The sequence below is a fragment of the Urocitellus parryii genome, chromosome 14 (assembly GCF_045843805.1).
Source record: "Urocitellus parryii isolate mUroPar1 chromosome 14, mUroPar1.hap1, whole genome shotgun sequence".
Lineage (NCBI taxonomy): Eukaryota > Metazoa > Chordata > Mammalia > Rodentia > Sciuridae > Urocitellus > Urocitellus parryii.
The window spans coordinates 12661634-12733722 of NC_135544.1; the positions used below are offsets into that span (position 1 = coordinate 12661634).

At 33.6% G+C, this 72089-nt stretch overlaps 1 protein-coding gene across 1 annotated transcript; it reads left to right on the plus strand.

The window, feature by feature from the left end:
- Positions 1 to 2056: 2056 nt before the first annotated feature.
- Positions 2057 to 25504, plus strand: Adam18 (ADAM metallopeptidase domain 18). Its single transcript, XM_077792680.1, has 6 exons — positions 2057 to 2111; positions 2656 to 2732; positions 21178 to 21233; positions 23555 to 23633; positions 24266 to 24342; positions 25300 to 25504. Exons 1-6 carry the CDS (start codon positions 2057 to 2059, stop codon positions 25502 to 25504), a joined length of 549 nt encoding a protein of 182 aa, XP_077648806.1.
- The last annotated feature ends 46585 nt before the right edge of the window (positions 25505 to 72089 follow it).

Sequence of the window (72089 nt, forward strand, 5' to 3'; positions counted from 1 at the left end):
ACAGAATAAGTAGAGGTAAGAAAATAGGTGACACCACAGAACGAGGGAGGAAACAGATGTAGGATACAGTGTTTTGCACATAATTAATAGTGGTCTTGTGTTTCTAAAATTATCATTAAGGCGCTTGCATATCTTTTTACTTTATTGTAACACTATTACAAGTAGTATTAGCTCAGTGAATTATTAGGAAAATGAAAATGCAGCAGGATAATATGTAGGTCTTCTTGTTCCATGATCAAGGAGAATAAATAAATCAAGTAATTAAAAGTTCAAGGAGGCTGTATAAATATTATAAATATGACAAAATGTTTCTAAATGTAGCTCAGGAGACAGAGGCTTCATTAAGTGTCTTGTTAAAGTGCACTTATACTCCAAATAATCAGTTATTTATATATTTATTGACAGAAATAGTAAATTGGTAATTTAAGGGTGTGCATGTATTTTTTTTCTTTTTTAACTTTGGAGAATGTTTATCATAGCTATTTTAATGTCTCATCCCATCTTCATATAGACAATATGGAGAAAACTAATGGATGAACTATTAGTTTTAAATTTAAAAAGTAAGCTTAACTAATTGTTTTTGAAAATTAGACTACAACGAGGAAATAAAACCCACAAAGAGTAGAATATAATCTCTGTCCATGGGATATGATAAGCAAGCTGGATATTTTTACATATTAACAGAGTAAATTACACAATTACATATTAACAGAATAAAATAGGTATTAATAGAGTAAATTACAAATTAACAGAGTAAATTACAAAATTATGTAATTTTTATATATTCAATTTTGCTGTTATTTAAGATTACAGTGCTTTCTTCCCCTGAAAGTAATGCAATCTTTTTTTGTATTGATCTATATTAGAAGAGAGCAATAGTAACAGCAACCAGCCATAGAATTAAAGGTCAACTAAGAAATCAAATTCTTCACATAATATAGCTGTTTATTTTAATAATGCCTAGCTATGAGAAAGCCATTATTTTTATATTTCACCATCCTGAAACCAGTTTGTGAATGTCATATGGTAAAACAAAACTAAGATAAATCATTTGATGTTAATTTTGCAATAAATAATATTTTTGTAGTAAGATGACTTCAAAGAGATAGTTTCTTATTTATCAACAGTAATACCTCCTTCTCCCTCATTTGAGGCTCTAATTGTAAAGAGATTGTATCCCCACATTTATATTTTTTCCTAGATTCCATGAATATTGTTAACCCTATTTTAGAATTGAAGAAAGAAGACTAAAGACGTTAGGTAATGGCTATGTGTATAGATTTTCAACCAGTTTGGGAGTTGTAGTTTAATTCAATGCATTTAAACTCTCAAGACTGCTGTAATCCTGGTACATGTAGTCATGTAGTCTAATGTATTACTGGGTGTGGAGGAATGGCATTTGCCTTGACTTCACTCTACTAGATGTCAGGCAAAATGCAGAAAGACAGTTGGGATGAAATAGATGTTTATATATCTTGTTGAAGAATCTAATGCATACGTGAAAAAAAAAAAAACTATGTTAGTCCTACCATTGGGGCTAAATAGAAACATTCACAAATACAGGAGATGCTATCTTGGCCCCATGTAAACTGTGATCTAGATATATGTAAACATATACATATATATTCCTTATTTGTCAAGATAATAAGTTATTAAGTGAACAGCATGTAGAAAATGGCTAGTAATAGTAATTGACATTTCCAGCTTGCTCTTCCTCCTCCACAGTAAATACAACCTATCAGAAAACTGGTAGGGTGAAAGGAAATGACCAAAAAAAGAGAATCATGCTTCTTTCCCTCTTTATCCCTACTGAGGAATTTAAACAATTTAAATTTGTTTACAACAAGTGAGTTGCTCACAAATGTGCATTTTGTTTCCTTTCCCTTCCCTATGGAAGCCAGGAAACCTCCCAGGAACCACAGTCCTCACCCACAAAGGCCCTCACAGCAAACTGTCCTCCCAAGATGCAATGAGCCAGGGCCCAGGGCTTTCCCGCGAGACTTGTGTCTGCCTAACGGTCTTCTTCCGCGGCTGTGCTTCCCTGCTCTGACCAGCCATGTTCCTTCTCTTTGCACTCTTTGCTGAGCTTGGAATGCTGCAGGCCAGCCTTGGTAAGCCATACCATGCCAGCTGCCCTGTTCCTTCTCCTTTCCTTCAGAGAAACGCCTGGCTCCTCCTGGGGAAAATTTTCCCATAGCTCTGATACCTGCCCACACCACTGTGTAGATTCCCTGCTGGTGCTTGTCTCCATATTACCCCTACCCCACCCCCACCCAGGCCTGGTGAATGCAGCACCTTAGCCCTAACTCAGCAGCAGACACCTGCTACTCTTCCAGGGTCAGCTCACCTTGTGATGGAAGATGCAGGTTGAATGTGCACTGTTTAATGCTCAGAGTCCTGAAGGAAACAACTTTCAACGTGATTCTGAAAAGGAATACAAAGATCCTGTAGCACCGCAGTATCTAATTATATCTGAGCCACTTCCAAAGTGTCCTTGCAAATCCATTGCAAGCCCAGCATGAAAAGCGTGGGCACATAAAATTAGCAGTTTTAGACCTCAGGGTATGGTCTGGTTAAGAACACTTACTTGACTGAGACCATTTCTGATGAAAGGAAAAAAATAAAATACGACAAAAAAGCATATTCTTATTGCAGATTCTGAAGGAATATTCCTGCATCTCACGGTGCCACAGAAGATAAGCTCAAATGAGAGTGAAGTTTCAGAGAGGAAGGTAAGTGATCAAAAATATTTGTTTTATGTTTAACATTTTAAAGTTAAGTACTCTCTGGTAAAAGAAATTGGAAAAAAAAAAGATTTCCTTCTATAAAAACAAGCAAACAACAAGAATCAGAACAACAACAACAACAACAACAAAGAATTAAATCAAAATAGTTAAAATGTTTTATATTACAAAGTGGAAGTCACTACAAACACTATAGGAGTTTAGATTTCTATGTGGTTAGAATTGTGGGGCCAATATACATTAACCCTCTGAAAATGTTTTCAAAGTAAAAAAGTATAATCCAAAATAAGAGTAAGAAAAACAATTAAAATTCCAGTAACTATTTTGGTAATCGGTATTGGAACTTATTATGATTATCACCTACTAATAAATAATTATAATAAAAATAAGTAAAATATATAAGAAGTTACATTGAGAATCACAATAGAATTACTTCTCCTTTAGAGAAGTTATAAAATACTTTCATATATTAATTTCATTAATGCTCATAATTGCTTCCAAAGTAGGTGATGTAAAAATACATATGTGGAGGTATATTTATGATATATATGTGTGATATATATATAGTTGTTTTTTAAAAAGAAAACTAGAAAAAGTTGAAGATATCAAAGCTACAAGTATCAAGACTTACAGTCTAATCTTTAATTTCTGCTGAAAAATATATTACATGTTATTGTCTCCATTTTTTTCTTATTACTCTTGTACAGAGTCACTGCATTACCACTTTAAACTTCTAATTTCTTCCTATCAAGAAGTATATAACAGCTATGCAGGATATGGAATGATTTTACTAGTACAAGACCTGAAGGTTTCAATACTTGTCCATATTTTTGATGTATTTGATTCAGAACTAATGATGCCATTTTTACTGTGATAGGGTACATTTTATGTTTTTAAGCTTAATTGAAATATAATTGATACAAAAATATATATGTCAAAGTATACATTTCAATGAGTTTGAACAGATACATACATCTGTGATACAATTATAACAATTAATTAATTGTTATTTAAATGTTATTTAATGTTTAATTGTTAGCATTTATCACCTCCCAAACTTTCCTTGTGTACCTCTTTGTGTGTGGTAAGAATATGAGCTATACCCTATTAACAAGTGTTTATGTGCAGTATAGTTTACTATAGACAACTCTTATGTTGTATAGCATCTCTCTAGAACCATTTCATTTTGCATAACTCTAACTTTATAATCATTGTGCAAGAATTCTCTATTTCCCTCTCAAAGTACACCCTGTCAACCATTCGGCTCCCCATTTGTCTGAGTTTGACAATCCTAGGTAACTCATATAAGTGGAATCTTGGGGAGTCTTTATAATTCTGTGTCTGCTTATTTCACTTAACATAGTGAAAATAGTGTCATCCAGGTTCGTCTATGCTGTATAAATATTAGGATTTTCTTCTTCATTAAGGACAAATAATATTTTATTATATGATGATACTGTTTTTTTCTTTGTTTATCTGTCAATAAGTATTGGGTTTGGTTTCATATCTTGACTGTTGTGAATAATGTTGAAATGTCCAAGGGATGGCAGATAAGTTCTTCAAGGTCCTTTTCAGGTTTTCCACATATATAGCCATAAATTGCATTGATGGATTGTATAGTAGTTGTTATGGTTCAGATATGAGGCGTCCCCTGAAAGCCTTTTGTGAAAGGAAATAAGTTAAGGAATGTTCAGAGCTGAAATGATTAGATTATGAGTTCTATGACTTCATTAATAAATTAATTAATTTGATGGACTAATAATTTGATGGCAGGTAAGGTGTGGCTGGAAAAAGTAGGTCCATGGGAACATGGCCTGTCCATGGCCTCCTCCCACTCCCCTTTCCTGGCTACCATGGTATGAGCAGTTTTCTCCACCACACTCTTCTGCTATGATGTTCGGCCTCACTCAAGCCCAGAGTGATGGACTTGGTCTAGGATGGACTGACACATCTGAAACCATGACCCCCAAATAAACCTTTTTGTCTTCTAAGTTATCCTTGTCAGATATTTTGGTCACAGCAACAGAAAATTAACACAGTAGTTGTATTTCTAATATTCTGAGGTACTTCAATATTGTTTTTCATAGTGATTGCCCCGTTCTTTATTCTTTATTATGAGAATTCCAGTTTCTTTACATCCTCACAAAATTTGTTACTTTTTTATTTTTAAAGTTTGATAGTAACCATTCTAACTGGTTTGAGTTATGTTTCACTGTACCTTTGAGCCTGCATTTCTATGATAATACAAATTTTCTTATTGATGATCATTTGTATTATTTTTTTTACACAGAACTCTACCTTCCCTTCATTACCCATTGTCTAATCTAATGAACTTATATTCTTCTCCTCCCTACCCTGACTTGTTGTGGGTTAGCATGCACATATCAGAGAGAACATTTGACCTTTTTTTTTTTTTTTTTGGTATTGTCTTACTTCAGTTAGTATTATAGTTTCAATATCCATCCATTTACCAGTAAATGTCATAAAGTCATTCTTTTAAAGACTGAGTAATATTCCACTGTGTACATGTGTATATATACCACACTGTCTTTACCCATGCCTCTGTTGAAGGGCATATAGGGTGGTTACATAGCTTAGATAACTGTGAATTGAGCTGCTGTAAACATCAGTGTTGCTGCATCATGGTGCTAGGCTGATTTTAAATCCTTCAGATATATAACAAAGAGTGGGATGAGTGGATCAAATGGTGATTCCATTCCAGTGTTTTGCAGAATCTTCATATTGCTTTCCAGAGTGGTTGAACCAATTTGTAATCCCACCAGCAATGTATAATATGTACCTTTCCCCCACATCTTTAACAACATTTATTGTTCCTTTATTCTTTACACTTGTCATTCTGACTGGGGTGAGATGGGATCTCAGTGTGGTTTTAATTTGTATTTATCTAATTGGTATAGATGTTGAACATTTTTAAATATATTTGTTGACCATTCATAATTCTTCTTCTGTGAAGTGCCTGTTCAGTTCCTTTGCCCATGTATTGATAGGGTTGTTTGTTTTTTTGGTGTTAAGTTGTTGTAGGGACAGATGAGGCAAGGCACCAAAGATAGCAGGAAACAGTTTTATTTGGCTGCAGCCAGGTTCAAAGGGAACAGCTTTCGCTTTAATCAATCAATGCCCTGAACCCCAAGTTCAGGTAGTTTCAGAATTTTTTACCCAGCATGTAACCGGAGGGGCTCAAAAGTTCACAGTCTTCAGAAGTTCACATAAAAGCAGTTTTATCTTTCATTGTTCTGGGAAATTTAACCCTTCAAGGACAACACCTGAGAAGGGGAGAGCAGCTTCTCCCCTTTCTTTCCTCCTCCCTACCAGCTGTCACCATGGAGCCCAGATGGTAACTTCTGTTAGGAATGTAGACATCTCTGTGAAGCCCAGCTCAAGGCCAGAGGCCTTGTTTACATATTTCTAGAAACTACTATACTGGATAAATGTTTGTAAAAAACTAGTAAGGGGTTGTCTAGCACCTGGAGTGCTGATTTCTTCCAGGCTAGTGGCCAAGTAAAATAGGGCAACATGAAGATAGGAAGTTTATCTACATTGAGCTCTTTTATAGAGACTCTTTTGCTGACAGTCCTAAAATCAGCCATCGTGAAGATTTCTGAGAAGCCCAGTTAAGATTTCCTTTTTAGAAAGGGGGTGCCAGTATAAAGTTTTTGTGTTCTTTATAGGTACTGGAGATTAACCCTCTATCTGAGGCACAGGTGGCAAATATTTTCTCCCATTCTATAGGCTCTGTCTTCATGTTCTTGATTGTTTCTTTTGCTATAAAGAAGCTTTTTAGTTTGATCCTGACCTGCTTTTACTTCATGAACTTTAGCAGTCTTGTTGAGAAAGTCAATTCCTAAGATAACATGATAGTTTTGGGCCTACATTTTCCTCTAGTGGGTGCTAGAAGAAATGGTCTTGATCCATGATCCATGTTGAGTTGAGTTTTGTGCAGATAGGGGTTCAGTTTTATTCTGCTACATATGGGTTTTCAGTTTTCTCAGCACAATTTGTTGAAGGGGCTATTTTTTCTCCAATGTATATTTATAGTGTCCTCATCTAGTATGAGATAAGTGTGTGTGTGTGTGTATATATATATATATATATATATATATATATATATATATATGTTTGTCTCTGTACCTTCTATTCGGTTCCATTGGTCTTCATATCTGTTTTGGTGCCAATACTATGCCTTTTTTGTTTATACCTCTATAATATAATTTAAGGTCTGGAATGGACATGCCTCCTGATTCACTTTTCTTGCTGAGGATTGTATTAGCTATTCTGGCCTCTTATTTTTCCAAATGAATTCCATGACTGCTTCTTCTATTTCTATGAAGAATGTCATTGGAATTTTGATGGTATTCACCTTCAATCTGCATAGTACTTTTGGTAGTATGGTCATTTAGACAATACTAATTCTGCCTATCCAAGAACATGGAAGTTCTTTCCATCTTCTTTGATCTTCTTCAATTTGTTTCTTTAGCACACTGTAGTTTTCATTGTAGAGGTCTTTCCCCTCTTTTAACTCCCAAGTTTTTTTTTTTTTTTTTTGAGGCTATTGTGAATGGGATTGTTTTCTTAATTGCTCTTTCAGTTGATTCATCAATGGTATATAGAAACATAATTAATTTATGGGTGTTAATTTTATATCCTGCTACTTTGATGAATTCATTTTAGTTCAAGGAGGTTTCTGGTAGACCATGGGTCTTCTGTATGTAGAATCATGTTATGAGTGAACAAAGGTAATTTGAGCTCTTCTTTTCACATTTGAATCTTTTAATTTCTTTCTTTGGTGTGATTGCTCTGGATGGAGTTTTAAGGACTATGCTAAATAGAAGTGGTGAAAGAAGGAATCCCTGTCTTGTTCCAGTTTTTAGAGGAAATGCTTTCAGGTTTTCTCCATTTAAAATGTTGTAGACCTTGGGTTTAGCATATATAACTTTAAAAATATTGAGTCATGTTCCCACTACCCCAGTTTTTCTACTGTTTTGAAAATGAATGAATGCTGTATTTTATCAAATGCATTCTCTGCATCCATTAAGATAATCATTTGATTCTTGTCTTTAAGACTATTGGTTTGATGAATTACATTTATTGGTTTCCATATATTGAACCAAACTTGCATTCCTGGGATGAACCCTACTTGATCATGTTGCACTATCGTTTCAATATGTTTCTGTATGTGATTTATGAGTATTAATAATTTTTGCATCTATGTTCATTAGGGATATTAGTCTGAAGTTTTCTTTCCTTGATGTGTCTTTGTCTGATTTTGGTATCAGGTTGATACTAGCTTCATAGAATAAATTTGGAAGGGTTCCCTTCTTTTCTATTTCATGGAATAGTTTGAGTAGGATTGGGTTATTTCTTCTTTGAGAGTCAGAAAGAACTTGGCTGAGAATCCATTGGGTCCTGTGTTTTTCTTTGTTGGTATGCTTTCTATGGTGTCTTTCATTTTATTGCTTGAAATAGATCTGTTTAAATTTTATATTTCCTCCTTGTTCAATTTGTGTAGGACATATTTCTTTATGATTTTGTCTATGTCTTCAAGATCTTCTAGTTCATTGGAGTACAATTTTTCAAAATAGTTTCTGAGTTTCCTCTGTATTTCAGTAGTGTTCATGGTTATATTCCTTTTTCATCTCAAATTTTAGTACTTTAAAGTTTTTTTTTTTCCTTTTTAATTTGGTTAGCTTGGCTAGGAGTTCATCAGTTTTATTTTTTCAAAGAACCAAATTGTTTATTTGTTGTTTTTTGAGTGTGGTTTTTTTTTAATTATTATTTATTTTTTATTGATTGTTCACAACATTACAAAGTTCTTGACATATCATATTTCATACATTAGATTGAAGTGGGTTATGAACTCCCAATTTTACCCCAAATGCAGATTGCAGAATCACATCAGTTACACATCCACAAAAATGGTGTGGTTTTTTTTTGTTGTTGTTGTTGTTTTTGTTTTTTTTTATTTGTTGTTTTTTGAGTGTGGTGGTTTTTTTGTTGTTTATTTGTTTTTTTTGTGTGTGTGTGTGTGTTTCAATTTCATTTACTTTGGCTCTGAATTTAATTGTTTTCTGTTTTATGCTGCTGTTGGTGTTGATTTGTTCTTTCTCTAGGGCCTTAAGATGCAATGTTAGAATATTTGGTGACTTTGTATTTTTTAAATGAATGAGTACAATTCTGTGAACTTTCTTGTGGCACACACCTATAGTCCCTGTGGCTCAGGAGGTTGAGATAGGAGGATCACAAGTTCATAGCCAGCCTCAGCAATGGTGAGGCACTAAGCAACTCAGTGAGGCCCTGTCTCTAAATAAAATACAAAAAAGGCCTGGGGATGTGGCTCAGTGGTTCAGTGCTCCTGAGTTCCATCACCAGTCCCCCTCGACCCCCCAAAAAAGAACTGCTTTATAAAAATTTTTAATTTTAATTTGTTATATATGACAACAGGATGCATTACAATTTGTATTACACAAATAGAACACAATTTTTCATATCTGTGGTTGTACACAAAGTAGAGTCACATCGTTTATGTTGTCAAAAGTGTACTTAGGGTAATGATGACCATCACATTCCACCAACTTTCCTACCCCTGTGCCTCCTTCCTTCCCCTCTGTCCCTTTTCTTCTTTGCCCTATCTAGAGTTCATTTAATACTCCCATCCCACCACCCCAGCAGCGTATTATGGATCAGCATCCTCAGAGAAATCATTTGGCATTTGGTTTTGGGGGATAGGCTAATTTCACAAGCATTATATTCTGCAGCTCCATCCTTTTACCTGTAAATGCCATGACCTATTCTCTTTTAATGCTGAATAATATTCTATTGTGTATATAGACCACAGTTTCTCTATCCATTCATCTACTAAAGGTCATCTAGGTTGTTCCATAGTTTAGCTATTGTGAACTGTGCTTCAATAAACATTGATGTGGCAGTGTCCCTGTAGTATGCTGTTTTTAAGTCTTTTGGGTATAGACTGAGCAGTGGGATAGCTGGGTCAAATGGTGGGTTCATTTCCAGTTTTCCAGGGATTCTCCATATTTCTTTATATTTTAACTGCACCAATTGGGAGTCTTATCAGCAATGTATGAATGTGCCTTTTTCTCCATATCCTCACCAACACTTATTGTTGTTTGTATGCATAATAGCTTCTGCCACAGTCCAGCTGCAGCAAAATAACCCGGGGGTGAGGAGGAACTTGTGTAGCTTGATACAGCAGGAGTGGGAGCCATTTATTGTAGAACAACAGAGGTATTTATACATTCCACACAGCTTATCTAATTAACATAAACTAGATACAGCAGTCATTGCTGGTATAATTTTTCCAAGGGCTTCTGGCATGGAGCCATCAATTGGCTTGGTATTGTGGCATTTTGTATCCTCCCCTTCTGCTTGTAGCAGATTGTTTATGGTTTTTGTGTAAAAACCACTATGGTCGTTATTTAAATTAAACAAAAGGGGGAAATGTTAGAGTGTGTAAACAAGTCTGGATGGAGCCTGGCATTTTGCCAGAGGGAGTGGTTAATGTTAAAGTCTGTAAACAAGTCTGGATGGCACCTGGCAAAATACCAGAGGGAGTGGTTTGTGAAATAAGGCCAGTGAGCAATTAAGTGTGGAGATTTCTTATTGGTTGACTGCTGTATATAGTTTATGTTAATTAGATAAGCTGTGTGGAATGTATAAATACCTCTGTTGTCCTACAATAAATGGCTTCCACTCCTGCTGTATCAATCTACACAAGTTCCTTAAAATAGGCTACTCCACTGACTGGAAGACAAGAGAGGCAGGAAGGAAATGGAATTTTAAGAGTATTTTTTTTCCTTCTTATTCTTCTTCTTTCTCCTCTACCCTTCTATCCTCTGGCCCTCACAGCCCCAACATATGTGAAACCAATAACTTTACATGAAACAGAACTTTGAGAACTGAGTCACCTGAATAATATAGAAGAATTTCATAAGGCCCCCTCTTTTTTCTTCTTTCTTCTCTTTTACTTTCCATTTTTTTTTTAAAGAGAGAGTGAGGGGGGGGAGGGAGAGAGAGAGAGAGGGAGAATTTTTAATATTTATTTTTTAGTTCTCGGCAGACACAACATCTTTGTTGGTATGTGGTGCTGAGGATCGAACCCGGGCCGCACGCATGCCAGGCGAGCGCGCTACCGCTTGAGCCACATCCCCAGCCCTCTTTCCCTTTTTTTCTGATTCTTTCTTCTTCTTTCACCCTCCAAATTTTACTATTTTACCATCTTGTAATTTTCTAAATAAATATGTGTGTTTGTCTTTATGTACTCTATTGTCCTCCCACATAGTTGTCTACCCTAAATTACCACCTGTCTATTCTCCTGCTACTAACCCTCTTCTTTTTTTTTTGTCTTTATAACTTTTATTTATTTATTTTGTGCCAGGGATTAAATACAAGGGCACTTAGCCACTGAGCCATATCTCTAGCCTGTTTTTTTTTTATTTAATTTTTTCCCTTTTTTTATTGGTTGTTCAAAACATTACAAAGCTCTTGACATATCATATTTCATACATTAGAGTCAAGTGGGTTATGAACTCAAATTTTTTACCCCAAATACTGATTGCAGAATCACATCGGTTATACATCCACATCTACTTTTTTATATTTGCTAAGAGTTGTTTTGTGACATAATATATGGTCTATTTTGGAGAAGAATCCATATGCTCCTGAGAAGAAAGTGTATTCACTTGTTTAAGGATGAAATATTTTTCCATATGTCAGTTAAGTCTAAGTTATTGATTGCATTCTTGAATTCTGTAGATTCTTTGTTCAGCTTTTGTTTGGAAGATCTATCCAGTGGTGAAATAGGTGTGTTAAAGTCACCTAAAATTATTGTGCTATGGTGTTTTTGACTCTTGAACTTGAGAATCATTTGTTTGATGAAGGTAGATGCTGAATTATTTGGTGTGTAGTTCTCTTCAGCAGTATGTTGTGTCTGTCATTATCACTTTGATTAACTTCAGCTTGAAGTCTACTTCATTATATGAGGATGGAAACCCTGCTTGCTTCCACAGCCCATATGAGTGGTATGATTTTTCTTAACTTTTCACCTGCAGTCTGTGGATGTCTTTTCCTATGAGATGAATCTCTGGAAGGCAGCATATTGTTGGGTCTTTTTTTTTATTATTATCCAATCTGCTAGCCTATGTCTTTTGATTGGTTAGTTTAGGCCATTAACATTCAGGTTTATTATTTAGATATGATTTGTATTCCCAGCTAGTTTTGTTTATTTTTGGTAGTTAATGTGACTTGGTTTCTCCTCTAATTACCTTTTCCTTTTTCATTATAATGTGCCTTGGTGTAAATCTGTTGTAATTTTGTGCACTTGGTGTCCTGTTAGCCTCTTGTATTTGGTTTTCCAAATCATTCTTTATGTTTGGGAAGTTTTCTAATATTATTCCTTTGACAGATTGTGCATTTCTTTGGTTTGAAACTGTGTCTTCATTATCTGATGTTGATGTTGTGTCTTCCAAGTGATCTTGTCTATTGGTAATGATTCTATTCAGTTTTTTTTTTCTTTTCTTTTTTTTTTTTTTTTTTGCGGGGAGGGTTTACTGTTTTCTTCACGTAAAGGATTTCTGGTTCTTTTTTTTTCAGAGTCTATCTCCTTCTTAAAGTAATCTTTTGATACCTGTATTTGCTCTCTTATCTCTTTGTTGGAGTGATCAATTTTTGCCTGTATTTGCTCATTAAGGTCATTCTTTAATTCACAGATCATTTTAATTATTAACCATCTGAACTCCTTCTCTGATATTTCATCAACTGCACATTCCATAGGTTCTCTTATTATAGTATCTTTGTTTGTTTGGGGCACTTTCCTCCTTTGTTTTTTCATGTTGTCTGTGTGTCTTACTTTCTTGCAGTGTGGATCTGAGATATTACAATTTCTGCCCTATATTCTTGTAGTACCTGTGTATATTGTCTGTCCCTCACCCTGATGTTGGGCTTTCAGACCCTTCTGGTGTCCCTCAATGTATGCTACTGCAACTAAAAGTGGTGGCGGCAATAGGGGAGTAACTCCAGATAATAGTGGAGGTGCCCCAAGATGGATGCCATGTTTTACAGAGATGGGGCTAAAAGGATGGGCCTTATACTCTTTTGGGGATTCCTACTCTGAGAAGCAGCTACTTCTAGTCCCTGTCTGTTGTCAAAAGGGTAGGGGATACTGTGTGGTGAACGCTACGGCAGTGTCTGCGTTGTCCCAAGATAGAAGTGGGTTAGGCTTGGGATCCCAGGTGGGGGTGGGAAAACTCAGACCTACCCTGGGCCTGGGTCCCATGTATATTGGTGTGGGCAGATCTGGGCCAGTCTGAGTTCCCACGGTAGTCTGCAGGTATGAAGAGGCAGTACTGCTGGTGGCAGGATGGACCTGGGCCTACTGTGCAAGAACTGCTTTAATAGTGTTTCAGGGATGTTGGTATATTGTGTCGTTATTCTCATTTATCTCTAAGAATTTTTTTTAATTTCAGTCTGGATTTCTTCTTCTATTCATTGATTATTCAATAGCATATTATTTAGTCTCTAGTGTTTTATCATTGATTCATTCCATTATGATCTGATAGAATGAAGGTTTTATCTCTTATTTTTTTGTATTTGCTAAGAGTTGCTTTGTGGCCTAAGATATGGTCTATTTTAGAAAATGATCAGTGTACTGCTGAAAAGAAAGTGTATTCAGTAATTGATGGATAAAATAGTCTACACATGTCTTAAGTTTAAAGTACTAATTGTATTTTTTAGTCCTATAGCTTCTTTAGTTAGTTTGTGTTTGGAAGATCTATCCAGAAATGAGAGAGGCATGTTAAAATCACCCAGTATTATTGTGTTGTGGTCTATTTGATTCTTGAAATTGAGAATTTGTCTGATGTATGTGGATGCTGCATTGTTTGGGGTATAAATATTTATGACTATTATTTATTGTTGTTGTATAATTTCATTAAGCAATAAAAAAGCCCTTGTTTGTCAAACCTTCTGATCATCTTTGAGTTGAGGTCCACTTTATTTGATATTAGGATAGATATGAGGATAGAAACTCCTCCTTGTTTATGAGATCCATGTGAATAATGTGTTTTTCCCCATTCTTTTATCTCCAGTCTGTGGATATCTTTACCTTTGAGGTGTCTCTCTTGGAGATAGCATATTATTGGGTCTTGACTTTTAATCCAATCTACTTGTCTATATCTTTGGGTTGATGAGTTTAGGCTATTTATACTCAATGTTATTTTTGAGTATGATTTTTATTTCCTGGCATTTTGATTTGTTTCTGGTTTTTAATTTGTATTAGATTATTTTTGATTGACTATTCTAGTATAGTTCCTCTCTTTGATGATTTTAAATTTTAGATTTATTTCTTCTTTATGAAATATCATATTGAGTATATTTTGTAGTGCAGGCTTTATAATTGTGAATTCTTTTAACTTTTGTTTAACATGGAAAGTTTTTATTTTATCATCAAATCTGAAGATTAGTTTTGCTGATCATAGTATTCTTGGTTGACATCCATTTTCTATCAGAGCTTGGTATATATTGTTTCAGGACCTCCTAGCTTTTAGGATCTGAGTTGAGAAATCAGCTGAAATACAAATTGGTCTACCTCTAAATGTGACCAGGCATTTTCACTAGCAGCCTTTAAAATTCTACCCTTTTTCACTATGTTAGGCATTTTCATAATAATGTGAATTGGTGTTGGTCTGTTGTAGTTTTATATATTTGGAATCCTATAAGCCTCTTGTATTTGATTTTCCATTTTATTTTTAAGGTTTGGGAAGTTTTTCTATATTATTTCTTTGCAAATTTCATGCATTCCTCTTTAATGTAATGTGTCATGTGGGCAGATTCATGTATGTTAAACTAGCCATCTCTGCCAAGAATATATCCCACATCATGATCAATGATGTATAGTATTTTAGTGTATTATTGAATATGGATTGCTAAGATTTAATTGAAGACTTTGACATCAATGTTCATGAGAGATATTGGCCTGTAGGTTTTTGTTGTCTTGTTTTTATTGTTATTTTGTATTTTCCCCGTGAGGCATTTTTGTTTGGCCTAGTTATCAAGATAATTTTGGCCTTGTATTACCTCTTGCTCAGTTATTTTGAAGAGTTTATGAAGAATTGGTAATAATTATTCTTTGAATGTATGGGAGAATTGAGGATCATTCTTTTCTGGAAGGTAATTGACTTGTGCTTCATCCTGTCTCCTCCTTTTCTCTCCTGATTTCCTTTTCTCTTCAAGCTTTTTCTTTCTTTTGATTTAATCTTGAGAAGGTTAGTTTTTCTAGGACTTCATCCGTTTCCTCTAGGTTATGCTATATGTTGGCCTAATGTTGTTCATAATAATCTTTTATGGTCATTTATTTGTAAGGTATCTTTGCAGTGTCTCCACTTTCATTCTTTTATTTTATATTAGAGTCTTCTCCTTTTCTCTTATTCTACCTAGTGGTTTGTAGATCTCATTTATTTTTTTGAAAGGATCAATTTTTGGTTTTATTGATTTGTTCTGTGGTTTTGCCTCATGTTATGGCAGTTTTGATATAAATTCTATTTATATTTTGATATAAATTCTAATTATTTTGATATAAATTTTGATATAAATTCTAATTACATCCACCTTTCCTCTTTTTGGTTATTCTCTGTGTGGAATATCTTTTTCCATCCTCTTATATAGATATGCTGTGCATGTAGTGTAGGCAGGACATAATTGTTTCTTTTTTTTCACCTACTCAGCTACTCTCTCTTTGGGTTACAGAGTTTAATTCATTTATAATTAAGGTTATTATTGATAGGGACTTAATTTTTCCATTTCATCAATTGTTTTCTGGTTGTTTTGTACAGTTCTTTTTCTTCTATTATTTTTAACTGATAAAGACATAAGAATTTTAAATATTAATAGGATACCATATTAGGTTTTAATACCTATATGCATTGTGTAATATTTAAGCTAGATGCTTCTAGCTCCACATTTTTATTTCTTTAAAAAACATTGACTTCAAAGTCCTTTCTTATATCTTTTTTGAAATGCATAGCACATTATTGCTAGAAGAAAAAAAACACAAATATCTTGCTTTTAAAATGGGCAGTCTAAATTGTCTTTCTCAAAACAAAGCATACTAATTGCCCACAGGTATATGAAAAAAATGTTCGAAATCATTGATTAGGGAAACTCAAATTGAAGTCATACTGAGATATTACCTCATCCTAGTAAGACTGGCTTTTATCAAAAAGACGAAGGGGCTCAGGGCACTCAGTGGGACTCTGGAGTTCACTGGTTAGCAATGTCTCATATTTTTGTTCCCCACATTCTGGTGCAACACTCTTTGACTGGGAGACTTGTGGATCAAGCTGCTCTCTGGAAGGCACAAATGCTAAGTATTGATGACATTCATATAGGGCTAACTCTGTAGGTATGTAGAGTATACAGTTGTGGAGGCATGGCATTTTCCACCTAGATTTCAAAGAATGCCTCAGAAAGCCTCAGGGCCCAAAGATTTGACTTTTAGGAATGGTATCTCTTCAGGATCCCCATTAGGGTAATGCAGGTGGAGTCCTGATGGTAGCGCCTCCTCTGAGATTTCAGAACTACAAAGCCATCAGTGTGAAATTCCACCCTGGAAGAGCCACTGGCATCTGATTCTCTCCATCTAAAGTTGCTAGGTGAGCTGTGTCCAGCAAAACCACCAGGGCAAACTATTTAGGGCGTTGGGTGTCCAGTCTCTACCTTAGCATGTGCAGAAGGCTGCACATGGAGTCAGAGGTTATTTTCAAGCCTTAAGACTTCATGTTTGCCCTTGAGACATGTTACTCCTTTTCCTTGACTCTTTCTCTGTCTTGGAATTGATTGTCTATCTTATAGCTGGCCTGCCATTTTATTTTGGAAGCATGTCACTTGTCTGATTTCATGAGTTCATGATTAGAGGGCAGTTTGTCTCAGAATGAAACACACCTTTGAATCTTACCCACAGCTTACTTAAATGATACATGATTCTCTGAATTTTAGACATGGAGTTATTTCTAGAACAAGTCACTGGAGCTATTGGGATTGAAACAATGTATTTTTGTGTATGAGGAGAACATGAATTCTGAGGCATTGGGGTAGAATATTACTTTTTTTTTCCTTCTGAAATTCATGTTGAAAATGAATTCCCAAAGCAACAGTATTATATTGTGTTATATGAACCCTGATATGTAATTGTGACTGATTTATTTAGATTCTGCCCTCATGAATGGGTTTAAGTACTCTTATAAAAGGGCTTGACTGAGAGAGTCAGCCCTTCTATTCCCTTTCATCCCTTCCTCCATATGGGGATACAGCAGGGATCCCCAGAGAATGTAGCAACAAGGTGTCATCCTGGAAGCAGAGATGTCTTGTTATGGCAGCAGGAGTGAATGGTGATAGATGATCCTGTAGTTTTTATCCTTCATTCTGTTAGTGTGATGTATGACACTGATTTTCATATGTTGAACTATTCTTACTTTCCAGGAATAAATTAATCTTATTCATTCTATAATATTTTTAAAGTGCTCTTGAATTTGATTTGCTAGTATTTTGTTGAGGATTTTTATGTCAATTTTGATTAGAAATAATAGTCTGTCAATTTCTTTTTGCATTGAATCTCTCTTTGGTTTTGGTGTCACTGCCTCCTAGATTCAGTTGGGAGTGTTTTCTTTTGTTGTTTGGAAGAATTTGAAGATGTTTGGTTTAATTCTTTTTACATATTTGGTGGAAATTTATAATTTAGCCACCTATAATTTAGCTACCTAGTCTTGGGAATTTTTTATTTTGGGGGAGAGATTTTTTTAAAAAAATTATGTCTTCAATTCTCTTATTAAATTTGGGGCTGTTCACATTTTTAAAAACTTTTATGAAGTACTCATGATAGTTTCAATGTTTCTATCCAATTTTCCATTTGTCCTTTGTTATTCTATTTTTGAAAATATGATTATTCTTAATATTTTTTATAATCCTTTTGATTTCTGTAGTATCGGTTGTAGTGTTCCCTTTCTTATTCCTGTTTTCATTTTAATAGTTGGTGTTTTTTTGTAGTTTTCTTTAAAGCAAAGAATTTATCAATTTTCTTGATATTTAGAAAATATCTCTTGATTTTTAAAATTTTTTGTTTTGATTTTCTTTTGGATTTTCTTGAGTTGTAAAGTTGGGTTTTTTAATGTAAACATTCCCTGCTATAAACTTCCCTTTTATTACTGCTTTGGTTCCATCTTATACATGTTGGTATGTTGTATTTTTCTTTTCATTTATCTGCAGATATTTTCTAAATTCTTGCTTGTTTTATCTGATCCATTAGTTGTTTAAGAAATAAACTGTTTAAGAGAATGTCACTTTTATGTATAGAAGACAGGAAGTTTAATAGAGTTGAAGAAGGAAAATGAGGGAGGGAAGAGAAGAAGAAAGAGCTTGAAATCAAAATCCTTGTATATATGATTTTGTTAAAAGGAATCCAGTTACTTTGTATAATTACGATACTCTATTAAAAATAAAATTAAAAATAATTTGTTGAATTTTCATAGTTATAGATTTTCTTACTTTCTGCAGGATTGATATTAATTTCAATCCATAAGGAAGGGAAAAACTGCGTTATATGATTTCAATATTCTTGTAATTTTTTAAAGATAGTTTTCTGGTCTATTTGTTTTTACTCTGTCTTGGATGTTCCATGTGTTCTTTGTGTGAGTGTGTGTGTGTGCGCAGGGATTGAACTCAGGGATTGAATTTACCCACTGATCCACATCTCCAGCCCTATTTATTTATTTATTCATTTATTTTTATTTTGAGACAGGGTCTTGGTAAGTTGGTTAGGGCCTTGCTAAGTTGCTGAGGCTGGCTTTGAACTTTCCCTCCTCCTGCCTCAACCTTCTCAGACTGTGGGATTACAAGAGTGCTCCACCAAACCTGGCTCCATGTGTTCTTGAAAAGATAGTATTCTATTTTTATAGGGTGGAGAACTCTGAATGTATCTGTAAGTTAAATTGGTTTATATTGCTCTTCAATATCTCTGTTCTTTCTGGGTGTTTATCCATACCTGAAAGTTAAGAATATCTTTACCTACTGTAGTGTTGTTATTCATCTCTTAGTTGTCAATTTTCTTCAGATATTAGGAAGCTGTACTGTTTGTCAAACTTATAATTATTATGTCTTCCTGGTAAATTGTTCTTTTTGTGTTATATAATGTCCTTCTTTGTCTCTTTTGACAGTTTTTGACCTAAAGTCAAAGTGTGAACACTCCTGTATTTTTAGAAGTCTTCAAGAACTCCTGTTATCTTTAAGTTCCCATATTTATGGGATATCTTTTTTCAGACTTTCATTTTTAGCCTATGAATGTCACTAGATCTAAAATGAATCTCATGTAGATAGTATATGGGTTTTTTTTTAATTTATCTAGTCCACCAATGTCTTTTAATTGGGAATAATTCATTTATATTTTACATAACTTTGTATTTAATTTCCAGAAACTTTCTTAGCTTTGATAGTCAGTATTATTAATTTATTCCTAAAATATATCCAGTCTATTATTTAGGATAATATTTTACTTAAAAATTAAAAACACTGTTTTTGTTCTTTTGATCTGTAGTTGGTTCATTTCCATAATTGTCTGTTCTTCACTCAGTAAGTCTGTCTGGTATTCTTCATAAGCTAGCAGTGAAATACAGTGGTCAAGCACATGGTCTATCAAGTCCTAATAATCAGATGTGTCATCTTACGAGAGTTACTTATCTATATCTCTGAGGGTGAAAATTATGGGGGTTTTGAGGATAAAATGTTTTAAAAATATCTATAGTGCTTGGGATGATACTATAAATATGACAAGCACTCATTAAATGTTAGAAAGTTCTAGAAATAAAATTGTATTACATCTTATCACTCCTATTCTTTGAATGTAATACTCTTACTTTTTAACTATTCTTTGAATGTAATACTCAATATTACTTTTTAAAGAATATTAGATAACATTAGCTACACTTACACCAAGATCATAATTTGCTGTTTTTTCAGGAGTTATTTCTTCAATTTGTTAGATTTGCTTTTTTTTCTTGGTGTATACATTCTTCATAGTTTAAGTAGTTGTGTGTCTTTCTTTCTTTCTTTCTTTTTTTAAGAGTGTGTGTGTGTGTGTGTGTGTGTATTTGCCATTGTACTCAATACAGCATCACATTCTGTGTTTTGCATTCAGTTTGGAATTATGCATTAGATCTGCTGTGATAGCTTAGTGCAATGGTTAGATTTGTAATAACCCCTAAACGCCCATGTGTTAAACTGTTGGTTCCCAGCCTTTGACTATTAGGAAGTGTGGGAACCTTTAAACCTTTAACTAGGTGGGGCCTAAGTTAGGTCATTAGGTATGTGTCCTTGGAGGGGATATTGGAAAGGGGTATTTCCTGTTTTTCAATTTACTTCCTGTCTGACATGGGTGAGCAACATCCTTTACCTCACACATGATGTTCTTCCTTGACACAACCCTAAAAGCAATGAGCCAACCTACCATAAACTGAAATCTCTAAAACTGTGAGTCAAAATAAACCTTTCCTTTTCTTAAACTGATCATCTCAGGTGTTTGTTGCAGTAATGAAAACCTGACAAAAGACACTTATATTACTTTTAGGGAAGTGATGGGATAAGATTTGCCTCAGGTATGGTTTATTTATAGCTTAGTTCAAGTGCTCCTATTTCCAAGGTGTTTCCTGTTATAAGCCGCATTGTCCAGCTTTTTTTTTTTTTTTTACCAAGTTTACAGACTTTGTTCCAGCTTCACATTGAAGATTTCTTTTGAAAATTGCAGCATTTCTAGGAAAGATGTCTGTCTGCATTTTTGGAAATGGTCCAGTTAGTCAAATTCCATCGTTACTTCTGTTCCTGAATACTAATGCATCGCTTTAGGATGATGAAGATTGCTATTACTCAATTTCTAGTAGTTTAGGACTCTTATCCTGGAGCTGTGCCATTCTTCACTGGCTTCTTGTTCGCACAGTCTCTCAGGTCTTCTTTCCTCATAGATTTTTGTTTTAAGAGTTGCTAAATGTTTCTGAGTATACATGTTTTATTGGTTCACCATATTTGATGTGTAATGTGAGCCTGCAGTCCTGTTTCATTTATATTTACTTAAAATGCATATATTTCTAGATATAAGCAATTACTATAATATCAATCATGCTAAAATTTTATATTTTTCTGAAATTTATTCCATTTTGTTTTCCAAAAGTCATTTCTACACTTTAATCACAATGTCCTTAATTTATTGCTACTAAATTCTGACTGGTTAATATAATAAATTCTAAGAAATATGTTAATTTTAAATCTGTTGAATCAGTCATTTTGATTCACTGATAAAAAATACTTTTTTACTTTATGTACTTCTGATTTACTAAATTATCTTTATTGATTTGATTTATTTTAGGTGACTTATATCCTTTCAATTGATGGAAAACCTTACACTCTGCACCTTAGAAAACAGTAAGATCCAGTTTGCCCTTTAAAGGAGAGAGAATTTTGTACTTAGATTTTACTTTCCTAAACTTTTTTGTACATTATTTAAATTCAGAAATACAATATAATATAGACTTATTTGTTGAACTACTCTTAAAATTAGGATTCATTATTAGCTTTTGAATATTAGCTCTATGAGGGCCATTTATTTTATTTTTCCAGTTTTGTATGTTCAAATTAAGAAATAAGCTACATACCTATAAATTTTTAATTAAGTATAAGCCATTGAATCCAAGAATGTTAAGTAAAGTATATTAAGTATATTAGAAATGAAAACAGACATTGTTAATTTGTCCATTGGTTGTTGGAAATTCAAGTAGTAACATCCTTTTAATGATGTGTTAATCAGATATATGTTTTTATATATATATATAAACTTTATTTTATTTATTTATTTTTATGTGGTGCTGAGGATCGAACCCAGGCCTTGCACATGTGAGGCGAGCGCTCTACCGCTGAGCCATAACCCCAGCCCCTATATTTCTTTTTTATCAATCTTATTGAATATATTTTTATAAAATTCTCCAAACAATACAGTAATTCAGTACTTTTAAAATTGTTATGCAGTGTTGCAGTCATAAGCTCTATATAAGTTTAAAGATATTTCTTTCCCCTTGTAAAACCCCTCATGTCAATTCAGTTAATCTCCAGTCCCACTGATAACTCCATGAAATTATCTACTTTCTGTATCATTATTTATATTTTCTCAATAGCTCATATAAATAGAGTCAAACAGCCACTACTCTGTTTGTACTTTTTAAATATTTATATTTTGTTATTAATATATTTATTATTGTCTTATATAAATACTTGATAAGATTATCAGTGTTGTTGATGAGTTTTGATAGTTGTTAGTCTTCATTTTTCTCAACCATTTGACAGCTTTTGGAATAGCTGGTTAGTGTTTCCTTCATAAAATACTTTCCTCACTCATCTTCCAAATAACCACAAACTTATGGTGCTTGTTTGGCTCCTACTATGATTATTATTCCTTCTATTTGTCTCTATCTATCTCTCTCCTTTGTAGATTCCTCCTCATCTGTTTAATCTTAGAATACTTCAAGGTGAAGTATTCTTTTAAAAAAAATCTATATTTAACCATCTAATTATTTAGTTCAGTCTTGTGACTTTAAATGCCACCTATGTGTTAGATACTCCCAAATTTATATTCTTAACTTATTCTTCTCCTGTGAACACCATATTCATTTATTTGACTATTTGATAATGAATGTTTATTAGGATTCACATCTGTAATATGTTGAAAATGAATTTATTTTCCTCTTCCCAAATTTATATTTCTCATAATCATCTCAGTGAATGACAACTCATCTCTTTCATTTTCTCAGAAATAAAGAAAGAAATATAAAGGAAGGATTAAAAAAAATAACACCACATTGGAGTCAACCATGGATATCTTTTTTCTTTTATTTTCCCTTGGGTTCAGTGGACTATTTAACCATATGTGATCTCAAAATATATCCAGCATCGAACCTCCATCACTACTACTGTCCTTGTTCAGGCCACCATCATGTCTGGCCTAGATAGCAGTAGTTGCCTTGAAGCTGGTCTCTCTGCTTCGGTGTATGTGCCATGTAGATTATTCCAAACACAGCACTGATTCCATTACAGTGTTGCTCTGCTATTATCTTCCTCTGCCCAAATCATCCAAAGCTTTCTCATCTCTGTGATGCTACATCATCCTAGTATGTTTTCTTTCCACACTCTATTCCAGATGCATTGCCTTTATTTGTTCTTTGTTTACATAAGCATATCTGTGATTCTAGGTCCTTGTATTTTATCTTAACTCAGTCTGGAATAACATTTTTATGAAAATCCACATAGCTTGTTCTTCACATAGGTAATCATCTTTTCACCAGGCCTTTCCATGCCGATCTTTTAACCTCTACACAACACCCAGGCCGTATTTATTATCATATAACATGCTAGAAGTATGTATGTGTCTCTGACCGTCATAAAGACCAGAGACTTGGTTGCACAAGAGGGCCTGTCATACAGCAGGTACAGTAATAAATATCTGTTGAATTAAAATATATTCTGACACAAATGAAAATGTCTTAAATAGAGCAGTCACAGTCTACATCACTGTTCAGAAAGCCTGACTTCTCTGATTCACCAGTTCTCTGAATTTCAACTATGGTGCTACACTAAAATTACTCTAATCAAATTCTGTTATTGTATGAAAAGTATACACTCAATATTTATGTTTTCTAATGTGTATATTTGTACTGAATTCATGACTTAAACTTTATTTGTTGATTTGCTTTTAGCTCATTCCTGTCCCAGAATTTTTTGGTTTATACATATAGTAAAACGGGATCTTTGCAATCTGAGTCTTCATATGTTATGGTAAGAGTCAGATGTCTTAGAATTTTATTATCATATGTTTCTGTTGAAATGAACATATCATTACCTTTAGGATATTCTGTTCTGTGCTGACAGGTTTTTTTCCCCCCTGGTGCTAGAACTGAACCCAGGGCCATCCATGTACCTGCTAGAAAGCCACTCTACCACTGAGCCAGATACCCAGCCCCATATTGACAGTTTGATACAAATTTTTTTATTATTTTTTTAGTTGTATATAGACATAATATCTTTATTTGTTTATCTTTATGTGGTGCTGAAGATTGAACCCAGTGCCTCACATGTGCTAGGCAAGCACTCTACCACTGAGCCACAACCCCAGCCCTCAAATGTTTTATTCTGTATAACTCTGACCTGTTATAGGGTTTACAGTTGTACATGGAAATGTCATGTGATAAAGATGAAACCCAGGTACAAAGGAATACTCATGGATATGCATATGGTATGAAGATAGTTGTCAAATGTCTTTTTACATAAGCATTTACATTAATAATTCTGTATAATTTATGCTCTAATTATTAAAAATGTTTTAATACCTTTAGTCTTCGGAAATGTTTGTAGTACCTTATTTTATTCAGAAAGAATTCATGTATTTAACTGTTTATCCTGTTTTTCAGATGCATTGCCATTACCAAGGATACGTTGCAGAATCTCCACATTCTGTTGTGACACTCAGTGTCTGCTCTGGCCTCAGGTCAGAGCATCTTAGAGAATATTTGTATAGCAAGAAAGTAGGATTCACTTTAAAATTAAACTCAGTGGCTAGTGGACACAAATCAGGAAGAATCTGAAACTTTCTTTTAACATGGTCTTTCTTTGATTTGTCTTAATGTTAATATCTAAGTGTTCCAATCAAATGCCGTCAGTCCAGGGAGCCCTGAACAGAGACATTTCCAGGACACTGGGCAGAAATGTATACTATTCAAAAAAGAAAACTTTACAATATCCCTCTAAATATTGTTGTTGCGATCTCTATTATTATATCAGCTATTGAAAAAATCCTTAGTTATTTAAATATAATAGGCACATACAATATGGCCTCAGTTTATTAACAGACATAAGTTAACAAGAAGATTCTTAATAGACAAAATGTACAAATAGGTTATTTTCATCACTGATGCTGTAAAACTTACTTATAGATTTATCAGAGGAAGAAAGGTCTACAGTAGAGAAAAAACTTATTTTTCATGATAGCCACCTAATTTCCAGTATTTACTCATGTCAGTGCAGAAAACTGGCATTGCCTGAACATGATTTTCATAGAAATGCATCTCTTTAGATATCCATTCTGTGTATCTGATATCCATTACTTTCACCTCTGTAAGAACAAGAATTTTTTTTCTTGAAATTCTCAGTGAATATCTTGATTCCTGGCAGGATTTGACCCTAGTTAATATATCTTGAATGAATGCAGTTGTTATTCAGAAATTATAAAATATTGTTCACTCATTTACTTCTTTAAACCCTGAGAAAAATCAAAGCAGATTTGGTATCTGTTAACTAGTGGTAGATTTCAAAAACCAAAGAGGAAAAGAAAGTCTGTTTAAAAAATGTGCTTTACTACGATTTTTTAAAAATTTCTCACAACATCTCAGATATAGCTTTGATGGGATCATTTTTAAAAAATTTTATAATTATTGCTTTTATTCAGAGGATTTCTGCAGTTTGAAAATATCAGCTATGGAATTGAACCACTGGAATCTTCAGCAAGATTTGAGCATATAATTTACCAAGTGAAAAATGGCAATCCAGATGTACTGACCTTAGCAGATAATTACAGCCATATTAGGCAGAAAGACCAGCTCTACAAATTTCATTTAAGCTCACAGGTAACTGTGGTGATTCTGATGTTATAAAATACTAGGAAATTACTTCAATACTGAAAAGAAACTACTTAGCTTCTGAATAGAAATATTACATTTTATTTATGTTTTCTATACCTTGAAATAAAATATACAGATTTCATATAGAATATTTAGAAAAATTATATGGTATCATTTCTTGATATATTATGCAAGGTTTCTTTATTTTCTATTTTTTTTTCAAAGAAAATATTTATTATTGAAATAAATTTAGCATTACAGGAAGAACAGAGTCACTATCACTCCCAAAAGCCTGATAAAATTACCTTTAGAATTTTGACACATAGCTGTACATGCTATCTAATCAAATATTTCTAAAATAGGCAATCATTATTCAACTCTCTTAATTTTTTATAGAAGTTTTGGTTGACAGTTTCTTTCAACACTATGCATTTGGCCCATCACCTTTTGACCTTAATGATCTCTGACGAAAAATGAGTTATTAATCTTATTGAGGCTTCCTTGTGTAGGATGATACCTCTTCCTTTTTTTCTCCAAGATTTTTTTTTATGACTGTTTGCTTATCATGTGTCTGAGTGTATTTCTTTATGTTTATACTACTTGGAGTTCATAGAGCCTCCTGAATGTGTGAATTCATATTTGTTGGTTGGTTTATCAAATTTGGAAAGTTTAGGGTTATTAATTCTTCAAATATTTTCCTGCCCCTTTAACTCCCTTGATTCCTTCTGGTATTCTCATGTATATGTGTAATATACATTGATAGTGTCTCCCAGGTTTCTGAAGCTCTATTCATTTTTCTTCATTCTTTTTTTTTCTTTCTCTTCCTCATATTATCTCAACTGACATGTTTCCAAGTCCACTTATCTTTCTTCTGTCTGCTCAAATCCTTTCTTGTGCCTCTCCAATGAATACTTAATTTCAGTTATCATATTTTTCAAATCCATAATTTATATCTTTTTGTCATTTCTATACTTTAATTGATATTTTTTATCTCAGGAGATATAATTACAATACTTTCCATTAGTTATTTATACATGATTTCCTTTTGCTGTTTGAAATTACTTAAAATAGCTAACATATTTTTCTAGTATGTTCAAGATCAACATTTAGTCATCCACATAGACAGGTACATTGATTATTTTTTTCTTGTGTCTAGGCCACAGTGGTTTGATTCTTTGCATCCACCCCACCCAAATCAGAAACTGGATGGTCCGAATAATAGTAGTTATGGAAATACAGTTCTCCCTCCTATCCCACTTTTTTTTTTTGGCTCTGTGTTGTAATTATTTGCCTTGGAAATTTTTGAACTTGTTCTCTGTCTTTGTTCTTTATTGTGTGCAGTTTCCTATTCTGTTATCTCAGTAATGGGTCTTAAATCCCACAAAGTTACTGCTTTTATCCAGATCAATCCATTTCTTGAAGGAAAAAGAAACAAAAAGAACGAATGCCCACTTTCTAGAATTCTATAAGCAGTGGTTAATTTATACAGTTCTGAAAATTTTGAGTTTAACAATTATTGTCAGTCTCTTGATTTTATATTAGAATTTATAGTTTCTTACACATTTTAACTGATTTCACCATTTCATGAATTCTATGTGGCATGTAATTATAATGTTTTATTATAATGTGTTTTATAATTCCTCCATTAACCCATAGAACATTTAGAAGTATATGTATTTTGGAATTTTTCTAGATAGACTTTTGATTTTGATTTTCAATTGAATTTCATCATGTCTGACAGTGATTTTAGTGGGTGTGTTTCTCTCTGTATTGTACAGTTGTATAGTGTAGGGTTCCACAGATGTTTAGTACTTCTATTTGTTTGTGTTCTCCAAAACTTATATTCTACATCTTTTGTCCTTACATGGATTTATAGTTTATATCCATTAACACACCATTCAGTTTTCCTTGTGAGTCATTTTTAAGCTTTGTTGTAAGTTATATATTAGTTGTAATTGTTGGTAAACTTCCACTGTTTGCTTTCAGATTCTCAGGAGTTTTGTCTAGAAGTTTCTGAGAAAATTTTAAATAACATAAGATTCAGAAGCAAGCACGAGAACCCCTTTTTATTTTCTAGTTCCTTTCTAATTGTAAGGTAAACAACACTTGTTTATAAAAACAAAATATAAAGTTCTTATTGAGAAAGTACCATTTGTAGATACGTGAGGATAGCCACCGACAACCTCTTTCTGTATTGGGTGGTTATGCTGGAAGTATTATTAACAGAGATTTGCATGATTTTCTTGGCTTTTGTGTTCTTGCAGGAGATGATTTCAATTAAGACATGCCAAGTAGTAAAAGTGTAGCAAAATTTATTAAGAAAGAAAGCACACAAGTCACCCCTAAGGGACAGGGTAGATCATCTTGAAGAAGAGAGCAATGATTTTTCTCCTTTGTTCTTTAGTTTTATTGGGGTTTTTAGGGGAAGTTTTCAGAGGGTGCCATGAGTATTACTTCTCAGTTCTGGATTTCCAAACCTTTACTACATGTTCTGTAGCTCATAGGTATTTAAGAGAAACCCATAAGGAGGGAGAGAAAAGCTATAACTTACTGTGATATCATAAAACTAATATCATATGTGAATAATCTAAGGGCAACTCTTGGTCATCCTGATCCAGATGACAGGTTCTAACTAGAATTTGTTTTATAGAATTTATGCTTAGTGAGCTCTAGTCAGAATCATTCTCCTTTCCCAAATTGGGAATCTCTGGTCTATGATGTTTGAGCAGGTCTTGTTTAGATGTTTAAGCAATTAGGTCCCTTTGAGTGAATATACCCATCCCCTTAGGTTCTTACCTCTTACATTTATCAATCTTCCTCCTGTTGTAAGAAAAATTATTTATGAGATCAGGAAAGGGTATTTAAATAGTTATCTTTCATACCTTGTGGTGCCACTGAGACAGGGCCGTTGATTAACTAATTGGCTCAGTATTAAGTATTTTCTTAAACCCCTGACCCCACTACTCATGAAAAACTGTTACCTAACAGTATTTGGTATTGAATTTGAGTATCTGATGTTGCATGTTGTACAGTCTTTTCTACTAGACCATTTAAAATATTAATTTAAATTGTTTTAAATCCCGTTTCTGATAGGTTCAACATCTGTATCATTATCAGTTTGGTTTTTATGATTACTGAATCTTTCAGATTGTGCTTTTTCTTGCTTATCTGTAATCATCCTTATTTTTTTTAAACTAGACATATTGCATAAGGAAGTAATAATTTTTGGACCAGAGATGAGTATACTTTCTTTCTCGCCTAGGTCTTTAGTTTGAAAGTATTGTTATCTGGTAAGATGATTGGGTATATTTGATCTTTGTTGTTGTTGTAGCTTCTCCATTGTACCACAGGCTTCTTCACATTTCCCTAGGGATATCTTGCTTACATTGAACAACAATTTGCTATAGAGATGCCTGTTTCTTGCTTGTCTTTGGGTTTCTCTACTTGGCTTTGTTTTGTTCTATTACAGACAAAATCTGAGTCTTCTAGAGATTTCAGCTATCTTTACTGGTTTTTTTTCTTTATATATTTGAGCATAGAACACAGGTTTGAAATGAGGCAGAGAACACGGGCAGTGTTTTGTGTTATGATTGAGATTCAGTGTTAGCAGGCACTGTGAATTTTGATTTTGGGGATATAATCCACAAATGTCCCTACCCTTCTTCTTCTCAGCTATAATGCTGGATCTAGAAAGTATTCCTTTCCCTCCCAGCCAAGGTAAAACATTTTCCCACCCCCAGTAATGGGTTTCACCAGTACCTTCAGATTACAAACATCTTAGCCCTTTCCCCTGGTGATTAATCCTTTTCTATTATAGGGAATTGTATATGGAGGAAATAGATTTTGGAAATAGATTTTGATGTTCTCCCTTTCCAGCCAGCACCAGATGACATCTGTTATGATTGAGATGTGGTATCCCCTTAAAGCTCACATCTGAGACAATGAAAGAAGGTTCCTAGGAGAAATGATTGGGTTGTGAGAGTCTTAACCATATCAATGAATTAATCCCTATCAGGATTAATGCCCTAAGCCTCCATTGATACCACCAAGCTAGAAGGGGGCTTATGACTGTTTCTACTACACATGGCCTTCAATAATACTTCTTAGGAGTGAGGCTTGTTACCAACTAAGAGGTGCTAAAAATCAGTGTTCCTACTCAGCTTTCTGACATACGTCAGAGTAGGGAATGGAAGTCTGTGTTTCCCTATATGGTTTCCAGTGACACTACAGAGAAAGGGGCACTACTACCATCAAGCAGAATCAAAGTATAGCACTGTACCTGACAGGGATTAACTGAGTGGTAATTGAAGGGGTAAGGTGTGGCTGGAGGAGGTGGGAATTAGGGTGTGGCTTTGGGATACATATATTTGTATCTGGCAAGTAGAGGACTCTCTCTACTTCTTGATGACCATGATGTGAGCTGCTTCCCTCTACTGTACATTCCACCATGATGTTTGGCCACGTCTTGAGCCCCAAGAAATGGATCCAGCCTTTTATGGACTAGAATCTCTGAGACCTTGAGCCCTCAAATAAACTTTTCCTCTTGTACAGTTGTTCTGATTGGGTCCTTTAGTCATAGCAGCGAAAAAACTGAGTAAAACAACATCTTTTACATTTTTTTACATTCTTTTTTTAAAATATTTTTTTAGTTCTAGATGGACACAATACCCAGTGCCTCACAGCACAAGTCTTGTGCTCTACCATTGAGCCACAACCCCAGCCCTCATTTTTTTTCCATTCTTTATTGTTAGTAGCTTATAGAATTCCTAGAGGAAAAAAACATGTAAGTAACTAAGAAATCAACTATCTTTATAGTTCATAGACCTTTAGGTTTGTAGAAGCTTGAGCTTTAGAAATTCAGTCCCAAATTCTACCTGATATATTTATCAACTTACATGGCACTTGGTGTCCTCAGCAGCAGGTATGTAAATGTCTGATTCCTGTTACACTCTTCAGGGGAATTTCTCTCTTCACATTAGGTTAATATCTTAAACTGCAATTTCAGCTCTTAAAAGATTGAATAAAAATCACTAATATGGCTGGCCCTGTAATTACAACTACTAGAGAGCCTGAGGCAGGAAGATCACAAGTTCAAGGCCAGCCTCAGCAACATTAAAACAAACAAACAAAAACCAAAATAAGAGGACTAGGGTTATAGCTTAGTAGTAGAGAACCCGGGTTAAATTCCAAGTATTGAAAAAAATCTAAAAAATGTAGTTTCTCCAGGTTTTGCTCCATTGTATATGTGAAAGCAATGCTTTTTTTTTCATTTTTTTATATCCCTGATCTGAAATTAAAAATCTAAAAGGATTTTTTTTTGCAGCAGTGAGCTAAAAATCAAAATGAAAGCAAAATGCCTAGTATAATTCTGTTTCTCAACAAATTTGATGATAGCTGTGCGACTTGTATGTATTTGTCAGCACTTAACTCTCCATCATGGAAGCCAGAATGTTCTACTTGAAGATGTGAAGATCACAAAGCAAAACTATGCTAAAGTAGCATATGCATATACTTAATGTTAGAATTTTTTGAATACTTTGCCTAAAAATGATTCTAGAATTTATAGAATACTAGAATATTCTTTTCCATATCACTAATTTAGTCAAGTCTTCTTATGTATATCAATTATATTTCAAACACTTTGCTCATTGTTCAAATTCAGTCTTGAGTGGAAAACAACTGAAGGTACAATTCCAAGTGCATTATGACTGTTAGCTGAAAAAGAAACTGACAGTTAATGAATATCAGTTTTATGTCAGTATTACTAGATACGTAAAATTCAAAATTAATTTCAATAATCATTAAGACTTGTCTTTAAATAATCTAAAATTTTTAAGGACTATGGATATAGACAAGATAGATACATTAGCTCTAATTTTCTCTATACCTTAAAAATCCTAGACATTATTATGCCATACAAACCTAAGAACTCTAAAGCCAAATAGTAGGAAGCAGACAAGCTGGGCACCTCTATACACAAGAAACAGTATGACAGTGGTGAGCTCTCTGCCTTTGTTTTCACTTTTTTCCCCTCTCTTACCTTGAATGCAGGAGAAGCCCACAGCTTGCAAATGTAGGTAAAAGCAAACAAAAATTACAAAGAAAAATTTGCTCTTTGTTAAAAGTACCAGAAAAATTTCAACATGGCAAAACCAAAGCTTCCAAAGAAAAACCATCCTACTCCATAGAATGCTGAAAAAAAAAATTGTGCCTCTCTCCACTTCATTTCTTTCAGTATGGCCAAGTGGGGAAACTTGCATTCTCACCTTCAGGCAAAGATGTCTACTTGTATATGCACAAATAGTATCACGGCAGGTTAGGTACAGTGCTGTACTTTGATTCTGCTTGATGGTAGTAGTGCCCCTTTCTCTGTGGTGTCACTGGAAACATAGACTTCCATTCCCTACTCTGAGGTATGTCAGAAAGCTGAGTAGGAACCACTGGTTTTTGCCATCTCTTATAGCATTAAATGCTTACATTAGAAAAAGGCTGGGAGTGTACCTCAGTTGGTAATAAGCCTCACTCCCAAGAAGTACTATTGAAGGCCATATGTGTAGTAGAAACAGTCATAAGCCCCCTTCCAGCTAGGTGGTATCAATGGAGACTTAGGGCACCCATGGAGGCTAAGTTAGCGGCAGTAATGAGGCACAAATGCTGTTTTCACCCATGCAGCATCAGAGAAGTTATGCCAAACCATTTAAATAAGATCCAGAGACTCATTATATACTAACTGCACACAGAAAACAATAAAAAATATTTTTACACCATAAAATGAGAAAATTTTTACTTGAATGAGAGAAGATAATCAGCAAATGTCAAGAATGGAATGATGTAAAATTTGGAATATCTGACAGGTGTTGACAGAAAGTTCAAACAAGAAATTATGAACATACTTTGAAATGGTTAAAAATATGGGGCTGGGAGTGTACCTCAGTGGTAGAGTATTTGCCTAACATGCACTAGTCCCTCGGTTCCATCCTCAGCAACACCACACACACACACACACACACACACACACACACACAGACACACAAAGTCTTGGTAGAGAAACAGAAAATAGAAAATGTTAGAAAATAATTAGAAGTTATAAAGATGCTTGAAGTAAAAATGATAGCATTTTTTGATGTTTTTTCAGAGTACCTAGCAGATATATTTAAGACAACTACATTATAAAGAGAAGGTACAATATCTCAAAGAAGAGGAGTAAGTTTTCTGTATCTTATTCAAACTAATAAATTGTCAATTCCAGTAGAAATATCATGTTATATGATCCAGTCACTAGAGCCGTCTCCCTGAGAAAAGTCCATACACAAACATATTCTTAAAAATAGATAAATAAAAATCAGTTATCAACATTTTAAAGTAACCCACAGTAGGAAAAAAATGAGAAGAATATTAAAACAGTGAAAAAAAGAGAACAAACAAATAGTAACATGGTAAGCTAATTAAGCCCCAACATCAAAAATAACTTTAAGTATGAATGGTCTAAATACACCAATGTAAAAGCTAAGATTGGCAAAGTTTATGTAAAAGTAATGACTATTTATAATATAATATAAAGGTATTTACAATATAATATAAAAGTAATGACAAATTTTCTTAAAGGTAAGAAATAGGCAGCTTAAAGAGAAAAGGACATGAAAGATATTTCATGCAAAACAAAACCCTTATAAGTAATAGGTTGGTCAAAAAGGAAGTTTTGAAAGAAAGTAAAAATATGTACTGAAATAAGCAAAAAATAAAAGAGCTCAAAAATTGTGTGGCACAAAACAGTAGTAAGAAGAAATTTTATAGTATTAAATGATTACATTAGAAAAGGAGAAAAATGTGAAGTGCTAACATGTGGTATAATAAATGGATGATATAGAGATGACTGTCTTGAGACGATCAAGAATATTGCATCATGGTCAAGCACAGTGGGGTACACCCGCAATGCCTCTGACCTGGGAGGCTGAGGCAGGAAGTTCACAATTTTGAGGCCAGCCTCAGCAATTTAGCAAGACACGGTATCAAAATAAAAACAACAAAAAGGACTTGGGGGATGTGACTTAGTGCTAGAGTGCCCTGGGTACAATCCCAAGTATTGGGGGAGGGGGAATATATATATAGATATATAGATATATAGATATATAGATATAGATGGTGGGAGAAAGGGGGGTGGGTGGGGAGGACACATCCTATCAAGTGAGCCACACATGACCTATGTTCTGCAATGATTGAATAATTTCTGACATTTTGCACTGTGTTTTTTCCTATGTACCCACATGGTTAATACACAAACAACATTATTCACCTGAATTTCTGTGTAGACCATACATTCTCAAGTGTTGGAAGATTGTAGAAAAAATAATTTCCTATACTTTCCTACTGAATAAATGAAAGATTCTCGGTGAGCCATAGTTGATGTTACCATAGTCTTTAGGAGGATAATCAGTGAAGAATTCTCAAGTGTGACCTGGCAGTGTAGACAGGTCTTCAGATGAAGACAAAGAACTGATGTCTTTTAACAAACTCTCTTTTTCATGCAGTCCTAAGAGAATACATTACTCTAGCAGGATTACTGTAAATCTTTTATGCCTAAAATATTTTGAAGTGAAATTTTATACTTCACTATTAATTTTTATGTCTAAAATTTTTGTCCTCTTTGTATCCTACCTTTTGCTGTTAACAAATTTCATACATATGATATTTGATAATGCATTTGTTTTTTCAGGAAAAATTTATTTCAAAACTATTACCCCAATATTTAGAAATGCACATCGTAGTGGAAAAAGCTTTGGTAAGTAATGTTTTCCTTCTTTTCTTTTGCTTTATTTTTCTTACCCTTCCTTCCTTCCTTCCTTCCTCTGAATTAAAATTTGATGGTAATTTTAAAGACATCATGGATTTTTTCAGTATTTCCAAATAAAGTCACTTTACATTATGAGTGTTAGATAAACAACGTGTGGTCTTTACCTCCCATTATGAGTAAAAGCCCAAACTATCCTAGAGTGTCCTACACACCTGCCTCTCCTAACCCCAGCTCAGCCTGTATCTTTTTGACCTCACCTGTGACAATCTTTCCCTTCTCTTCACCTACTCTGGCTATATTGTTTTCTTTGAGCACACATTGTTTTTGTCAATTATTTGGTAAGCACACAGTCATTAGAAATTCTGCCTTAAAGAACTCACTTTTTTCCTTTCTTTTTGTGTATGTGTGTGCAGCCCAGACATGGTACTAGGGATTGAACCCAAGGGAAAACTATCCTGAGCTGCACCCCGCAGCCTTTTTTACTTTGGGACAGGGTCTCACTGAATTGCCTAGGGTGGCCTTGAACTTGTAGTCCTCTTTCCTCAGCTTCTCAAGTAGTTTGGGATTACTAGCTTGCACCTGGCTTCCTTCTTTTATTTGTGTGTGAGTGTGTGATCCTGGGGATGAACCCAGATTGTTGTACACACCATGCAGATGCTCTACCACTAAACTACATCCACAGATGAAGAGTGCACATGTTAATGGAAGGTACAGATATGGAACAAGAGAATTACACTATGATACATTATGTACATCCATGGAAATGTATATCAAATAAAACTATAGAATAGGGAGAGATGTAGTACTTGTTGAGAAAAAAAAATTCATGGAAAAGATATTTAGAGAAATAGCTAGGTTTTATCAGCTTGTTAAAGTTGTGTGATTCAGGCCTAGAAGTATGAAGGACAACTGCTGTCATTACAAAATGATGAGAGTTTGATCTCACTGAATTTCTTCTTTTAATTGTCTCAATTTTGTTCAACATATTTTGGTGATAGGTAACATTTTCTACTGATTGAGCACTGTTGTGTTTCTCTTACATATTGACAAACAGCTCACAATACCGCTTGAGTTGTTATGACATCTAATGTAGAAAACTATTTATCTACTATTTGATAAGGTTAAGTATTTACAGATTATCACAAATTAGTATTTTTCTTATTTGTATGTTTTTCATCTATCTACCATCTACCAGATGCAGTATCTTTTGTATAACAGAGAAAATATTGTACCTAGAGTATATTTAATTTTAAATTCAAGCAATGGAAATACATGGTTATTTTGACATTGCTGTTTTTTCAACCTCTGTAAGAAGTGAACCTAGTTCATTAACTATTCTAATGGTGAATCAACATCCAGGAATATATATGCAGCTATACTTGGTAGAAATCCTTATTTTCAACTTGTAAGATTGGTGATTTTGACAGAGGTATTAAACATTTTGATGAAAAAAAATGAAATGATGAAGGATATTCATTAAGCCCCAGATATGAAACTATATCTTCTCCAGAATTTGCAAAAAATAAAGGGCATTATCTTTCTTGTGTCCTTTTGTATTTTCTTCTCTTTGTTCTCTGTAAACCTTATTGACTCGTACATTACACATCTTGGTGACTTCTGCGTTTCTTGGTATAGATAGGTTTTTGAATTTCAATTAATATTTCTGTTTCTTTGTTTATTTACTCTTCTTAATTTTCCAAGCATGTAGTGAGACATACTTTCATTCCCTCTGTTTCATAGAAAATGCCTGACTCAAGAAGTTCCTCTATGATAGGGAGAAGTCTGCAGAATTGTTTTAGTATTCTTTAACCACTTGAGAGTATCTTTTTAAAATTATTTTTCCATGTTAGCAGAAAATACATATGTAGAATAAGTATACCTTGTCCCAATTAGGATCCCAGTATTGTGGTTATACTTGATATGGATTTACATTGGTCATGAAGTGTCACTACCATATAAAACAGGAATCCATTTTAAATGCCCATGTATGCTTTATTTTTGTTGTTTTATATAATTATAAATTTATTATCTTTCTGATAGCATGTTTTAAAATGTGTGACACAAACAATTGTTTTCCTGCCTGGTATCATCAAGATAGGTTCACCATCTAAAAAATTGCTATCTTTGTATCTTTAAAAAATCCTAAAAACTGAAACTTGTTTTTCAGTATGATTTTATGGGATCTGAAATGATGGCTGTAACACAGAAAATTGTCCAGATTATTGGGCTTGTCAACACTGTAAGTTTTAAACTTTTCATATTTCCAATTTTATGAAAAAAATAATTGAAAATACTTTTCATTTTATTCTGGCCAATTAATGTCTTGAATACCTATTATTAACTTAATACTCAAAATACTCAAATGAACTTTTTATATTTTATGTACTCTTTTAATGCAATGATTATATGCTTGAAAAATATATCCTGAATCTTATTTTTAGATGTTTACCCAGTTCAAATTGACTGTTATGCTATCTTCCTTGGAATTGTGGTCACATAAAAACCAAATTTCTACCAGTGGGGATGCTGATGACGTATTACAAAGATTTTTAGCATGGAAACGGAACTATCTTATCCTACAGCCCCATGACATAGCTCATTTACTTATGTAAGCACAATGTTCTACATTATTAAAGACATATGCATAATAATTTCATTAAGTTAATAAATTGGTAAATATATTGTGTTCCTCAATTTTCTGTAGGAGCTTTTAAAAATGTTTATATATGTGTGTCATATATAAGCACATATATATGTGTGTTTGTGCAGGTATATATGTGTATAAACACATATATATACACATGTGTGTGTATACACACACACACACATATGTATATGTGTATACCTTTTGCCAGGGAGGTGATGATGTAGTTGGAAATATAATTAAAATAAAAGTAATAGCAGTCAATTTTCTATCAGTATATTTTAAAGTACAATTAATATGAAAATAATCTGCATTTCATTAACTTTTATGATATCACCATTATTTGTAATTTATTAAGGATGTAAAAAGGACACTGTTCAGTTAAATTACCCATCTTGGTGACTTCATTTATGTTAATGTATTTCATGTCTAGTTTTCAACTAAAAAGGATTTGTGGGACCTGGTATGTGGGGTATATGTATAATCCCAGAGACTCAAGAGGCTGATGCAGATGCAGGAGGATCACAGGTTCATGGGCAGCTTGGACAACTTAGAGAGACCCTGTCTTAACATTTAAAAATACATAAATAAATAAAGGACTAGGGATTTATCTCAGTGGTCAAGTACCCCTGTGTTCAACCCCCAGTATCAAAAATCCCCCAAATCAAAACAAACAAATGGATTTGGTGTGTTTGTGTGTGTGTGTGTGTGTGTGTGTGTGTGTGAAATGTATAATAATTTAATTTTAAATAAAAGCTTCTCTTTAGGACAGGTAAGTTTGCTTCTTCCTCAAGTTAAAAATTATCTTCTTTTTAACATTTAGAGATCAAAACAGTGAATGTATAATAAATGTAAGTAAGTTGAATTTGAGATAATAAAATACATCAAATCTAGGATTTAGGTGAGAAAAGTTGGTATTTAAATGAGACAGTTTTCAATAATTTGAGCATTTTGTATAATTATTGGGTATTATCCAGATTGGAACTTAGTATGTTTACAAAGTCATTTTCCAAATTTTATGATATATTTAACTTAATATATAAGATTATAATGTTCTGAATAGCAAACTTAATAAAAAAGCAATACTATAATGATGTAGTTACAGGAAACATCCTAAATATATGGGAGCAACATTTCCTGGAACAATATGCAATAAAAACTATGATGCAGGTATTGCTATGGTATGTAAGTTTTATCCTTCTTTATACATTGCTACTTTTAAGACTTATACTACATTTTATGAATATTAATGAAAGTATTTGGTTTACAACAACTTCCTTTTTCAGTTTTTGTATATTTGTTGTTGTTTTGTCAGAACAAAATATTAGAATGTTAAAAAATGTTTATAAGTTTCAAGCAGAAGTAGTATAAGACAAATAGTATACCCATTCACCAACTGGTCATAATATTCATGAAAACTGCTTCAGATTTTTAAGTAAATACTTAGAGCAAATGTAAAGATTCCTATATAATTCCTTCAAGTTCAAGAAATTGAAAAAATCATGACTTGGTGATTACTGTTTTGTGTATACTTTATGCTATTTTTACAAATATAGATTTTTTTATTTTTACTTCTTTTATATGTCATCTTAGCACTATTTGCAATAATTTCTTTAACTATATATGCATGTTGAAGCATGCAACTCCAGGGTAAAATGTTATCTCTTGAACTTTTTATCATTATCAAGTAATGCATATATTCTTATAAATGCAATATTTACACAAATTACTAATACAAACTGTTATTACAAGATTAATACTGAAAAAACTTGATAGATCAGACACATGAATAATCTACATCCCTCAAATCCTCTTCTTCAATTCTTAAAAAGTTTCTTGCTGTTGTATAACTCCGTTCATTTTGTTTTAAGGGATTGAACCCAGGAGCACTTAACCACTGAGCCACATCCGCAGCCCCACTTAAATATTTTTATTTAGACACAGGATCTCACTAAGTTACTTAGAATCTCACTAAGTTGCTGAGGCTGGCTTTGAATTTTTGATCTTCCTGCCTCAGCCTCCTGAACCCCTGGGATTACATGTGTGAGCTCCTGCACCCAGCTTAAAAATTTCATTATAAAGTACATAATATATAAAGAAAATTATACAAGTCATAATTAATTTTTACAATCAATACATACGTATATGCATCACAAAGATCACAAAATAAGATATTAATAATACTGAAAAAGACCCCTCTGATCATGCCTCATCCCACTTACTATGCATAAAAATGGAAATCCAATTCTAACACCCATAGCTCTTGATTAGTGTCACAGTTTTAAAAACTTTTATATTAATGCCACAGTGTATATTTTGTGTCTATAAAGATCCCCTTTATTTACATCTGTAGGAATAGTTTGTTATACCATATTTTTAAAGACTATGCCCATAAAGTTTCTTGAGTATTCAAATGTAGGATTATCTGTCAACTTCCTCTCATTGAAGTTCACGCTAATAGCTAATCACATCTGCATTCTGCCTCTTTCATTCTTCCTCTATAACTTCATAATGTATTGGAATTATTCTGTTCTGTCCTGAGCCAAATAATGAACTAAGATCAAATTACCTGTAATGTTTGGTTTTTGCAGAATTTAAATAATTACATGATATTGATTTTGTTAAAATTCTGTAATAAAATTACAAATTGTCTCTACTTTTCCACGTTTCAGAATTTCTGTTCCTTCAGGAAATGGCTTTACTGCTCATCACCTCATGAAAATTTCTGAGGCAGGTGGCAGAAAAATAAGTCTATTCACAGCCTGCTTTGAGGAAGATAGAGGAGAAATTTCTGTCTCAGATCTCCTTTGGGGGCAGGAAAGGCCAGCTCAGGAGAGTGGGAAAGTTTTTATAAAAGACAGGAGGCAAAATAGGGCAAAAATCAAAGTGTGTGTGTGTGTGTGTATTCAAATTTAGTTAGCCAGAGAACTTGTCTGTCTGAATTTCCGTGGTGTCTGTCCTCAGCATAAGCAGTTTTTTATTCTCAGTGTAAGGAAGTTCAGCTGTTTCAGTTCCTCTTTTCTACTCCGGGGACATTCTGGAGAACTTTCGTTTTTTACCAGTTTCTATTAGACAGTCCACACAGCTGTATTTTGAGAATATTTAGTCTTGTCTCCTTCAGAATATGTGTCTTCCTCTTTTGTGGTTTTGCTCACTCATCCTGATAGAATACATTTGTGTATAATCAATATATATTTACTGAGAAACAGTTATGGGATGCAAACTGAATAAGAACTGCATGAGAGAAAATGTAAAGTATATGTAGGTACCAGGGATTGAACCCCGGGGATGCTTAACCATGGAGACACATCCCCAGCCCTTTTTTATATTTTATTAGAGACAGGGTCTTGCTGAGTTCCTTATGACCTTGCTGAGGCTGAGTTTGAACTCATGATACTCCTGCCTCAGCTTCCCAAGTCGTTGGGATTACAGGCGTTTGCCACCATGCCTGGCTGTAATAAATATTTTTAAAAGCTTGCTGACAATTTTTTATAACATATGGCTTGAACTTTTGAAGTCCTCTCTGTTGTCTTTTACTTCTCTTCAGAAATTACAGGGCACTTTTATTATTCTCATTCACTAGTGTGTGGCTTACTCGTTTTCTTTGTAGAGATATCCAAGAGATTTTTATCCTTACATGGTATCTTTTGTCATCCAGTGTTCTGGTTATATTGAAGCCCTTCCTATGTGGAAATTAATTAACTTCTAACCTGAGAAATTTTGCTATATTTTTTTTTGTTAATTTTTTTGTTTCTATTTTCTCTTTAGAATTTTTAATTATGTATTAGATCATTTTGATCCATCATCTACTTTCTTTTCTCGTATTTATTTTTGATTGTTTTATTTTGTGTTCCTTAGTATTTATATTTTGAGTCAATCACTCACCTAAGTGTTCTCAGGAGCCCCTGTTCTGGCTTGTCTCACAGAGAACTAGATTTACTATGCTTGGCTTTTGTGTATGTTTATCAAGTATGGGTAATTGGAGAGTAGAGGGGAAAACTTGTGGTATCATTTTATCCTGTCCCTGTTTGGAGTAATGTTACAGAACTATTGCCCCATGCCCTTTGAAGCAGCTCCTTCATCTGTGGGTTTAGCTCCTCCTGACCAGCACTTGTTTGTGTTTCTAATCATAATTCCTCCATCATACTTTAATCTCTCTTCTTGTGTTAGAAGCAACATTCTGCTTTTCTGATCTCGGAGTTGCCTCCTCAACCTGTCTTGCTTTGCCAATGATCTGTTAACTGTTAACCAGTTATTTTATTAAATTCTTTCTCTTTGGTTCCTGTATGTCCTTAAAATAATTGCTTTTGTTTTGTGATCACTAGACACATATAGCTAAGAATTGTGCCCCTAAATGTGTTGTTTATTAAATATATTTTTGCTGCAGTCTGGCTGGGCACAAAATCACGAGCCACTTAAGCAGGAACAAACTTTATTTTTGAAACTGCCTCCAATGCCCCGTAAGCCCTCGGGAAGAAGCTGACCTATGTACTGGTGTTCTCCCCATCCTAAGAGGAAGTTCCTCCTCCGGAATTCCTTCCTATCTACTTCCCCAACCAATGGGAACTCTCCAGGAGTCCCATAGCAGGCTGAGGTGGACAGCAGGAGGCCAATATCCATATGAATGTAAATCTTAACATAATCTTATCATCTCAATGGCTAGCTGGCATCACCTTTCAACCAAAAATGCCATGCATCATATTACTTGGCTGTGGCTCTTAGCATATTTTTACTAATTTATTTATTTTAATTAAGTAAATATGACAACAGAATGCATTTTGATTCATTGTACACAGTTGCAGCACAACCATTTTTCTGGTTGTACATGATGTAGTGTTGCACCATATGTGCAGTCATACATGTACCTAGGGTAATGAAGTCCATCTTATTTCACCATCTATTCTGTTAATTAATTATTGCAAAATTATAAATGGAAGGTGGTGTACAGATGCACTAAATCTGTCATTTTTTGGTAGGAGGTTAATTGGGAAGGACTGAATCCTAAAATTTGAGATGTAACATTGCATGAACAAAGATAAATGTGCTCATTCAGAAACCTAAAATTTCTCTACAGTTTTTTAAACATTTGAAATAAATTATCCTTATATGTCTGGTAAGATGAGCTTTCTCATTTCTCTTGCATAAATATCCTGTGATAATCACATTTGTATTTAATACCTTGTCCTCTGATGTATGTTCTCTTCATGCTCTGTCCTAAGGATTAGCAAATTCCTTTTGTAAAGGGCCAGAGAGCAAATATTTTAGATTCTATGGTTGGGCCATATGATCTCTGTCATGCCTACCATATTTTTAAAAATTATTTATTTATTCTAATCAGTTATACATGACAACATAATGCTCTTCGATTCATTGTACACCAATAGGGCATGATTTTTCACTTCTCTGATTGCACACGAAATAGGGTCACACCATTTGTGCAAACATACATGTACCTAGGGCAATGGTGTCCATTTCTTTCCACTGTCTTTCCTATCCCCATGCTTCCTTCTCTTTCCTCCCTCCCCTTTTCCCAACTCAAAAGTTCTTCCACTCATCCCATGCCCTCCCTCCCATTACAGATTAGCATCTACTTATCAGAGAAAACATTTGGCCTTTGGTATTTTTGAGATTGGCTTACTTTGCTTAGTATGATATTCTCCAACTTCATCCATTTACCTGAAAATGCCATAATTTTATTCTCTTTTATTGATGAGTAATATTCCAAGTTATTTAATTATTAATCTATTTAAGGGCATCTAGGTTGGTTCCACAGTTTGGCTATTGTGAACTATGCTGCTATAAACATGGCTGTGTCACTGTGGTATGCTATTTTTAAGTCCTTTGGGTACAGAACAAGGAGTGGGATAGCTGTGTCAAATGATGGTTCCATTCCAAGTTTTTAAAGGAATATATATATATATATATATATATATACACACACACACACACACACACACACATACATATATATATACACACCTTTGTCTAGTATGGGATAGCTGTATTTATGTGGGTTTGTTTTTGTGTCTTCTATTCTGTAGAATTGGTCTACATGTCTGTTTTGGTGCCAATACTATGCCACTTTTGTTACTATTGTTCTGTAGTATAGTTTAACAACTGGTTATAGTAATGCCATCTACTTCACTCTTCTTGCTAAGGATTGCATTGCTTATTCTGGGTCTCTTATTTTTCCAAATGAATTTCATGATTGCCTTTTCTATTTCTATGCTGTATAATGTTGGTTTTTTAATTGGTATCACATTTAATGTGTATAGTGCTTTTTGGTAGTATGGCCAGTTTGACAACATTAATTCTGCCTATCCAAGAGCATGGGAGATCTTTACATCTTCTAAGGTCTTTTTTCAATTTCTTTCTTTAGTGTTCATGAATCCCACTTGATCATGGTGTATTTTCCTTGTAAAGGTCTTTCACCTCTTTGTTAAATTGATTCCCAAGTATTTTATTTTATTTGATTTTTTAGGAGATTGTGAATGGGGTAGTTTTCCTAATTTCTCATTCAGAGGATTCATCAGTGATGTATAGAAATGGATTTTATATATATCCTGCTACTTTGCTGAATTTATTTACTAGTTCTAGAAGTTTTCTGGTGGACTTTTTTGGATCCTCTAAATTTAGAATCATGTCATCAGCATACAGTGATAGTTTGAGTTTTTCTTTTCCTATTCATATCCCTTTAATTTCTTTTGTCTGTCTAATTGCTCTGGCTAGAGTTTCAAGGACTGTGTTAAATAGAAGTATGAAAGAGGGCATTCCTATCTTGTTCCAGTGTTTAGAGGAAATGCTTCCAATTTTTCTCCATTTAGAATCAGATTGGCCTTGGGTTTAGTATATATAGCATTTACTATGTTGAGGTATGTTCCTACTATTCCTAGTTTTTCTTGTGTTTTGAACATGAATGGATGCTGTATTTTGTCAAATGCTTTCTCTGCATCTATTGATATAATCATATGATTCTTATTTTTGAGTCTATGGGTGTGGTGAATTATGTTTATTGATTTCCATATGTTGAACCAACCTTGCATCCCTGGCATGAATCCCACTTGATCATGGTGTCCTAACTTTTTAATATGTTTTTGTATGTGATTTTCCAGAATTTTATTGACAATTTTTGCATTTACGTGTATCAGAGATATTGGTCTGAAGTTTTCTTTCCTTGATGAGTCTTTGTCTGGTGTTGGTATTAGGGTGATACTAGCTTCCTAGAATGGATTTGTAAGAGTTCTCTTCTTTTCTATTTCATGAAATATTTGAGGAGTATTGGTATTAATTTTTCTATGTTGGTCTTATAGAACTCAGCTGAGAAACCATCTGGCCCCAGGCCTTTCTTGGTTGGTAGGCTTTTGATGACGTCTTTTATTTCCTTTCTTGAATTGATCTGTTTAAATTATGTATGTCCTCCTGATTCAGTTTGGGCAGATCATATGCCTCTAGAAATTTGTTGGCATCTTTGGGATTTTTCTATTTTACTGGAGTATAAATTTTCAAAATAGTTTCTAATTACCTTTTGTATTTCTGTAGTGTCCGTCGGGATCTTTCCTTTTTCATCATGAATTTTAGTAATTTGTGTTTTCTGTCTCCTTCTTTTCATTAGAATGGCAATGGGTTTTTCAATTCTATTTTTTCAAAGAATCAGCTTTTTGTTTTGTCATTCTTTTTAAATTGTTTCTTTTGTTTCAATTTCATTGATTTCAGCTCTGATTTCAATTATTTCCTGTCTTCTACTGCTTTTGGTGTTGATTTGTTCTTCTTTTCCTAGGGCTTTGAGATGCAATGTCATGTCATTTATTTTTTTACTTTTTTTTTCTTTTAATAAAAGTGCTTAATGCTATGAACTTTCCTCTTAGCACTGCCTTCATGGTGTCCCAGAGATTTTGATATGTTGTATCTGAGTCCTTATTTACCTATAAGAATTTTTCTTATGTCCTCCTTGATGTCTTCTGTTATCCATGCATCATTCAGTAATGTGTTATTTAGTCTTGGAGTTATTTAGTGTTGGACTTGCTTCTACTTTTTTATCTTATTGATTTTTAATTTCATTCCATTATGGTCATATACAATTCAGAGTACTATCTCTATTTTTTTCTATTTTCTTAGACTTGCTTTATGGCATAACATAAGGTCTATTTTAGAGAAGGATTCATGTGCTTCTTGATTAATGGAATACTTTATATATGTTGGTTAAGTCTAAATTATTGATGTACTATTGAGGTCTATAGTTTTTTTTAGTTTTTGTTTGGAGGATGAATCTAGTGGTAAGAGAGGTGTCATTCAGTATTGTGTTGAGGTCTATTTAATTCTTGAAATTTAGAAGGTTTTTGTTTGATATACATAGATGTTTCATTGTTTGGGGTATAAATATTTATGATTGTTATGTCTTATTGATGTATGATTCCTTTAAGCAGTATGAAATATCTTTCTTTATCCCTTCTGACTGACTTTTATTTGAAGTCCACTTTATCTGATATGAGGATGGAAGCCCCTGCTTGTTTATATGGGGCCGGTGCTGGGCCTACCTGGGCCTGCCTGGGCCTGGGGCTTCTGGCAGGTCCTGGGTTGGTAAGTGACTACTAGATTTTGCCATTGTAATGCAAGCCAACTATGTTGCAACAAAACTTTATGAATCTTGAAACTTGAATTTCATATAGTTTTCATGTGCTAATTCATATTGGTATGTATGTACCAGGGAAAATGTGGAGAGAAGGATACTAATGTTTCTAGAACAAAAAGAACAAAATAATTGTTAGTTCATACTAAATTAATATAGTTTACTAGAACTTCATTGAGGACTTTTCCATCTGTACTCATCATAGATCCCTCTGTATCCATCTTTTGGAAAATTTTAAAAAAGAATGATATTAATTCTTTGAGTATTTTGTAGAATTCAGTTGTGAAATCTTCCAGTCCTGGGCTGCTCTTTGTTGCAAGTTTGTTCAAATAAGATGAAATCACTTTATGTGTAATAGATTGATTTGGATTTTCTATTTCTTCATGATTCAGTTTTTGTAGGTTTTATGTTTCTTGAATCTTGACCATTTCCTTTAGATCATCTAATGTGTTGGCACATAACTGTATGAATAGTTCATTATGATCTTTTTTGTTTATGTGATATCTCCTTTAAAAAGTCTCCCTTTCGTTACTCTTTCTTTCTTTGTTAATGTAGCTAAGGTTTTGTAAATTTTATTTTTTAAAAAAAGAGCCAACACCTAGGTTGCTTTTTTCTATTATTTTTCTGTTCTATAATTTATTTCTTAATGTTCTGATTGTTGTTATTGCCTTCCACTAGTGTTAGATTTATCTTGTTCCTCTTTTTTCTAATTCCTTGAGTTGTAAAGTTAGGTCACTTAGTTGAGATAATTTTTTTTAAATATAGATTTTTATTGTTATAAATTCCCCTCTTAGTACTACTTATGCTGCATCCCATGGTGTGGTCATGTTTGGTTTTCATTTTCATTTTAATTTGTGTTGAGATATTTTTTATTGGTACTTTTTAATTATAGTTGACAATAGGATGCATTTGGACTTAATTATAAATAATAAACTAATAGGTTAGTTCCTAATATTTTATCTTCCCATCCCTTTCTCCTTCTTCATGTTCCCTTCTTTGAACTCTAATGATCTTTTCTGCTATTTACTTATAGTTCATTGATTCATTTATTTATTCATTAGTGTCTTGTGGATGGACATGATGGTGAGATTCACCGTGGTATATTCATAAATGTACATAGAAATGTTTGGTCAAATTCATTCCACTGTCCTTCCCGATCCCATTCCTCCCCCTCCCCTCCCTCCATTCCCCTTTGTCTACTCCACTGATATTTCTTCTATTTTTTTTTAAATTACACTTCCCCCATCCCCATGTTTTGGACTAGCTTCCACATATCTGAGAAAATATTTTACCTTTGCATTTGGGGACTGGTTATTTCAATTAGTCTCCAGATCCATTCATTTGCAGGGAAATGCCATAAAATCATTTTTCTTTATGGCTGAGTAATACTCCATCATGTACATATATCACATTTTCTTTATGCACTCATCTGTTGAACGACACTAAGTAGGCTCTGCAGATTCACTATTGCGATTTTTACTTCTATAAACATCAGTGCGACTGTGTCTCTGTAGTATGCTGATTATAAATTCTATGTATTCAAGCTGAGGATAACTAGGTCATATGGTGGTTCCATTCCTAGTTTTTGAGGAATCTCCATACTACTTGCTAGGCTGGTTGTACCAATTTGCAGTTCCACAAACAAATATATGAGAATACCCTTTTCACCACATCCTCACCAACATTTACAGTTACTTGTATTCTTAATTATTGCCATTTTGACTGGAGTGACATGGAATCGCAGTGTAGTTCTGATTTGCATTTTCCTGATTGCTATAGATGTCGAACACTTTTCCATATACTTGTTGACCTTTTGTATTTCTTCTTTTGATAGTTCCTTTGTCCATTTATTGATTAGGTTATTTATTTTGGTGTTGAGTTTTCTCAACACCTTTGTATATCCTGCACATTAATGCCCTCTCTGAGGAGCAGGTGGCAAAGCTTTTCTCCCATTCTGTTAGCTTTCTTCATGCTCTTCATTTTGATGTGAAGAAGCATTTTAATTTGATACCATCCCATTTATTGATTTTTGATTTTACGTCTTGTACTTTAGGAGTCTTGTTAAGGAAGTCAGTGCCTGAGTTGATATGTTGTATTGTGGGACCTACATTTTCTTCTAGTATGTGCAAGGTTTCTGGAGTAACTTCCAGGTTTTTGAAACCCTTTGAGTTTATTTTTGTGCAGGGTGAGAGATAGGGGTTTAATTTCATTCAACAACAGATGGATTTCCAGTTTTCAAGCACCATGTATTAAAAGGCTATCTTTTCTCCAATGTATGTTTGTGGCACCTTTGTCTAGTAGGAGATAATTGTATTCGTGTGTATTTGTCTCTATGTCTTCTATTCTACCATGGATCATTATGTCTGTTTTGGTGCCAGTACTATGCCATTTTTGTTTTTATATCTCTAGTATAATTTGAGGTTCTGTTATTTTGAAGCCTTCTGCTTTGCTTTCCTTGATAAAGGATTGCTTTGACTTTTCTGTGTCTCTTGTTTATTCAGGTGAATTTCACAACTGCCCTTTCTATTTCTATGAAGAATGTCATTGGAATTTTGACGAGAATTGCATTGAATCTGCATAGTGCATTTGATAGTAGGACCATTTTGACAATATTAATTGTCTATCCAAGAACATGGGTGATCTTTCCATCATCTAAGATCTTCTTCAATTTCTTTCTTTAGCGTTATATAGTTTTCATTATAGAGGTCCTTGTCCTCATTTGTTTGATTGGTTCCTAAGTATTTAACTTTTTTGATGCTATTGTGAATAGGATAGTTTTTCTAATTTATTTTTCAGCAAATTCAACATTGGACCATAGGATGCAATTGATTTATGGCTCTGGATTTTTTATCCTGCTACTTTATTGAATTTATTCATTAGGGGGAATTCTACTGGGGGATTTGGGGTTTCTAAATATAGGATCATGTCATTGGAAAACAGAGATAGTTTGAGCTCTTCTTTTCCTATTTATATCCATTTCCTTTTTCTTGCCTAATTGTTCTGGCTAGAATTTCAAGGACTATGATGAATAGAAGTAGTGAAAATGTTATGAAAAATTCTGCTGTATATGGGTAATAATGAGCGTAATGCATTCCACTATTGTCATGTATTTTTTTTTAAAAAAGAAGTAGTGAAAATGAGCAGCCTTCTCTTATTCCTTTTTTGGAGGAAATGCTTTCAATCTGCCTTTCTTCTGAATAATATTGGCCTTGGGGTTGTCAAATATAGCCCTTACAATATTGAGGTAAGTTCCTTTCATCCCTAGTTTTTCTAGTGTTTTAAATATGAATGGATGCTGTACTTTGTCAAAAGCATTTTCTTTATTGATGAGCTAGTTATATGATTTTTTTCTCTTTAAGTCTATTAATGTGATGAATTACATTTATTGATATGTATATTGAAGGAAACTTGCATGCAAAAACAGATTAAAAAGATAGGATGAAACTCACTTGATCATGGTATCCTATCTTTTTAATCTGTTTTTGTATGCAATTTGCCAGTATTTTGTTATGACTATTTGTATCTGTGTTCATCAAGGATATTGGTTTAAAGTTTTCTTTCTTTGATATCTTTGCCTGGTTTTGGTATCATGATGATACTAACTTTATAGAATCAGTTTGGAAGAATTCCACTTTTTCTATTTCATGGAATAATTCGCAGATTGATATTAGTTCTTCTGTAGAGGTGTGGTAGAACTTGGCTGAGATTCTTTCTGGTCCTGGGTTTTTCTTTGATGGAAGTATTTTGATTATTGCTTCAATTGTATTACATGAAATTGATCTGGTTAAGTTTTCTATATCCCCTGGTTCAATTTGAGTTAGCCATGTGTCTCTAGAAATTTGTCCATATCTTCAGATTTTCTAGCTTATTGAGTATACATTTTTAAAATTGTTTCTAATGATCCTCTGGATTTCAATAGTGTCTATGGTGGTATTTACTTTTTTATCTAGTATTTCGATGATTTGAGAATTTTTCCTCTTTCTTTTGGTTAGTTTGGCTAAGGGTTTATGAATTTTGGTTATCCTTTCAAAAAACCAACTTTTTGTTTTGTTGATCCTTTGTCTTGCTTTTTAAATCTCAATTTTACTGATTTGGCTCTGATTTTAATTATTTCTTGTCTTCTACTGAATTTGCTGTTGGTTTGTTCTCTCTCTAGGGCCTTGGGGCGCACAGTACATTCTAGAATATTAGTATTTTACCCTTGTGGTCACATGGCTCACTGGGATATGTAACTCACTGCTTCTACTCAGAAGAAAGTAATAATGAGGAAATCCACTTTCACCACTCCTATTTAATATAGTACTGAAAGTCTTAGCCAGAGCACTTATGAAGACAAAGAAAGAAAAGTCATCTAGATTGGACAGGATAAAATTCAGTTATTCATATTTGTGGATGACATGCTTCCATACATAGGAAAACCTAAATACTTAGTCATAAAGTTACTAGAAATTAACTTATAAAAGAATTTAGTTAAGTGTCAGGATAGAAACTCAACATACAAAAAAATGGTAGTATTTCTATATAGAAATAATGAACTTGCTGAAAAATTAAGAAATCAATCCAGTTCACAATGGCTACAAAAAATAGGATGTTTAGGAAAAAAGCTTAACCAAGAAAGTAAAAGATTTCTGAAAAACAATATACCACTAATAAAATTATAAAGGACACAACATTGGAAAGAAATCTTGTGTTCATGAAAAGAATCATATTATTTAAATGATCATGGTATCCAAAGTAATCCATAGATTCAATGCAATTCCCTTCAAAATTTGATAACTTTCTTCATAGAAATAAACAGACACTTCTCAAAATAAGCCATAAAAATGGTGAACAAGCACTTGAAAAAATGCACAGTTTCACTAATCAGAGAAATGCAAATCAAAATCAAATTAGATATCATCTTACCACAGTGAAAGTGGCTATTATCAAAGAGACAAGAAATAACAAGTGCTGATGCAAATGTGTAAAAAGAACTCTCATACTCTGTTGGTGGAAATATAAATTTGTAAAGACTTTATTAAACATAATATGGAAATTACTCAAAAGACTAAAAATAGAACTATTCTATAATCTATCAATTCCATTACTAAGTATAGACCCAAATACAGTTAAATCTTTATGGAAAAACAAAACAAAACACTTGCACCTCCAGTTTTTTCAGCAGTATTCACAATAGCCAAAATAACGAATCAACCCAGATGTCTTTCATCAATGAGTGGATAAAAAAATGTGCATATTAGTACACATGGATACTACTTAGCCATAAAAAGGATGAAATCTTGTCTTGTGCAGCAATGTGCATCTAACTGGAGAATCTTACATTGAGTGAAATAAGCCAGACAGAAAAAGACAAGCATCACATGTTTTCACTCATTTACAGAAACTAGTAGGTCAACCTGTAGAAGTATGGAACAGATTTGTGGTCACTAGAGACAGAGAAGGTTAGGAGGAAGGGGACAGAAAGAAATTGAGAGTGACTTTTAAGGACTGAGAAGTGTGCTGTGGAGGAGAGGAAAAGGGAAGCTGAGGGTAGAAGTAAAATGGATGGATGGACATGATCAATGCACAATGATTACATGTATGGAAATATCACAGTGAATCCCATTAAGGAGAGAGTCTGGTACTACATATCACTAGCCTGGGAAGAACTAAAATTCAAACTTTGAAGTAAAGTTTCTACTGAAGACATAACATTTTTTCACTATCATGAAGTCAAAAATCATAGTTTAAACTTGGGAGGCATAAGTTGGGGATTGTTTGTACCTTTTTTGTGACCAATGTGATTTACGTTAGACAGTGTTTTATGTGCATTTGAGAGAAATGTGCTATTGGGTAGAAAGTTTCACACACACACACACACACACACACCCACACCCCTCATTTGGAATAGTATTGTTCAATTGTATTCTTTCCTTACTGGTTTTTAGAAATGTAATATTCAAGTTTCCTACTACTATTATATTTCTCTTAGTTCCCTCAGTTCTATCATTGTTTTGTGTATTTCAATACTCGGATACTGGGTGAATATGTATTCATAATTGTTTTATTTTTCTATTTAATTGACTTTTTTATCATTAGATAAAGACTTTAATTATGTCTTGTGAAGTTTTTTGAACTTAAACTTTACTTTATCTGACATGAGTGTAGTCACTTCTACATACTTTTGGTTAACATTTATTTGGAATGTCTGTATCTTTCCCTTCACTTTTAGGCTGTGTATGTCCTGAAATCTGATATGTCTTTTTTAGACAGCATGTTTTGAGAAGTATTGCCTTTCGTCGTTTATTTTTTCTTCTTTCTTTCTTTCTCTCCCCCACCCTCTCCTGATGATTTTGGTTATTGTTGTACAGGTGTGTTTTGATTCTTTTCTCTTTGCTTTTTCTATAACTATTGTAAAATTTTTATGGTTCCCATGGGGTTTACACTGAATCTTTTCTATTTATATCAGTTGTTTTAAGCTGGTAATTTGTCTTTAAGTATACACAGAGAATTATTTACACTTATGTATGCTTTCATGTTCCTGTTTAGGGTCTTTATTTAAGCATGAAAAATTACTTTTAGTACTTCTTGAAAGGCGGGTCTAGTGGTGATGAACTTCTTAACTTTATGTTTGTCTGGGGAAGTCTTTATCACTCCTTCATTCTTTAAAGACAGCTTTTACAGGTAAAGTGTTCTTTGCTATCTTTTTTTTTCTTCTAATACTTTGAATATATCATCTTCCTCTCTTCTCACCTGCAAGATTTCAACTGTGAAATTCACTGAAAGTATTACAGAAGCCTTCCTGCACGTGACAAGTCACTTTTCTCTTGGCTGCTTTCAAAATTCTCCTTCTCTTTGACTTTTGGAAATGTATTATATATCGTGGTGTAGGGTTATTTTGTTTCACTACATTTGAAGATTAGGGGCTTCATGAATCAAACTATTCATTGATTTTACAAAATTTGAGAAAATGTCTGTCATTATTTATTTAAATATGCTATCCTCTCTGTTTTCCTCTCTCTTACCTGTTACTCTGTGAAATATACATATATATATTTGGTGGTGTCCAATAAGTCCTATACACCTTTTCTCACTCTTTTTATTTTTAATTTTTGGCTCTCCTCACTGGGTAATTTTAAATGGTCTGTCTTTAGGTTCTTTCTACCATTTCATTGAATATGCTATTAAAACTCTACTAAATTTTCCAGTTCAGTCATTGTATTTTTTGGCCCCAGGATTTCTGATTCTTCTAAATTTCTACTTCTTTATAATTGTTTAATTTTGCTTACATATTGTTTTCCTTAGCTTGTTTAGTTTTCTTTTTCTACTTTCATAGCTCATGAAGTTTTCTTAAGAGCTTTATTAATTCTTTGCCAAGGACTTTATAAACTTATATCCTTTTGACATTATTGCTGCATCTCTATTAATTTCTTTGAAGGAGTTATATTTCTCTGATTCTTCTTGACTTGTGTAGCCTCACATTGATTCCTATATATTTGGAGGATTAGTCACTTTATTCATGGTTTGTGGACTGGCTTCAGCAGAGAAGAACTTTTTCTAAATAGCATGTATAAAATTTTGAGAGATCTCACTAATCTCACTAATAAACTAATAATTCGAGTTCATGAATGCACCCACTTCTCTCTTCTTATGCTTTGCCATTTTATACAATGTGTGATGATCACCCACTACTATTCCTTAGAACGGTGCACTGAGGTGCCAACATGATGGATGCAATCTCTCCTGAAGGAGCACTCTCAAACCAATAGCCGAGATCTACTGAGATATGCATGCTACCTATCAAGTATGTTTTAAGGACACATGATGGAAATGGGACCACTGGGACACCTGTTTCAGTGGCCTATAGGCCATAGACTGGCTGTAGCTCTCAGTTAGCTAACTGATAGGATCTTTGGAAAGGTTGGCTGACTGGGTCCATGTGTCAGTTATTGAGATCTGCAGGGTGGTCGTGTGGGTACCTGACCAATTTGTTTGCTCTTAGTAATCCCCAGGTGATCTAGTTCTTCCTGTACATTATGGGTACATTATGGGTGAGGCGAGATAGAGAACAAAACAAGCATTTTACTTCAACAGGATTTTCTATCTCTTGGAGTAGAACACAGCCTGAGAGGATGTCTCTTAGGCTTAAACTGTGTCAACTTGGAGGAGGGTTGTTCAGGTGATATTAAACTCTTTTTCTTACCCTTTTCAATGTGGCAATTCTGGGAACTTTTCCCCAACAGGTTATAAGGGCTTCCAAACTGAACCCTATTAATAAGCTATTAAAATGACTTCCTATGGATAGTTGTTTAATTGGCATTTCTCTGGGAGAGTAAAAGTTAGATCCACTTGACATCTTGCTAACATCAGTTCTTTGATTTTTTAAAAAATTTGTTGTATCAGAAAATTTCTTGTTTATGTTCAGAACAGCAATTTTGTATTTTGGATAATAGCTCTCCCCTCAGTTTGTATCTGTAGACTTTAAGTTGTGTTGAGGCTGTTCCATAAATGAATGTGTCCAGATGCCATCAGAAACTTGGAGACAGAATTTAGAAGATCCTCACTCTGGATCTTTCCCTTTTTACATTTCTACATACCCAGAGCTATCATTTTCTCATACTCATATTTGACTCTTCCCAGGTCAAAGGTGGGAAAATTTTTTTATGAATACATATGCCATGCCAATTCCAAATGTCTCCATGGTAAATGTCACAAAAATTATACTCTCTACAATTATTTTTTTTAACCTGATTCCCATCTAAATAAATTTTCCAGCTTTGTTTAATTCTTCAACATTATTGAGTAGCTGCTTTTTGTATCATGTGCAAAGGAGCAGAATTTATGTCAAATTTCTTTATTATTTGAAGCAAATATCCAAGTTAATGCTAAAGATTGCAATCTCTACAAATTATTTGTATATTCCCTTATTTTGTTCATTTTTTTAAAACATGTTTTAGTTGTAGATAGAAAAAAAAAAAATATATATATATATATATATATATATATATATATATATTTTTAATGATATTGAGGATTGAACCCAGGGCCTCACACATGTGAGATAAGCACTCTACAACTGAGCCATAGCTCCAGCCCTCTCTTTAAAATCTATAGATGGTTTCTTTTTTATTACTCATACTAATTATTTCTATCATCTCATTTTCTTGAACAGTTTAATTAGGATTATTTTATTTTGAGGGGATCTCTTTTCTACATGACTTTATCCTAGAGGCTTACTTTCAGTTGGATAACTAGAGCAGTAGAAGACCGTCCCCCTCTCTTACCCAGCATTGAAAGTCCAGCTTCTGGTTTTTACATCTTGCCCCAAGATGTAAACTAATGCCTCCAAATGTAAACCTTATGCCCCCAAATGAGATCATCACTCATGTCCTGTTCTGCTTTAACTTTCTTTCAAATTCTAACACTGGGATATTTAGGCTCAGGTATTATAGTATATTAGGGAAGTATACCTACAAATGAATTTTTCTATACTGCTGGATGTATTCTTTTTCAGTCATACACATGCATATACATACAAACAATATATTTTTCTTTTTTCTATGTATAAATTAAAATTTTCTACTATAAATTTCTTTTTTGGTTTTAATTAGTTACACATGACAGTATAATGATCTTGACATACATTTGAATCAGATTGAGTGTACAAGGTTGCCAATTCACATACCAAAATTAGAAATGCTGTAAGAATTTTATTTGTAGTGATTAAAGAATATGTAAAATATCATTAGAGTTAAATAATATGGAATAATATATTTAAATATTATGAAATATATTGACACTCTGCTTTGCCACCATTTTAAATCATTTTCCACCTCAAATTTCTTTACTATGGTTGTATTTATATCCCTAGCTTCTGTCCTGTCATTTCTTCCCTTCACTCAGACCATAATTTATTAACTGGTAGCCATTCAAGAACCCTGCCCATATTTATATTGTTGGGTCATCTCCCAACCTTAACATATCAGCCTACATACCAAAGAGGTTTTTGTAACTACCTTATATTAATATTTTACCTTATACTCCTTCATAAAATTCTCTTTTGAAGTATTTTGTTTTCTTCAAGAAACTTTTAATGATGTATTTGCCTTGAAGAAGTTTATTGTGGATTTCTGCTTTTGTTTTTCTCCCTTTCTATAAACTCTAGGTATGGATGAAGTCCATCATCTATACAGTGCCTGACACATAAATACACTGAAATGTTTTAATTGCATGAATTAATTAAAATGAAATATTTTGCATTGCATCAAAAATAATGTGTTCAAAATTGCAAAATTTGTGCATACTATATTTTAAATTAGTGACATAGTTAATGTTTTATACTAGTTCATTTTACTTAATCAGTAAATTAGCACCAATATACACATCAATGAAAATCAAAATGAATGATTATAAATTATACTTAACATAAAAAGTATTTAATTGTAAAGTTTTATAGAAACAAAAATGTTTCAAGTCATTTGTTGTTTCTGTGTTCTTCTACTAAAGTACTCTTTTCTTCAATTGTCTTTATTTTAGTATCCAGATGCTATAAGTTTGGAGGGATTTTCAGTTATTATAGCTCAGCTGCTTGGATTTAATATAGGATTAACATATGATGACACCAATAATTGTTCTTGCCCAAGAGCTACATGCGTAATGAATCAAGAAGCAGTGTAAGGCTTTTATTTCTTATTTAATTTCACATACACATTCTTGAGGTTGTTTCTAAGATCTGATGAATTTTTAAATCTTTTATATTCTATCACAAGTTGGAAAGATATGTTATACTTGAAGAGAATATCATGTGTAATATTTTTTCTATGTGTCCTGAGAGTGTGGAAAGTGATATGTACTATTATTAAGATATTTTCACTCAAGGGAATTAGAGGGATAAACTTGAAGTTGATGAAAACTATGGAATATTGTGTAAATACATGATGCTATTGTTTTTTTGTTGTAGTCTTTGTTACCCAAGACAAAGATATCTAACATCACCCTTAATAATAAAACAGTACTGGCAACTTTGGCTAATATACTGAGGGAAAGAAAAAGAAATGAAATATCTGATGAAGAACAAACTGTCCTTAATTTGTGATGTTATTTTGCCACCTTGAAATATCAATAGAATCAACTTACAATTAAGACAATATCAAAATAAAAATTCATTAGGTAAATGGATTTAGAAAATACTGTTTATATCAGCACTAAACAAATTAGATGAATTACTATACAATTGGTATTCTTTGCAGTAAAGTTTTATAAATTCAGTATAGTTTTCATGAATAATTTATATTATATTTAAAGGCACTTGATAAATTCTTGAGATGTGATAAAGCTAGTAAATAGAGCAATATTTTGCAGAGTATGAGATGTAATTTGTGATTAAAGGAAGGATTTTATAGATGGAAGACACTATATACCATCTCTAGACAGGGAGAAATAAAGAGAAGTCAAAAGTGCAGTAATGTCAGATGCAATAACTAAGAGTAAAATCACAGAGGATGGAAGCTGTAGTGCATAATATAGGGGCTACTTCTTATTAGGACTGGGTACATTTAATAATTGTGATGGGGGTTAGAAGAATAAATATGTAGAGAGGTATGTAGTTTAATTAATTGCAGGTGTAAAGATGATGGCAGTTTCCTCTGAGAGAAAACTAAGAGCTGAGTATGTAACATCTCTGATGGAAAGTGTGAAACAGTTGTTTTGGAGACTAGAAATTGAAATGCTTTAGGAAACATGCTAGGATTGTTGACCATTTTGAAACATTCAAATTTGTGATAATAAACAATGTGAATTCAAGGAGCCTGGTTGGTTGCTTTGGTTGATTTAATATCAGTTTTTGATTAGTATATTCAGTAAAAATGGAGTTAGTTTTTTTTCCATATTAAGTAAATGGGATTCAGAAAGAGATCTGTAGTATAAGCTGCTTTCTCCCAAAATAATTGTATTTCAAAAATTATTCCCCCATCATAGAACTTTGCTTGAGAAATCAACATATTTTGAGACAAGTGCCCTGGCTTACCTTATTCAAATTATCTTTTATTTTATTTTTTTCAAATTATCTTTTAGACCAGAATGTTAATCTAATCTGCAGGAGATGAATTGTTTTACATTTTCTTTCTATTGTCTATCAAAATTATGTATACCTAGGGATCAAATATATACATATACTCATGCCCCAGATAATGACTGTCCATCAACAATAAATTACATATACCATAGTAGTCCCATAAGACTGTATCGCCTGGTGATGTTGCAGCCATCATAGTTTGGATAAGTATATTTTGTGCTTGAACAATGACCAAAATAACCTAATGATGCATTTCTCAGAATTTGACATATGAATGTAATAATTTTTTCCATCTTTAAATTGGTGTCTTAGTCCATTTTCTGTTGTGAATAACACAGATAGTAAGTTTTACAGAAAAGAAGTTTATTTTAGCTGACAGTGGCCAAGGTTGAGGGGAAACATCCATGGATGGCTCTCCTGAAGGCAAAGTCCAGAGGCCATGCAGGTCACCACATGGCAAGAAACTGGGAGAGAGAGAGCTGGGGGGAGAGAGGGAGAGGGAGAGGGAGAGGGAGAGGGAGAGGGAGAGAGAGAGAGAGAGAGAGAGAGAGAGAGAGAGGAGAGAGGGAGAGAGAGAGAGAGAGACAGACATCTGTCTCCTTTTTTATGGTCTCTTGCTTTTCTCAGAAAGCCACCAGTGTTCAGTTGTGGTGGCTGCACTCTGCTGAGTATCTGACTTTAATTCCCTTTCAAAGGCCCTAATTTCTGAATATCATAGTCTGATTATGTTTGCATCTGCTTAATAACTTACAATGGATATTAAAAGGCAAGATGATTTTGTAAGGCACAAAACATATTCAAACCAAAGTAGTTTATAAGAAATGCTTTTTGGGAAAATACTAAAGTTAAGCAATATTGAAATGGAAATTTAATTATGATTATTTAATCCCTTATAATATATAAATTTTTATATGCATAATTATATGAGTTATATGATTTGTGTATGGATGTAATATTTTATTATCAAGGTTTTTTTTGCCTGAGGAATATTATTTCATTTTAGGAGAGCCAGTGGTATGAAGATATTTAGCAATTGTAGCATGTATGAATATAGGAATTTTATTTCAAATTTTGAGGCTCCATGTCTTCAAGACCTTTCATATTTGCAACCGTTATATAAAAATAAACCAGTTTGTGGTAATGGAATTTTGGAATCTAATGAAGAATGTGACTGTGGTAATGAAGAGGTAAGCAATAAATTTGAAGTTCGAGAATAATTTTTACATTTCTGATGAAATATAAAACATGTTAGTAATGGTATACATAGAATGATATATGCAACTATGTCTTCAGTTAATAACAGATATAAAAATGAAGATAAATGTAAATGAATCACTTTACAACACCACTTGAAATGAGAAGATGTGTATGGTGAAGGCTTGGTTTATCAAAACTGTTGCAAATTATGCCTTTAAATAGGTTTGAATATATAGGAAAAATTAAGTCCTTGTTAGTTGCTATTCAATTCCTAACTCATGTGGCTTTATTCTTTGTTTCCATACAAACATCTGTGAAATTTTATTGTACATTTTTTCCCTATCTTCTGTGGCTGCATGAATTTCTAAGCATTATAATGAGTTGTATTTAATCACTCTCAAACATTCCTGTGATTATGAGTTTTTGAATGGTCAATTTTTTTTCTATTTTTTTCATCATTTGATTATACTTCATTAGTCAGATTTTTAGTGTACATTACTCTCAACAGGTGGGACCACATATTTAGTCTATTATAAATATTTGTTCCAAATATTTATCAATTCTCCTCATTTATCTAAAATAAAGTATCTTTATCATTCTTCCCCCACCAGTCTCATGAGTTACTTCCCTTACAAAAGAAGCTGACTACCATGTTTATATACTATTAAATCCCTATCAGTTCTCTTAATCATCTTCTCCACAAAATGAAACTTCTATGTATGAGTCTGCTTATCTGTGTGTGCATTTTTGCGTGTGTGTCAAAGGTTTGCAATTATTATGCATTCCCCAACTCTTATTCTTCTGAGAAGCAGTACCACATTCCTCTTGCATTTCCTACACCTAAATATGGTACCCATCTCCCTGCCAATAAATACTGGCTATTTTTAAAGAAGGATAAAATGACACAACCCAATACATGGCTAGATACGCATACTGTGGTTTTCTACAAATACAGACTGTGGGTAGATTGACATTTATAACAGACACTATCAGTGCCCTACCAGCATGTACTGTTGCTACAGAGTGTTTTGTTACCTGTACCAGAGACTTGGTCCAATACTGCTTCTTGTGGCCTTAACAGTGTGTATAGCCATTAGCAGAGGAGGCTCAATGCACTTAAGAACTAATGATTGGCCCTCAGACAACCATTATGGTCAGTTGGTGGATAAATGTTCCAAATTACTGTGTCTTGTGAGGAAATTCTCTGAAGAATGTTCTACATCAGCTTTTTTCACACTGTAGCCAGTTGGCTAAATCCAGCTGCCACTTTTTTGTTGTTATTGTTGTTTGGTAGTGAGGTTTTACTAGAATACAAACACCATTTGTTTGCATAGTATCTATGGCTGCTACGAGTGTGGAAAAGTTGCGGTGCAGATCATATTGTGAACAACTTGGAACTAAGCACTCTTCGGTCCTTTACAGTAAATGTTGCTGATCTCTGCTCTATATCCTCTGTCAGATTTAGTTTAGTTAGTTTGCTGGAGCAGTAAAGAGTGCAATAACCCACATGTAGTAGTTGCTTCCCTTCCATAACCTCCATACTCCCATACCTAGTGGCTTGGTGGTAGGCATAATGGACCTTCAAAGGTACCCTCCCTGTAAAACCTGACATTTGTGGATATGTTACAGTACATAGCAAAGTGCCTTTCAAAAGTAAATAAGATTATGAACTTTAATAGGTAGAGATTATTGTGGATTATCTGGATAAACTCCATCTAACCACAAATGAAACTTCACCTGAGATCAGTTGCCTCACAAGACAATGCTTGACCTTCCCAAGCTCTGCACCCAGCTTCCTCTCTTGGTTCTAGACCACAATTTGTGTCAAGTGAAAGGATAGTTCAGGTGAGAAGGCACTCTCTGATTATGGAATAAAGGATTATTATGCTTTTTAATTTGCAGGATTTTGTTGATATGCATAGATAAGAATATGCCATGGTCAGATGTTAAGGATGCTACCCCAAGTTGTTAAAATATGCACCTGAATAGAGTATTCTTTATTGATAGGGAAGGCTCTCTGGTGAATGACCTCAATCCTTGGAAAGAAAACCTAAGGCCAATCTTAACATGCTGCTTAATTGATCTCTATAGATTGGAAACAACCTGTCCTACAATAAATGAAGTTGAGATGCCAGAACTACCTTGGCAGAGTTAGGGGTCAAAATTTAAAAACAGCCACTTGAAAAGTTCAAAACATTGTTGTAAACATTAACAATATTTTTGTTCTATAGACTGGTATTGGTCATTGGAGGCTTTATTATGGAGCTGGTTTCTTTTATGCCATGGGATTATTAGATTGCATAATAGCAAAGGCTAAATGGCAGCATTTTACCATGTAATATAATTAGCACAGATGCAATTAGCATAATGGGAAGTGAGGTATAGATGACAGGTAAGGGTCTTGACCTGCACGGATTTATACTTGTGGCTCAGATAGATCTGGCCACTCAATGATATTGTTTAATGTATATAACCAAAAATTAAGAGCACAGGATTGGTGCCAGTTACTCTAAGTGGAAAACTTACAATTCATTGCCAATTTCCAGACCTAAGCCAATCTCAGAGTTACAGCTATTTGTCTGAATAGAGCATGGGATCTTATAATGCTCCAGCAAGGATAACTAGCTATTTATTCAGTAATTTGCCCCAAAGTGTCCCACAGCTATTTACTAAAGTAACTTTACACTGTGGAACAGTGAATACCCAGGTCATTGCAGGATACAAAATTACAGTATATACATCAGAAGGCCCAGAATACCATTGTATTTATAATAGCAGTGCAAGGAATCCAGGCAATTCCTGGAATTCCTGCAAAAATCCATCTGACAGGGGTCAAGTGGATCTATCATCTTAACTCATTATCATTCCAGGAGTCCTTTAGTGACACACTAGGGTGGATCTATTTGGAAGTTGACAGGTGCTCACATTGGTTCTCTAACTTGTGCAGTAAGAGCTATAAAGACAGGAAAGGACAAATGGAAACACCTGAAATTACCAGAATAGAAATTAAGGACTAATATGTAATCGATGAAGAAATTAGAAAGCAATCTCAACTATGTGAAAGTTAAATGAAATGATAACCAAGACATTAGAAATATATTGTATGAAGAACCTATACTAACAATGATGACATCACAGACCCCCAAATGTCATCATGGTTGGCACCGATTCTGTATCTATGGTCTTATCAATGTAGGTACATGCTTTGCAGAATAAAGGAATAAGCCACCACTAACACTACTAAAAGAAAAATGTATACATTAATACACATTAAATGTATTTGATTATGCTTGTTATTCTTATAATAGAAATCTTTGATAAATGATTCACTAACAACACAATTGAGGAAAGTTTATATTTTTCCTAGAAATTCCCTTTTTAAAAAACATCCCCTGAAAATACATTTTCATGCTAGTGATTTATGAGTAAGTTTCTAAATATTTTAGCCAGTAAATTTTACTGATCAACTGCTAATTTAGATGTTGTTTTCTTAGTTCTTAATGGTTAGCCTAGAAATAGTAAAAGAAAGTAAAGCTTCATTGCATATAATTAGTAAATTGAACATGGAGTTTTGAATTGAAGTTAAGATTAAAAACAAGTTTTTGAGTTGTTCAACTGGAATAATAGCTATTCTTTTGGAATTTTAGGAATGTCAATTTAAAAAGTGTTGTGATTTTAAGACTTGTAAACTGAAAGGCTCAGTAAAATGTGGCTCTGGACCATGTTGTACATCCAAATGTGAGGTAAGTTGCTGACATTCCTGAAGAGGAAGTTGATTTCCAATAATAGAAGGCTGTGTTAACTGAATCAATATGAAATTTATAAAATGCGTATAGAATTAATTGAGTGAAATAAAATATAAATTGCATAAACAAATAAGTATATAAGAAAATTGGTATGAAATAAAGAAGACATCTCTGATTGGTACTGATTATTCTGTAGTGTTGAAACCACAAAGCTTACCATCTTCTAAATTATCAAGTAAAGAGAACAAAGAAAATATATATATTACTATGTCAAAAATATTGATGCTTAAATAAATCATAAAGTGAAATGAATAAATGACTAATTATGAAGAAATTAAAGCATTAAAAATAGGCACCATGTCTAATATGCAAAATATGCAAAAACTCACATATGGGAACCATGGTTATTATATTGGAATAATTATATAAATTATTCCTTAATGTAAAAAAGTTAGTAAATGTGGGTTATTAATTTAAGTTATCTCAATACAATAAGTTTGGATAGGAAAGCAAGTTCCTCAATACAAAATATTTTATTATTTCAGTTCTGGTCAATCACTTAGACTTAAATAATATGTATATTCTTTCTTCCCATTTTTTTTCTATTAAGATCTAACTTAGTGCTGCAAAGTTCTGTTAGTGAGTATTTCTGAGTGTTGTAAGCGATAACATCACAGCCAAGGCTAGGTTATTCTGTCATGCCTTCACAAGTCCCCCCTTTACTTCTTTGCTATCAATCCATATTTCACCCACAGCTCCTAGTACTCACCAGTCTGTTTTCTGCCTTTATAATTTTGCTTTGATACAAATTTCACATAAATTAAATCATACAATATGTGTAAACATATGAATTAGGCATTTTAGCACAATTATTTTGAGATTCATTCTTATGCAGGTTTTATGGGTTCATTCATTTTGTTGCTGAATAGTATTGAAAGGAGTAGAATGACATACCACAGTTTATTATTCATTCCCCAGTTGAGGAATGTTTGGGTCATTTTCAGTTTAGGGAAATAAAAAATGTACCTACTACAAATAGTAGATTGTATATGAGCATAGTGTGCCATTTCTTTTAACTGGACACTTTGAAGTAGGATTGCTGAACCATAAAGTAAATGCATATGAAACTGTGCTACTTTGAATTCAACCAGTAACTTTTAAAATTTACAGTTGCTTTGCAAATTAAATATAAATTCTAAAACTATACAACTACTAGTTTTATTTTATCTTCTCTATTGGTTTGCTGTTTATACATCTTAAAAATAATTTCACTCGTTGCTCCAAAATTTACAAGATTTGATTAATCAGAGACTAATTTCATATAACCTACCACTTCCTGTGTAATAAATTGATCTTACAAAAGAAAAATTCATGTTTAATCCAAACACAAAATCTGTTGTCACTATGTTTGCTTTAGTTAGCCTGTTATATTTTAGAGCAAGTGAAAAAAGAAAAATGAAGATTTATAATTAATACAACTTATTCAATTTCCAGCTCTTATTTCCTTTGTCTGTTTAGGTTTATATTTCTTGTCCTAAAAACCTTTTCTTAATATCTTTTTGTAATGTGGGTCTGCTGAAAACAAATTCTCTAATCTGTTTGTATAGAAGATTCTTATTTCTGATTCATTTTTTCCTTTCCATGACTTTTAAGATGCCACTTCATTTATTTCTCACTTTTGCTTTATTAAAGTCTGGGTATATGTGGTGAGCAGAGAGAAAGAAGGGAAAGAAAGAAGAGAAACAGCATTTGGATGTGATGGACTTTGCTATGAAATGCAAAGGATAACCAATTTTTTTTTTAGCAAGTCACAAACATTTAGTACTAACCACACTCTGAGCTATGCAGGGAGACCTTTATGCTCTCTGGTAATGATAAATATAATGATGGTGGTTCGATCAGTATTATATACACTGTTATCAAGTATTATAAGCATTCTAAGCATTTTTCCATTAAGTCAGTTTAATACCCATAAGAGCTCTATGAAATTATGATTATTACTCTAAATTTACAAATGTGAAATGAGATACCATATGTTGCATTCACACAAACAAGTTAATACGAGTCAAAGCCAGGGACTAAAGCTAGATTGACTGGCTTCTTGATCTCTCTAAGAACAAAAAAGTAGTGGTAATGTTCCTTCAATTTTAAGAAACATTTGACCAGTTTGACCAGTCTGTTTAGTTTCCCTTTAAATGCTGGTTGCATCAAACTGCCTCACACTGAAGGAAACCAGACAGGTGGGAAGTTGTAAGCCTGATGTCAGAGGGACCTTTGAGATAGTTACTCTTTCCTGGACTTCTCCATGCATGTTGTACCTTATTTTTCCTTGGGAGAACTCTTAGCCTCAGGAATTCTGTCATTCCCTCAATTATCAATAACCAGCCATGTTTTTTTTTTTTAAATTTAGTTTTAGTTGCAGTTGGACATGATACCTTTATTTTATTTATTTTTATGTGGTGCTGAGGACCTTGAACATTTTTGTATGGGTTTTATATGGTGCTGAAGACCCAGGTCCTTGAACGTGCTAGGCAAGCACTCTAGCACTGAGCCACAACCCCAGCCCTGACCAGGCATGTTTTCTTTGATAAATCTCTTCAGTAATTAATTAAGGAATTCACAGAACATAATTTTCTTTTTCATTTTCCTCCAGTTTTCAGTAGCAGGAACTCCGTGTAGAAAGAGTACTGACCAGGAGTGTGATTTTACAGAATACTGCAATGGAACTTCCAGCCATTGTGTTCCTGACACTTATGCACTGAATGGATACTTGTGCAGGTTTGGAACTGCATATTGTTATAATGGGCAATGCCGAACTACTGATAACCAGTGTGCCAAGATATTTGGAAAAGGTACTGTTGTTTCATATTTTTTTAACCTTAAATTTGTATCCTTCTGTAGGTTTCAAAATGTACTACACAATTCTAGAAGTGGATAACTAACTCAGTGAGGATGAAATTCAAACTAAGAAAGTAAAGTTGTATAGTACTTCTTGAGATTTTCCCAAGATAGTGTTGTGTCTTCCTTTTATCACAGCTTGATGTTTTGGTTTTGATAGTTGGCTACCTGGTGAAAACTCTTATTATATTTATAGCTCATAATTTATATAAAGATTTGAATGGCAAATCAGTAGATTCTGATCTAATTTTAATGGCACAAAACTTACAAAGATCAGAGTGAATTTCATTCCTCACTGAAGAGCAACTGCTAGGATAATAGTAGTCACAGGCCACTTGATCAAAACTCCATGTTCATAGTTTGCTTTTCAGATATCTTTTAAGTGTAATTCAAAAAAGATTCATGCATATATGCTTACTTTTTGGTGAGTAAATATTCAAAGTACTCAGTATGATTTTGTGTTTTTAGAGGGATTAAGATGATTTGAATACATCAAAATTACCCAATGAAATATATTCAAATATAATTATTTGCTAGTTGACTAAAGGTTACATAACACCTAGTTTTAATTATTTGTCAAGACAAGGAGTATAGTTTGTACTAAATGGTATGTGTGTGGTCCATGTTGGCTAATTATTTGAAATTGTCTTAAATAACTCAGGTTAGGTGACTTAACCAAATTCAACCAGATCTGAGTTTTAATTTTTAAATCACATGTCCATGCTGTTTTTTCTATGCTGTTTTTTTAATGCTACATTTTTGTATGGGTTTGCATATGCTTTTTCATTTTTGTTTATTTTTTAATATTATTTTTTAATATCAGAATAACTTTACATCATGATATAACACAGCTCTTAAAAATAAAATCAGATAATATTTCTTGTAAGGAAAATCTAGGATATACTCTCTTTTGTTAAAACTAAAAATTAAAACCTTGTACTCATTGGATAACCTGACATTTTATGTCTGTTTGAGTTCTAATTGAAACATTTAGGAGAGTTTACAAATCATCTGTTTCTTCCTCTAATAATACAAGCTCTAGTATCTTCACAAAATGGACATACAAGGTTCAAAAAAATCTCACTTTTTGATATAATTTGTTCATTCATTTATTCATTCATTCACTTGGGCTCTTATCTAATGCAGGCATTTTTTTTCTTATGTTACCAAAAACCATAGAGCCAAAGACTGTTCTGAGACTGCTTATGTGAGATGTGCAGAGTAGCAAATAGTTAGCATTAACTTAAAATTGCTTAGTGAAAGAGAATATGCTAGCTGGCCCAATGGAAATGCATGACTGAAAAAATATCTGCAAGGACAGTGGAATTTGATAGTAATTAGTAAGCACTATTAGGTCTAGGAAAAGATAAGAAAAACGTGTATTTCAAAGCAAAGTGTGATTTCAGAAGATCTACCTGCAAACATATAATGACTCTTTCATCACTTAAAAAATGAGGTTCTAAAGAACTAAAGAGTTGATTATCAATTTGAAGCAACTCTAAAAAAGGTTAAGTTCTTTGTTAGGTCTGTTTTCTCTTTTTTAGTGTTAAAGTTTTTGTTAGGTCTGTTTTCTCAGTGTTAAATTTCTGTCTGGAGAAAAAGTTGGACTTATATTTGGGATGGGGATGGTTGAAAACATGGCTCCCCAAATCCTGAGTTTCTAGGCTTCTATGAAACATCTGACCCTATGGAATGGTCCATCTCTGTTCCCTCCTTCTCTGTCTCTTAATTTAGCATGGCATAAGTATGATCCCCTTGGATAAAGAAACATTTATTGTTTAGGAAGCACTCTTGCAAAATCTAGGATTTATCATCCTGGCAAAGATGCTAGACAATAGTAAAAACTTTTTTTAATAGTATGGCTTCCAGACCATGAATCCTTATTCTAAAGTGAAATTTAAGTTCCAGAATTTCCATAACAGATTATGGAGAAAAAATGAAAATTCTCAGTAAAGTGTATTGTCTATACTGGGTGTATAAGGCCAAATATTTGGTCCAACAGGAAACCCCAAAGCCATAGGAAAGTGCTATGAGAGGGATACCAAACTCAGCAGTGCTTAACTTTCAGGAACCAAAAGGATGAACTCAATATAATTAGTGATAGGGTTGGAGTAGCAGACATGAGTAACTACTGAGAGTAAGGGAAGTGATAGAATATGACTTTTCTTGTTCTGTCAGCAGACCAAAAGAATATAACTCAATTTGTACCATCAAACAAAGTTTGATGAACTTTGTAACCTCAATAAATGTCATAATGACATGTCCAAATTCTGAATCTAAACCAGTTTTTAGAACCAAAACATACTGACTTAAGCAGAAGCTAAGACCCCAGAAGAAAATCCCCACTGTACCTTGGCAAACACGCATTCACAGTTCTCCTACCATGTTTCTACAACTATTTAACTAGGTATCTATACCTGGGGGAAAGAAAATGCCCAAGCATTTTTAAAACTGACGTAAACAGTCTGAATTGTCATGGATACCCATAAGGCAGATTTGGATATCCCCAAAACCATTTCATTGATTAATGATTTTATATAATAAGGCTCAATAAAGTTTAGCAAACATGCTAGGAGGTTTGTGTTAAATACATGTGCTACAGAGAACAGGAGGTAGATACCAAAACTTTTCAGGGTTTGTCAACAACAGGAAACTTTTTAGGAACCCTGTGGTTAGACATGATCTGTTATTCCCACAAAGTAAAAGACAAACTACCATATCTTGTACCTCATATTACAAGGAAAAAATTGCAATCCATGTTAACTTCTCTCGAGTCTGGAGGCAGTATCACTCACATGAGTAACCACTGCTCAGTTCCACTCATTGAATGGCATAAAATTTGCTAATTTTGAGTAAAATCAACAGGCTGGTCCTGGACAACAGCATGTCCACGCTGTGCTGCAAGCAGACCTGATTTTTGAAGATAAATCACAGCAGACCCAATAATATTAGAAGTGTTAGGTTATGAGGAAAAAAGTCACATATAGCCTGTAACAAACCTCTTTAGAAATATGGCAGTTCATGTTCTAATGTTCTTAGAGCAAGGCTGCTATCTGAACAGAAGTATATGACTTTAACAAAACATTTCTGTGTGTGTGATGCTAGTTCTTACAATGATGGAAAATCTGACTTGAGGACACCAACTGATGACCATATGCATCATAAGTTCACTTATGTCAGAAACACCAAGTTATGTGGTTAGATAGAGGAGTCATTCCTCTGGGTTCCAGTCTGCTTAAAAAAAAGAAAATCACAGAAGAAACATCCATGATCAGGAAACATCCAAGATCAGGAAATTTAGAGCAGTGTGCCTTTCTCCCCTCCTACAGCTTTTCTTTTCTCTGTCTCACAACTATGAATCCCTGGGGTGTCATCATGACCAGCTGACACAGGAAGAACAAGCCCAGATTTGTTTCTTAGGTGGGTTGGCTAGATAACTGGTTGTAAGGCAATGAAAAAAAAAATAGTAACTGCTCTGCAACCTCACTTGGGAGTGGTCTTGAAATATTCTGACCACCTAGTCATCCTCCTTCTATAGAAAGAGGTATGGCTGGTCATTGGACTACAGATGTTTTTTATAGGTAGTGACAAAGGGCTCAGTTTCTTGGTGGGGAAACTGAATGTGAAAAGATTGGAAGATTAGAAATAAAAGTTCTAGGGTAGAAATACATGGGTAGACAACTTAAAGTGGGGGTGCAATGTGAAAATCAGCATTTGAATTCATTAGGTGAACACTCATTGGAGAAAATCTACCATGGAAAGACACAAAGCACATAGAGATGTAATGACTCAACCACAGATGAGACAGAATATCAACAAAAGATGAGCCACATCATCCCTGCAGCACAGATACATTCCTGGATTTTCTCTATTACTTTTCCTTTTTGGTTTTGAAAGGGCTGATATTTTTCTGCAGGAGGCTTGTCTCTTTCTTGAGTACTTGCCTCACCTGGTCAAAGGCAGCCAAGAGTAACCAAGACACACGCTCTGTTTTCTTGCCTCCATGTCTAATGCAACACATCTATCAGTGCCACTGTCTTTAAATGATTAAGAAGAGTTTCCAAATGTGGCAACAGCACAGAGCATGAGCTACTCACTTCTGAGCTTCTTATAGTAGTTTTCTAATCACCCATCACTAGGCTTCACAGCCAGGGCCACATTTGTTAGCCATATTTGATAGCGGTTTGAATTCATTAGGTAAATACCACTTCTAGGTTTCTGTTCCTGTGTTTAACAAAATGGAATAACTCTCAAATCTCCAAGATTTAATATTCCATGTTATTTTCACTATGATACCCAACTTGAAAGATGAGTTTTAAAATACCACTGATCCCCTCATAAGAGAGGGGAAAAACCCATAATATGACACAAAGTATATGCCAATTCCAAAAATTTCTGTCCCCAAATGACATGCTTTAAAATTCTCAACAGATTAAGAAGAGCAAGTTACAAGGTTACAGCTAATAACATTTGGACTAGGATGTCGTTGCTCCCATAGGGAGAAACAATAGTTGTTTTTTAAAATGATTCAACTTGCCTCAGTAGACATAATCCTTTTCTGTTTTGTTAGATATGAGTATTATTTCTTTTAACTTGTATTGACAAGGTGCATATGAAAACCAAAATTGATCAAATACATGATTATTTTGAAATAAGAGTTTCATTAGTTCATTACTGGCAAATATTTAACTGGATTAAGGATGATAATGCAGTTGACATGTTTGCTATAGGTGCTCAAGGAGGTCCCTACACCTGCTTTAAAGAAGTTAATTCTCCTATTGAGAGATTTGGAAACTGTGGTTTTAAAAATTCTCAACCATTACCTTGTGAACAGAAGTACGTATATAGAAGGGGGATTATTTATTTAAGTCATAAAAATTACATAGTTCTTGTCAAGAGACACCAAATAATAAAACCAATAATAAATGAATAACAGGCCAATGTTTTCAAATTGCAGTGTGTGTGCGTGTGTGTGTGTGTGTGTATAAATATATATATATATATATATATATATTCCTTCTATGCCTTAAGAGTTTTCCTTTTCCTTACTTTTTTTGTTGACACCATCCTAAGAATGAGACTGAATGAAAATAAGGCTTTTGATTATTACCAGAAGAAGGAAAGAAGCACAAATTTTCAAAATTCAGGTCTCCTGCTCTGTAATTGAAATTGAGTTTAGATTAGGTCTATCAATGACAATAATCCTAAAGCAATTTTTTAAAGACAGGATTGTTGAAAGGAAGAAAACATTTTTAATTTTCTTTTTCTTATTTCCAAAAAAAAGCATAGAATTACTTTTTAATATGTCAATATGGCAATTGGAGCTGCTAAAAGCCACATGAGAAAGTGATTAATGAAATCCAATAAAGAAAGTTCTTACCCTGCAACAAACAAATGCTTCCTTAATTTCATTGGGTATTGATAATAAAATACACACACACACACACACACACACACAAACAATAATAACCAAACCAGAGTCAAAAAAATAAAGAATAAGGAAGATTATAGAAAACCCCTCAGATAGATCAAGTAATTCAGGAAGAGCAGAGCTTTCTTTTATTTTTCAATGAATTGCCTGGGGGGAAAAAAACAACTGTAAAATTCTTAGGTAATCATCACAGTTCAGTTCAAACAACCTTGACTCCTTATGAAGGTGTCTATTTGAGTGAGGCTAAGACGATATTCTCCTCTAGGCTCCTCCATCCATTAATCATCTGTACATAATGTATGGCACAAAGAAGATATAGAATTTCCCCCACTACCCAACACAGGAGGACTAGTGGATGGAAAAGGGATGTGGAATCATAAAGATGAGTGGGAACAACATGAGTAAACCCTGTATAATAACTAAAAGACAAGGTATAATCAGCTACACCTTGTTGGATACTGATATTGAGCTCCAGTGACTAAACACAGTAAGATATACCACAGTGGATCCCAATAAAAAGAGAAGGTGTGATATAGTAGTGCACTTAATCTCTCTCCAAGATGGCCAGAAATTTGTTGCCTTTGGTCTAACAGTACTGTTAGTTAGCTTTTCATCATCATGACCAAATTACCCAACAAGAACAACTTAGAGGAGGAAAGGTTTATCTGGGCTCACTGTTTAGGTGGTTCAGTCCATGGTTAGCCAACTCCATTGCTCTGGGTCACAGATGAGACAGAATATCATGGCAGAAGGGTGTGACAGAGGAAATCTGCTCCACTCATGGCAGTCAGAGGCATAAAGAGAGTGAGAGAGGAGCCAGGGATAAGATATAGCCCAACATTATGCCCCACCCCAACCTACTTCCTCCAGCTATGCCTTAGCTGCCTAGTTCTTTCAGATTGTTAATCCACCAAATGGATTAATTCACAGATGAGGTTATAGCTCTCATAATCTAATCTTTTTAACCTCTGTATATTCCTGCACATATATATCAGGGGGCTCAGGGTGTACAGAAACATATTTTCTAGAGATCATGACAGGGACCATAGGCATATCAGAAGATGCAGAAAGAGTAAATACAATTAGCTACTCTCAGCAATTTTAGGTAAAAAGTCACCAGATTGGCCAGCCTATATCAAAAGGGATACAAGTGATGAATTCTCCTAAAGAATGTGGCAAATTGTGATGAATGCTCCTAAAATAACTGGAAAATAGAGAATAATAATACTGTTT

Excerpts from the sequence above, each read along its gene's own strand:
- Adam18 (XM_077792680.1), top strand. The coding sequence starts at position 2,057 with ATGTTCCTTCTCTTTGCACTCTTTGCTGAGCTTGGAATGCTGCAGGCC. Across the intron at positions 2,112-2,655 it reads AATGCTGCAGGCCAGCCTTG|ATTCTGAAGGAATATTCCTG; the intron begins GTAAGCCATACC and ends TTCTTATTGCAG. Across the intron at positions 2,733-21,177 it reads GTGAAGTTTCAGAGAGGAAG|GTGACTTATATCCTTTCAAT; the intron begins GTAAGTGATCAA and ends GATTTATTTTAG.